This window comes from Lucilia cuprina, chromosome 5 (genome assembly GCF_022045245.1).
Source record: "Lucilia cuprina isolate Lc7/37 chromosome 5, ASM2204524v1, whole genome shotgun sequence".
Classification (NCBI taxonomy): Eukaryota; Metazoa; Arthropoda; class Insecta; order Diptera; family Calliphoridae; genus Lucilia; species Lucilia cuprina.
Window position 1 is genome coordinate 65,332,532 of NC_060953.1, and position 72,089 is coordinate 65,404,620.

Sequence of the window (72,089 nt, forward strand, 5' to 3'; positions counted from 1 at the left end):
CTTTCTACGACTTTGGGTTTTAACTACAGTCACTATATGGATCTCGAAGGAACCTCAACCCGTAGTACCAGATAATGTAAATCTCTGGTTCGACCGCATATCAAAACATTCCAAGGAATGTCCGAGGACAGAAGTAACAAGCAACTGGCCACCCGTAGTCCCATATAATGCGGTTCTCTGGTTCAAATCATTCCGAGGAATGTCCGAGGTCAAAAGTGACATCAGCAGTTTATAGTCTCTGCAGACTAGAGGTACTGATAAAACCTTTTTTCCGAGGGACTGCAATAACACCAAGATGGGGTCTTTCATCAAGGTAATATGACCCCGCGGGATTCTTCAGTGATTGTAAGAACTTTTGATCCAAACGAGATTAGAAAACAATTTTATATCTTTATTTTTTATCCTTTGATTGTATTACTCAGGCCTTTTTGTTAGAAAAAAGTTAAGTTTTTCGAAATGATAATCTATTATGCGGATTTTTCAGTAATTTCAGATCATTACGGAATAGTATATTTTTTTCGAATCGACAGTTACTGAATGTTCATTAAAGTTTACTGAGAATACTAAAGCAGTTCGAAATGTTTTGAGGTTCGGTGTCCTTCGTTAGCACCGGAAATTACATTTTCAGTCTTAGATTAAGATCAAACGATTCTCTTAGGAATCATTTTGTCAACGATCGGAGCTCTTCGGCATTGGGTCATGAATTTGCTTGGTATTTTCATATCTTAGTTATTGATACAATTCATTACTTCACTGATAGGGAATAGATGCAGAAGTATTATTATCATTCAACTCTCTACTCTCTCTCTCAACTCTCAGATCTCATGATCGGGTTTTCTGGAAGAAGCCGCCTCTATAAAATGTAGTTTCTCAAGCCGTAAAGATTTTTAGGTAATTTTAATCGGTTGTTCGAAGTTTTTGGCTTATTATGTTTATGATTTCAATAAGATCTTGCGGATCTTTTCTTTTGGAATTAACTGCAAGAGATCGTTAATTTCACATGCAGTTCTGAATGTTTAAAGTTTCTTGATCTTAAAGATCTAGAATACATGTGGGAATATTATATTTGAAAAATTCAAGATCAGTTTCTTTGAAATCGGTAGAAACATTTTGAGAAAATGGCATAAACGTGCTCAAAAGTCATTGAAATTCTTTGCTTTATTTTAGCTAAAACGACAACACTGGCTACATTTCCCATTGAGTAGTTTTATTATCTACAAAAAAAAATCTACTATTTACAAATGTTTGTTTTTCATACCAAAACCTGAAATTTTCCTACCAAATGCAAATTGTTAAATGTACATACTTATGTGTTGATTTTTTCCGCTACAATATGGAGTTTATTTGTTTGTGGATTTTTACCTTCACTGTTTTTGGCAAACCGCAAAGAAAACCAATCGAATGAAAAAAGGAAACAAAATACAAAGACAAAAAGAAAAATACAATTTCATTATTGAATTACGGACTGATAAAAAAAATTTATTTGAATTGAATTTCGATACCGCTACAGATACAGAAGCACAAAAGATGAAACAGTCTTTTGTTTTAGTTTTTTGTGGTTCAGCGTTTCAGTCGTTTAATAACATTTTACTTGGCCAGACCTAAAAAAAAATAGTATAACCTACCAACTACACTTTAATCGCTATAAGTGCAATTGCAAAAATAAATGAAAAATATTACAAAAAAAAAAAACAGTTTATAGACGTAAATAATATTATATGGAATCATAATAGATACATCTTACAAGTGAATGAATGAATGAATGCAAGAAGAATACTTTTAAATGTTTGTAAACATTTGTTCAAAAATTTAAAATAAATATTATCATTTCATTTTCAATTCTGTGTATAATGAAATTAATAAACAAATTATTAAGTGGAATTATATGATGTGAGTATTAGCTGTTTGAGAGTCTATACAATTTGAATGAAGTGTTTGAAATGAAAACTTACATCTATCGGAATTTATGATATTTGCTGCTGGCAGAGTTTGAAATATAAATTAAGTAGTTTAATTTACTTGTAATAATTTTTAATAATAATTCAACATATGGATTGAATTTTGAGTCAACTACTAAATATTATTAAGGAAATATACTATTTCAAACAGAAACTAACCTGGAAGGTTAAGTTAGTTAGTAATATTTGAAATTAAAACAAGTAAGAGTGTTACATTCGGCTATGCCGAATCTTTTATACCCACCATCAAATCACTGATATATAAATGAACTTTGATATTTTGAATATTTTATTATTATATACCGATATTAATGAGAACATCAAAGTAACATTTGACAGAGGTCCATTAGTGGGGGTTTTACTATTGACAGTGCTATTTTTTATAGGGATTAGGGGTATTTATACATACATATATGGACCAATTCTCATAAAAGTCTGTAGGAAGATTTTAGTTCCTTATTTGTTTAAAATTTCATTGATCTACTTGTATTTTGAAGCCATTAAGGAGCATTAATGTCATAAAATATGGTAGAGATTTTAAATCAAAATTGTTTTATGTCGAGTTGCATTGCGGTATTCGTATTTTCGCGTCATTTTCTGAGGCGGAATTTATATGGGGTGGTGTTTTTATGGACTGATACTCATAAAAATTGATAGAGAGATTTCGGTTGCTATAGAAGAGATAGAGATATTAGCTTACACGAAACTAGTTTATGCCGAATTTCATAAATCTACTAGTATTTTTAAGCCAATACTGAGTTTTAAAGTCATTTTCTGAAGGGGCCTTATATGGGGGTAGGGTCAATTATATACCGATCCACATAAAACTTGGTGGAAAGGTTTTGGTTCCTAAGATACATACTTATGTAAATTTCTTCGCTATATTCGTATTTTTACGCCCATAACGTTAAAGTCGTTTTCTGAAGGGGGTCTTATATGGGGGAAGGGTCAATTATGGACCGATCCACATAAAATTTGGTAAATTTTGACTTGTATAAATCTTACTTCTGTGCAATTTCATTGTTATAATCCTATTTTTAAGCCAGTAATGAGCATTAAAGAAAGTTTATGGGAAGACTTTTTATTGGGGGGTAGGGTCAACTATTGACTGATCTACATAAAATTTGGTAGAGAGATATTGCCTAGTATAAAACATTTCTGGGAAATTTGGTAAAGAGATTTTTGCTAATATAAAACTTACTTCTGTTAAATTTCACCGCTATAGTCGTATTTTTAAGCCAGTAATGAGCGTAAAAGTATTTTTATGGATGGACTTTATATGATGGGTAAGGTCAATTATGGACCGATCCACATAAGATTTCATAAAGATTTTTTGGCTGGTAAGACACATATATCAAATTTCATCGCTATATTCGTTTGTTTAAGCCAGTAATTAGCGTTAAAGTAATTTTCTGAAAGGGACGTTATATGGGGGGTACGTTCAATTATGGACCGATATACATAAAATTTAGTAGAGAGATATTGACTTGCATGAAACTTATGTGTGTCGAATTTCATAGCTATATTCCCATTTTTAAACCAGTAATAAGCGTTAATGTCATTTTCTAAAGGGGTCCTTATATGGGGGGTAGGGCCAATTATAATCCTATGTCCGCCATAAAGCAGAATTAATTTGCAGACATCAAAAAACTGATCTATGCGAAATTTTGTGGTATTTGCTTCATAAACAACAAATTTGTGAATATTTGAAGCTATTTATACAATAATCCGGGGGGTACATTTGTATGGGGGCTATGTGAAATCGTTGACCGATTTTGCCGATTTTCAATACCAAACATTTCTGATCAATAAAATATATTTTGGGAAAATTTCATCTCACTATCTCTTATTTTGTGGACGCTATCGTGCCAACAACAGACAGACGGACTGACGGACAGACAAACGGACATGGCTAAATCGTTTTAGAATCTTACGAGGTCCCAGAATATATATATACTTTATGGGATCTTAGAGCAATATTTCGATGTGTTAAACACGGAATGACAAAATCAATATACCCCCCATTTTTTTTGATGGTGGGTATAAAAACATTAAAAATTAAGATGAGTTAAGAACTAAAAAAGCTAATTTTATCAATATTCTAATTATATTTTATTGTATATACGCTATAGATACGACTGTGAAAGATATGTCAGTAACTGATGGGCATTGAACCCACAACCCCTAGATTGAATTTTAAAACTCTTTACCTACACCCACCTTAAAGTATACGAATCGGCTCAGCAGCTTTGGCCCATTAAATTGAAAATAGTTCAAATCGTTCCATTATTTCGCTTACAGCCCACACAACTATGCCTCCTGAATAAAACTTTTAAATATTCTGGAATTAAGTCAAAAATCTATTCAGAAATTGATTCTGAGTCGATTGGTATAAGGTGAGATCAATTCTGGGTTTTACAAATATCAGCACGCATATTACCTTCACACTTGAGTGGCGTTATTTATGAACCGATTTTGCTGAATTTAATAGCAGAATACTGATTTAACTAAACTGGGCATAGCTTAATCTAATTTATTATCGAAAAGAATCTAGAACGCTTTTCAAATGCGACAAATTTGAAAATGATAAAAATTATCTGTTGTTGAAAAAAAAATCCCAAAAAATTTAAAATTTATAAACCAATTTTTTTCGAATAGAAATTTGAATAAAAATCATTGATAAAATAACTGGTTCTAGATGCGTTTTATAGAAGGAGTGTTGACACCGTTCCAAATTTGACAATTTCGAATAATTCTGCCAAAGCAGAACCAGTACTGGCTACAGTCATGCGTTCTGGAACTAGTTATATAATTAATAAAATTTTTCCTGACTTTTTTGGAATATTTGTGTTTGAGAAATAAAGAAAATCGGATTTAGTTCCTAATATCTCAGCAAAAAAAAACTTCCAAAGAAGCAAAAAGAAGCAGAATTAACTCCATGGAAGTACTTAAAAGACCTTAAGAAGTGATGACATAGATTTGTCATAGAAGTGAAGTTTTTTTATTTAATTCCAAATCCACTACATCTAAAGTCATTCTCAATAAGTAATTTATAAGCTATTGGGAAGTGACTGTCAGCCAACCAGCTAAATAGACGGACGGACATGTTTTAATCGAAAGAGATTCTAAGTCGATCGGTATACATTATGGTGGATGTAGGACTAATATTTTTTTGCGTTTCAAACATCCTCACTAAAGTGCAATAGTATATATAAATAATACATCTAATACATCTGTATGTCACAGTTGCATTTCGTAAGAAATATTAATACATGAATTGATCCCTGTTTTCGTTGAACCAAATAGGGGTCTGGTTTTAAAATTATACCATTATTTAACCGAACTTAGCTACAACAAGCTTCATATTAAAGTTATTTAGAATAAAAGAACCTGAAAATCGAAACATTTAAAAAATTTATATTATTAAATTTTTAAAATTTATATTTGAACAATACTATATAAAAATCTGAAAAGGTGTGTGACACACATCTGCGATAAAGGTAAAATAAATTGTTTTCCTAAAATGTTAATATACTTATTTAGAAATTCCTAAAATTTTATATTTTATAGTTTTTTTTTTTAAACTGATTACATAAGAAAGTCTTTCTAACCCAGCAAACATTTTCTAACAAATTAATAGCTTATTCAATAGAGGAAGTATCATTATATTGATCTTCCGACGGAAGGGACTCTTTCATAAGCAAGCGTTCGCTGTAAGGCGAGGTGTAAGAGACTACTAAAAGATACCCAGAATCCTTTTAAAAGACATCAAGAAGCACTAAGCGAGTACGACAGAAATTCCTGCAATGAAATTTTTTTATTAATAGTAAATAGTCTCTCCTAACAATCGTCTAAATGTAAATAAAAATTTTTTTCGTAATATCGTAAAATGTGCATTTTTTTCAAAAACATTATTCAGAAGTGTATTTAACCGGAAGATTTAAATAACATTGCAATGTATTTTGGTTTTATAAAATCTGTACTGACATCTGACTATTATCATACTGATGTGGCCTCTACAAAAATCGTTGATATTTTTTTCTCTTTGAAATGTTTGAATGGAAGTACATGTCTGTGTGTAATAAAAGGTTTAAAAATGTAAACTTTTCCTTTCATTCCATAAACATGTTTTTCTGTTGAGTATATTAAATACTTCGCAATTTTCACCCAGACTGAGAAAAACAAAGTCATTGATTTGTTCTAGTCATAACATTAATACCACTACCAAGAGATTGTTAGTAAATGTTGTGAACCACGTACGAAGAACATTTAAACACATGAATATTAATAACTTTTGTCAAAATAATGAAAAAAAAACTTCATATGGAAATTAGGATGGCGCTAAAAATTAAAACTTAAGAACTTTATTTAACAAATATATTTTGTTCAAATAATTCACACTCAATAGCTACTGAGTTCCATTTATCCAAGAAAAAAGTAATGAAGTAATAACTGTTTGATATTGATGCTTGAGTATTGAATATACACTAGTTTCGCTAAGAAATAATTCTCATTTAGTTAATACTATTGAAAATATAATAAGAAGTATACGTGGTAACCTCATAAATTTAATAGTATTAGTGTATTTGTGCGGTTGATATATGTTGTGTTTATAAAATGACACAATATTGTTGTAATAACAAATTAAAAACCACCCCTTGGGTGGGGTAAATATCGATTTTATTATTAAAATTTAATTAAAATATTTACATAAAAACAAAAACAAACACATAGTCACACAATAATAGGTTATGATAACAAAAGTTTTATTAAAATATAGAGATAATGTGTGATTGTCACTGTTGCCAATTTGACGTTTTTCCCGTTAAATATAACGTTTTTAAAATGAGGGATAGTCTTGTCTATAGTCTAGCTTATAGTCAAGTCTATAGTCCAGTCTATAGTCTAGTCTATAGTCTAGTCTATAGTCTAGTCTATAGTCTAGTCTATAGTCTAGTCTATAGTCTAGTCTATAGTCTAGTCTATAGTCTAGTCTATAGTCTAGTCTATAGTCAAGTCTATAGTCTAGTCTATAGTCAAGTCTATAGTCTAGTCTATAGTCTAGTCTATAGTCTGGTCTATAGTCTAATCTATAGTCTAGTCTATAGTCTAGACTATAGTATAGTCTATAGTCTAGTCTATAGTCTAGTCCATAGTCTAGTCTAGTCTATAGTCTAGTCTATAGTCTAGTCTATAGTCTAGTCTATAGTATATATCATAATTTCAAGTTATTGAACAAATTTTATGTTTTTTCACAGAAAGTGGTGAAAATAAAAACTGTCAACACTGATGATTATATTGACATTTGAATAATATTCAAACTAGAAACGTTAGACGTTCTATTATTAGCAAAATACATATTTAATTTAAGTGGCCATTGCACTTGTTGACATTTGATCTAATGCAAACATATAAATAACATAGCCCAACTTAAAACTAAATAAATAGAAGCCTTTTAATCTTTAATCCTAAAGCAAACTAAATTTTAATATTTGTAATGAACATTTAAATTAGTAAAATAATCATGTTATTTAATAATATACAGTACGTTTTTGATCTCTTAATTAAAAAAGTGACAGAAAATCTGTTGTAAAAACCTTGTTTTATGTTAATAAATAGTATTTATACTCTACACCACTTTAGTGGAGAGGGTATATTGGGTTTGTGGTGATGTTTGTAACACATATATACCTATAAAGTATACCACTCGGATCAGAATCATTTTCTGAGTTTATTTAGCTATGTACTTCCGTTGTACATGATCTTCTTTTGTCCCAGGACGAAGCCTATTAAAAATGAACCCCCGAATAGGGCTTGTAAACCTTGTAATCCAACTACAGGTCGCAATTTTGGAGATAATTCACTTAAATTTGGCACATAATCTTCTATGGTACCGTAGACGAATTCTATTTAAAATTGTTAATATCGGTCCATTATTTTACCTAGCCCCCATACAGGGGTTTTAAGTTCATAATTATGTTCAATATACTCAAATTCAACTCAACTGTTTTATTATGAAAACTTAATCACATATTTTTTGTAACAGGTGTAGGGTATTATATGGTCGGCCTCGCCCGACTATAATTTCTTACTTGTTATTTTTTTAATTATGGCCGACATGTTACACATGTAATTCATTATACATAAAATTAAAATTCCCTGTATAATGTGTAAATCTTGTAAAGAAAAACATATAGAATTATTATGTGTTTTTCTATCCTTTTTTTTTTGCTTTAGAAGACAAGTAAGTATTTTGAGCAACAATAAATTATAGACATATTAACAAAAAAAATAACTAAACATTTAAAACACGTATTTTGTGGTTGTTAAAATATTTGTATCTAATGGCAATAAATAGAAACTTGTAAAAAATTCCAAATGAATAATTAGAAAAAATGTGGTTCTAGTGGGTGTATAACTTAAGAATGGGGTATATACAACTTCTAGACTATGTTTTGAATACGGTTTTTATCATTAGTACGTAGTTAGTTTAAAAGAAGATATCTGAAGCATAGTGCTTTCAGTACGATTCGTTACCAGAGTCTTTGGAACTTACATCCTTCGCACTGACAGACTAGAACACTAACTGTAACTACATTACCCGACGTATACTTTGTCTTTACTAAGTTAATGTTTGAACAGGGTAAACCAAAATTTGTTTGATTCAAAATGTCGAAAGCGCCATAAGCATATAAAAAATGCTTTGTTCAGTTCAGAAGTCATGTTTTGGATAAGGAAGACTAAATGAAAAAGACCAAGTACCGCGAGATTACTTCATGTAGACGGTTGTTAAACTCAACAAGAGCTCGTATGTGAGGAACGAGCAAGCAGTCGATTGGCACCAAATATGAGAGGGAACCGAAAAATGTCCAAAATATGGGGTCAAACATAATAGCGTACATTTTGTAAAAATTGTTAAGAATGAAGTGATGGAAAGATTTTCTACATCTGGCTTATATGCAGACCTTGCTTTAACTGACTACGATTTACTTTAATCGATACAGAAAACTATATCTGGAATATTCTTCACTTCAGAACGGGCTATCCGAAACTTGTATCATTTATGGACTAGTCAATAGGTTCGACAAGTAAATGTAATTAGGAATTCTTAAGTTATAAGCAATTGTAACTGGAAACACTTAAATTACAAACAATTGTAATTGAAGTGTTTCAATTATAGACAATTGTAATTGATAAAGTTTGATCCATAGAATAGTCATAGTATTGGCTAGTCCATACTTATACAAGTAAATGTAATGAGAAATTCTTCAATTAAAATTATAAGTAATTGGCAAAACTATAATTTCAATTACATGCAATTGTAAGTTATAAAGTTTTAAATGCACTTCAAACGTAATTGAAAATGTCATCTTAAAACCCAAAGTATTGTGGAATCATATAGCTCCAAAAAAGTTTAATTTCTAAGAATGAACCCAAACACTCGGTTTTTTGTAACAGTTTTTGTTCATTTTTTATATACTTTTTATACACTACACCACTTTAGTGGGGTTTGTGCTGATGTTTGTAACGCACAATAATATTGGTCCTATACCCACCTTAAAGTATAGATATGTCCGTCCATCCGTCCGTCCGTCTGTCCATCCCTCCATGTAAACTTTGTAATCAAACTAAAGGCCGCAATTTTGAAGATAATTGAATGAAATTTGGTACATGATCTTCTATTGTTCCAGGGACGAACCCTGTTGAAAATGGTTAAGATCGGTCCATTATTTCACCTAGCCCCCATACAACTGCACCCACGAACAGGGCTTGTAAACATTGTAATCAAACTACAGGTCGCTATTTTGGAGATAATTCCATTTTCTGGGTCGATTTAGATATGTATGTCCATTCGTCCGTCGGCCTGTCCATCCCTCCATGTAAACCTTGTAATCAAACTAAAGGCCCCAATTTTAAAGATAATTGAATGAAATTTGGCACATGATCTATTATTCCGTAGACGAAGCCTGTCGAAAATGATTAATATCGGTCCATTATTTCACCTAGCCTTTATACAACTGAACCCCGAATAGAGCTTGTAAACCTTGTAATCAAACTACACGTCGCAATTTTGGAGATAATTCAATGAAATTTGAGGCTTTGTTCTATACTAGTTTTATACTAGTTTTGATGACCCCGGTCTTCATTTGACCCTAGCCGCCATCAAAATTTTACTTAAATATCCACAGTTTTATTAAACAGTAAATGACTTTAGTATATCTGAGGCAAGGTATAATTCAACTTAAATGCTTTATTATGAAAACTAAATCACATTTTATTCGTATACAGGTGTAGGGTATTATATGATCGGCCTCGCCCGACTATCACTTCTTACTTGTTATATTTGGAGTCATTCCCAATACGGGATGTGTCATATTTTTTGCATTTAATCCAATAGTTTATGTGTTTAGTGGTAAATTGTGAGTAGGATAAAAATAACATATCAATAGTGAAAAATTGTTACCATCTAACTAATAATTTTTTCCACTTTAAAAATAATAATGATAATGCCAAGAGATTTCGAACAATAATTGTTATTATTATCTTAATTAAGAAAAAATGTTAGTTATATGCAAGCAACTTTTCATCATTCTCATATTGTTGCATAATCATATAAAATCTTAAGGATTTGATATCAACAGGAAATAAGAAAAACTTGTGACTTTTTTGTATTCTTTTTACACAGCTTGACGTTTAAAAATCTCAAAATACAATAGTTTTTGTAATAAAAGTTTGTTTCATAGGGGGGAAATAAGGTACTACCTCAATAATGTTGAAATTACGAATTTAACAATTTGTTGATAACAGAACGACTTTTAACACAACCCAGTTGGTTACAACTTGTCTGTTTCAAACATGTATAAGTACGCTACAGTTATTGAAGAAATATAGTAATGTATGTGATAGAACAGTTAGATATATGTTAACGAATGAATTCATAATCATTGTGGCTGGAAATATTAGAAGTTACCTGTAACAGCAAAAACATTCATTACTTTGTAAGGGATTAAAATGCAAACATTTGCTAACACAATAGCAATTTAAGTCATTATTTTACATACATAAATGCTTACAAGTAATCTTTGTGAATCGGATGAACAAATATATATCATCAACAGTTTCACAAGCAAAAGGACTAATGAATTAGAAAATATGTATATGTATGAATAAGACCTCATTAGATTACTTCTATGTAATCAAAACGATGTGGAATAGTCATTGCTGATCATATGTACATGTCTATGTATGTAAGTAACTGTAATATGTTTTTTATTCACAAAGAAAATGAACCTTAAACCCCTTGGCACTCCTAAACATTTTCACACATATATTTCAAAAAAATATTCTAATTAAAGAACGTTATTTAAGTTTCATAGCCTTAAATCCTATTTCATAAAAATGTCATAGTTGTTTCATAAGTATGATGAAACCTATTGGGAAGAATTATTGCAATAACTGTTGCTGTTTTTGTTTGAAGGTTTTACGTTGCCACAAGCATGTAAATATGAGTGAACAACATGTTCTCTGCAATTGTGATTGTGGGAGGTTGCACGTACAAAAATTGACAAATGGAAAATCAGTTGCCGGTATAACAGCACGCGTTCAAGACTTATTTGGAAAATGAAACGGAATAGAGACACATGTAAAAAATAAACAAAAAAAATGTATTTATTTATAAAAATTAAATTAATTTTAATGAAATTGAAATACATAAAAAAATGTATGCCTGCATTAACGTACGTAAAATATAATAAAAAATTCCAAGAAATTAAAAAAAAAAAAAATAAGTGTTTGCTGTTTAACTTTAAAAATAAAGTTATTTTTTGTCTTATTTTAATATAAAAAAATATTTATGTAGTTAAAAATTTATAAATATATTATCGTTTGATGAATATTGAAATATAAATCATTTTTTTAAATATCTATAAATAAAAAGCCCTTAGTGATATTTCAATCATTTTAAGTATGAAAATAACATGTGTGTTTAATTTTATTAAATAAACACAAACAAAGAAATATTTTAATATTTAATTGAAAAGTACTATGCAGAGCCTATAATAAAATATGGATTTTATTGTAATTTTTGAAATAAAATTTATAATCGAATAATGTATAAACAATCCCTTTACATTTCATTAAAAAACATCTCAATTTCGACCAAGAATTTAATGTGGAAAAAATAACATTTCAAAAATAAATTAAATTACAATTTTGTAAAAAAATTTAAATAAATTTAAATTTTTTTAATTTTTAAAATAAAATTTAAATTTAAATACCTCTTTAGCACTACTACACAGAGGGAAAAATAAATATACACGTCTGGTACCAAATTGATACCAAAGTGTTAATACATAGTATTGTCGTACATATGTGTATATGTACTTTAAAAAAGGAATATCATTGAAAAGTTATAAACACTTTGGTGTTAAATTGGTAACAGGCGTCTTCATTTATTTTTTTTTCTACGTGTACGATTTACACTGAAATACCGATACCGAAATAAACTATGGAAAAGATTTCATAGACTAATTTATACACCAGACTTATACAGACTAGACTATAGACCAAAGAATAAATTATAGAATATGGACTTGAGCAGAATATAGACCATTCTATAGACTAGACTATAGATTAGATGATAGACTAAAATATATACTAAAGTATATAAATTATAAACTATCCTATATACTAGGCTTTAGAAAAGACTGTATACTATTGACTAGATGATAGACTAAATAATATAAGAACATTATCGACTAGAATATATACGATGCTTTAAACTGTACTATAGACTAACTGATCCAATCCCACACCTTGACGTTTTATTTACATACTGTTTGCATCTATATTGTGGGACATTTAAGTGAAATTTTAATGGGGGCCTTTCATATGGGGCTAGGGTCATATGAGGACCTATTATTGTAGAACTCGTGAGGGTCATTAAGTCTAGTATATAACTTGATTTTGTAGCTTTTTGTCAAGATATGAGTATATTAAACATAATTATGAACTTAAAAGCCCTATTCGGCGGGTTCAGTTGTATGGGGGCTAAGTGAAATATTGGACCGATGTAAAGCATTTTCAACAGGCTTCGTCTACGGTACCATAAAACATCATGTGCCAAATTCCATGAAATTATCTCCAAAATTGCGACCTGTAGTTTGATTACAATGCTTACAAGCCCTATTCGGGGGTTCAGTTGTATGGGGGCTAGGTGAAATAATGGACCGATCTTAACCAATAGGCTTCGTCCGTGCCAAATTTGATTTAATTATCTTCAAAATTGCGACTAAATCGACTCAGAAAATGTAGGGTATAAACATATACATACATATATATGTTGCTGTGTACATTAGGGTGATAACCAAAATTAGGCCCTATCAAGTTAAAATTTGTTTTAGAGTACACTTCAAGGTAAGTGATATATTTTTTTGACATACTTTTTTATACTTCATGTCAAAAATTGTATAAAAGTTATAACCTTAATGTACATGTTATGTATTCGACTATATTCCCAGCAGATCAGAGGGATAACTTCTCAGATGATTAGTTATCTTAGCTTAAACTAGGAGGAAGTCAATTGTCACTCCAAAGATGGCAATGAACATATTCCTATAGGATGCGATGTGGTACTAAAGTTAAATTGCTTTGAAGAAAGTACCTATGGCAGTTTTGAGTATAATTTTATATTCCCAAACAAAAACACATACGTTTTATATGTTTTATTTAACCTTTAAACCAAATTTTGAAATGAGCTAAAAAATTGCTTGCGGCAGATCAGGTTAAGTTAAAATGTTTAAGGACACTATTTGCTTTTTCTCTTGATGTTCTTTTTTAAAAAATTTTGTAAAATAAATATGGATTATATTTACATATAAGTATAAAAATAAAATTATATAAGCATTTAAATTTTTGGTTTTGACTATATTAAAATTAAGTACACACACGCCTAATTTTTAAACATGTCAAGATTATAGAAACAATCTGTCTATTAGGTTGGCTACGATTGTGTGAAACTAAAGAATTATAGCTGAACTAAAGAATTATAAAGAATGCCAGCATCGATTCATAATTGACCCTATTACCAAATATGGGCCTTTTTAAATAATAACATTATAATTTATTTTTATGAAAGTTACAGATTGAATATCAACATACTCTTAAGCCTTTTGTTGACATTTGAAACATTCTATCCCCTGTTGACAAAACAATTTGAATAATTTTACTTTTTAGAAGCCCTACTAATGTCAATATGCTGTGAAAGGTTAAAATACCTTCCTATTGATACAACTTATAGGGCATTACATTCGCTTTTACTTTCATTTACTTATTCATGTTATAATTGTAAATACACAAATTCATGTGTAATGGTTCGTAATGTGTTTATTTAGCACCGACATCCCTATAAATTCCTTTTTTTCACCTTGGCTGAATTCTTAACAAAAAACAAACAAATAAGTGTTAACATTTGTTTCTCGGAAGACATACATATGCACATTCACACGAAAGAAATCAATTGAATAATTTATTAATGGAGTAAAAGAAAAAAACGTTAGTGTCGCTCCTAAAAAAAGTTTTAATTATTCAAACTTTCGATTTTATAAAACTTCTTAGAAAAACTTTATTTCTTACGACTTCTTTGAATTGTTGAAACACTGGCTTACTGGCTACAGTGAGATTTTCCTATTAACTATTCGAAATTCGGCTTTTGGACATGACAGACACCGGCAAGCAAGCTTAGCTACTTGAGCAACATCTGTTCAAAACGTCCTCGTTGTGAGAAGCTTGTGAAGCATCCATTTCATGATACAGACAGTTCTCATAACAGATATACTGGTGTTAAACTAGGGCAGTTTATACCAGAACTATAGTATCCGACACATTCATGGAGAAAAACAGTACGACATATTCATTTGGTTGATTTAGTAGGGTAAGCTCTGATTCATTATGTACTTATAATGTTTTCAATAACCCCATAGTATCTCCTCTGAAGGGTCTCTGGTGTCTTCAAAATATCTTTTACATTGTCAAACTTTTCTAAAATATTGATACATAAGTTTTTTACAATCATTCTTTTCCTTATGTAATCTGGTCAGTTCGCGAATCAAATGACTCTCTCAGATTAAAGTCTCTTCAGACAGTTCACAATTAAACTATTTGTACAGAAGTATAGAATTCGGCTTGCTCTTGTTTTCCCGGTATAGTTTCCCTCAAATTGTATCCTAAATATTCATATTAAAATTAAAGTAAGTTAAAATTTCAGGATTCTAGCTTTATATACTTTGCATTTAAGTGAGTTATTGAGTTTCCTTTTTAATTCTTAATATTAGGATTAGGAATTTGTTATATTTCCTAAGATATACGAAACTTTGTATATACATCTTATGAGAGATATCTCGTCTACTTTTATTATTCTACCCATTATTTCTTAAAGCAACTCGAAAAGTATCAAAACTGATACTCCATTGTCAAAATGGAGCATAGTTGTCAGTGCAAGAACGCATTGTTGTCATTCCGATTATACTTCTTAACATTTCGACAATGCATCGTTGTTATTTCGACAACAAATCGTTATCATTTCGACAACACAACATACTGTGTGAGAGCACAGTGTTGCCTCTTCGATTGATTTGACGACAACGTGAATTATTTATATTTTTGTTGTTGATTTGACAACTATCCGTACATATTTTGACAACGAATTTTATTGAAAAATTATAAACATTTGAATCTTAGTATAGTATGATATAGCTGTAAGTTTTCACCTATTTTTATCCTAAAAGTGAAATCAAAAAATTGTTAACTAAAATCGAAAAATTTCAAGTACTGATCTAATGTTTTGACAGTCGCCTGAATCCTTAATAAATAAAAAATTATGCGTATAAAGTGTAAAAATAAAAGAAATCTTCAAATGTCAAAACATTGTATTTAACTTGCTAACTAATGTAAAAAAAAACAATAAAAATATTAATTTTATTCTCTTGTTTTTTTTTGTGTTATTTTCAGTCACCTGTAAAATGTCGTTCAGCTAGGTGTTTAAGTAATTCCAGTATTAAAAGAAAAGGGAGAAAGTGTTAAATAAACCCTAAGAACTGGCACATGTATGCAATATTTGGGGAGAAAAACAACGACAACAACAGTAACAAAATAACAACATTTTTAAAACATTGTATTTAAAAAAACAACAGCAGACAAACATAAAAAGGATTTAACCCTTTAAAAATAAACACTATTTAATTATATGTCTTTAAAAGGATATTTGATACAATAAGATAAATCTACAAAGGCGCTACCATCTCATCTCCACCACAAAGTCTCTAAAAAATATATACAGTAATGGATGAGTTTCCCGTTGTAAGAATATCACCTGATGAAATACTGGAGGAAGAAGAGTTTGGTAAGGACAACAAATTTATATGTTTTATAATTTTATTAATAAAAAAACAAAATATCAAACAATGAGTATCCACCTAGTCTGCTAGACTGTTGTAATATTTTGAAAAGGTTTCATTTTATAACAATTACTTTTATCTTTTTTGTTGAACATGAAAAATTGCATTCCTTATTTTTTCGTTCGTTAAGTACAATATAAAAATATCTTAACTTTTATACAAATGTATTTGTACTTCAATGAAAACTTATGGTTGTATGCTTCAAAACAATACTGTTTGAACCTTATAAAATGCTACTTATTTAATTTCATTAAGGTAAACCAATTTGGTTACTTTTCAGCACTTGTTGTAGAATTTTGGTTGATATATGTACATAAAATATACACAAATATTTGCTGTTTATACTTCGAAAAAAATTTTATTAATACTTTTGTATGGCAAATTCTTTTTTTTCATTAGACGACTTTGTGAAAGAATAATATTCCAAAAATTGAACTTTGGATAAAAACAAACTTCAATTTACAGGGTTTGATAGGGAATGTTTTGTATGGTGGGTCAATCTTTTGTTCATACATAAAGAAATTGGAATCTTTGTGACAACCAAATTTATTGCTTATCGAACTTTGTCAGTTACATAGATTTTGTATATTTGACAGTGGAACAATTGAATTATAAATATTTAATAAATAATTTTCTAGTATTTCAGTTTGAATCAATTACTTATTGACAGGAATTTGTGTATCATATACACTACAGTGTCCCGAGGAACAGCATTTCATTAATAAATAAATTTCAATTGATGCATATCCAGCAAAAACGTGGTAATATGTATTACTTAATAATTCAATGACTACTGCTTATCATATACATTAATGACTTACAAAAAACATATTACGTAAGTACTTACTTTTTGACCTTTGTTTTGAAGTTTGTTTCTAACACAAATGGTTAATTGGTGAAGTTAATAAATACAGAAACTTGCTTAACACATGAACGTAAATGACGTCTATACAAGTCGAGCATGAGCGCTAGCAGATCTTCGTCATATAGTTTTATTTTTTCAAAGATTGATTTCATTATAAATCGGAGTAAAATAATGTTTTTAAAATCCTTTAACGTTATTTTAACTATAAAGTAATATATTTTCATTATATCAATAACATTTGTGATTAAAATTTATATTTGAATAGTACTCCACGATTTTAATGAAGTACTCGAATTTCTCAGAAATTATATCGACGTAGTAAGTACTTTAATAACTCCCTATTTATAAGCGAGCGTGATAAGTACTTACCTCTAATGTAATACCCGTGTTATAATAATGACTTAAAAGGCTATTATGTAAGTACATTTTAGCAGTTAAATTCCTTAATTTTCAATGTAAGCTTTTGCTGGGTATTAATGAATTGAATACCAGAAAAAATATATATTTTGTACGCCCTGTACCTTCATTAAAATGGTATACATACGCATGTCATTTCATTTATAATACAAGTTTCCGACCCTATAAATTATACATACTATCCCGTATAGCAGTGGTGCTCAAACACATACTACCATAGACTACCATAGTTTTATTTGTGTTGCATATATCAAAGTCTATATATAAAGAAATGTCAACTGTTCTCTCATGTTCTCCTACATTAATTCGGCTTTCTCAAAATTTTATTGTTGTATTTCTTCGACAAGTGCTGATCAGCAACTGATTTGATTTTGTTTTTCAAGTTGAAAGCAAACCAAAGAATTAAACCTATAGTTTATGTGTATCAACTTAGCGTCAGCAGAATTTTCATACCCTATCACGCGTGCTATGAAATGGCAACATTGAGCACCTCTGCCAAATAGATAGCGGAGTGATTATGCTGTGTCCGTCTGTCTGTCCATTTACATGACTTCAAATATTTTCGGGCCCATATGTATCTTTAAAAATTCTATCAGTCATGCAGTTTCCCATTTAAAATAAGCAAAAACTGTTAAAAAATATGTGAAAAAACTAGGAGTTATGGACAAAGATCCGAGACATTTCATAAAAAATTTACGGGACACCCAAATGAAATAGATCCATCCGGAAACAATAGCAAAAATGCCTATGCGCTATTAGTAAGATACCTGAATGTAGTTAATGTCTTGAGGTTTAGTTCGGGGATGTCTCTGTCATATGGATTGTAAAGCCTGAATAGTATAGACAGTAAACAATATGTTTATCGAAGGAAACTCCCGAATTGATACTGTATCAGTTTTTGTGTGTATAATGTATAACATATTCTTCTATTTTTGCTATTCGAAGAGATAAATGATTCTAGGACCAAAGAGCGCATTGTAATAAAGAATAACGTCGATTCAAATTATCATAATGAATCAAGGCTAACAGGTGAAAAAGCTCAGTGTAAGCTAAGATCATTTTTTATTCATATTCACTAAAAAGCAAGAAATTGTGACATGATGAAAACAATTCCATAAAGTTTAACTTTGACTTTGTTTGACAAATTTTTGCACCTGTCATTAGAAAACATATCATCGTGTAAGATATGGTTTAATTTACGTAAAAGTTCTATGGAAGTTTAAGTCTTTTATTATTTGTATTCTCAGAAAATGGGAATTTAGGGAAAAGCTTTCTGAAAACCTTTACATAGATTTTGGCAATATTGTGGTTCAACATTTATAAATGTAAAAAAACTAAAAAGCTTTCGGAAAGCTTTATACCACCTTTTCGTTGAGCTACGAATCTAATATAAATAACAATTTAACTAAGAAAAAAATTATTTGACTAAAAAAGAAATAAATTTAAATGGACTATATTGGATATTATCTCTATAAATATTGAAGTGTCCAAGCTCACTGTGCTAGCTATTCCATAAAATTATAATAAAAATACATACATATGTTTGTATGTTTATCAGCACGACTATGTATTTGGAAAATAGGGAATACATCTTTTAAGCATATTTTGGCATGCTAAAAAACCACAAAACAATAAACTATAAATAGCATTATGAGCTTTAGCAGCTGATGTTTTGGGTTGTTAAGAGATTATTTTTTTTCTGAATTGTACTATTTTGTAACCAGACTGGTAGTAAATCCCCTTTTTGTTTTGTAACAATTTAATGCAACTTGAATTATGAGTAATGATATAAAAACGAAATATTTAAACACCTTTAGCAGTTAGTTAGGTTGCCTATCTTACATAAATAGTTAGTATGATGAAAGCTAAAACAAAGCTAATTGGTTAAATGGGTGCTATCAATTGTCATAAATAAGTGTAAATAGTAGACTACTTAGTTTACAAAATAGTCTACGCTTTATGATTAATTTACAATTGATGATTATAATATGTTGGAATACCAGCATTATGTCGTTAATTGAAAGAGGTCCTAATTTATAACTATTGATTTATATCTCAAGCTTGCCGTTTTTATTAAACTTTTCATTTTGTATTAAACTACTAATCATAGAGAGAGAGAGAGAGAGAGAGAGAGAGAGAGAAAAATACATATATATAGCACTGTTCTTGCATTTAAGAACATACAATGAAAATTTTACATTCTAAATATTTACGCAAAAAAACTCACATAGTACGAAATTGTGTCGTAATATAAACGAAATTGTATGAAATGTTTTTAGATAGTTAGTTGAAAGGAAAATGTACATACATATATACATCAAATCCGAAGAAATGCACCTAGGCCTTTTCGGGCATGTTGTGAGCTCCTTAACCAGTACCACAGGTGGGAATTGAACCCACCACCTCCGGTCTACCAGACTAGAACACTAACCTACCGGAGGCTTTATAACTTAGTATAAAGCAACATAATTTTAGATATATTAGAAGATTTTTCTAAAATACTTTGATTAAGTAATATTTCGTAAAATCCATGAATTTTTCATAAATATTACGAAATGTTTTTTTTTCGTGTACATCAATCTTTAATTTCCCTTTGAAAGGTCATTTTAATCATTCAATTCTTAATCTTTATAAATTGCTTATGGCTTGTTTTTCAATTGCTATGTATTATGTCTGTATTACAATTGTAATACTGAATTGTTTGATGATACTTATTGGTTTACACTTGAATTTAGACTAACATTTACGAATTCCTATCCTCTTTAAAATTTGATTAATGTTTACTTTTAGCAAACATTTCGGACAAACAAATGTATTTCATACAATTTTCTTCTAATTTATCCTCAATATTTTCATATTTATGTGTCTGACATAAAACTCAGAATGTACAAAATAACAACATACTAAAAACCACAAAACGTTTACTTAAAATAAGAAAATTAAAAACGTTTTCCTTCAATACTAAAATTGAAATTTAAAAATTCTTTTGAAGTTGATATTCAACAAATCCACAAGTCGGATGAGTACCATTGAAAAGATTGTTTGAACTTTAAGTTTAAATAAAAACATAATTTTAAATAACCGACTTCAGTTGCATATTTAAGAGGCCAATCAAAATATTGCTAATATTTTAAATATTATTTTCTTTAAATAAAATACAATATACATTATTTGTAATTTTAGAAAGTCTACTTAAAAATTGTATACAATAGCTACAAGTAGCAGTAGATTGTAATCTATTTGCAGCAACAAACTTTGTGACATTTTTATTACTGTTGGTTGTAAACAAAATCTGCTTACTGTACATGTTATTTTGGGTGTGAAAATTTACTTTTCTTTTTAGAAAATGGCTCTGTTTTTTTTATAAATTTTCTAATAAACATTTATGTAAGAAAAACCGTGACACCATCATCGTGGTTTATGGTTGGAATGTGTTTAAATATCATTGTTGTAAATATTTAAAATGTGTGTCCTTAAGTTCTGTTGGGGAAATTTTATTAATTTTCGTTACCCTCTGTAAATGTAGTTGGTTTTATTTCATGATTTAATGTTCAACAGTTTTTTAGTGAGGGCTTTTCACTCACGTATATTAGAGTGTCTTGAGGAACTGCTTTTTTAGAAAATCATGTAAGAATACCCTCAAACGATGAAACGTCAAGACTATATACCGGGTCTATGGTCTATAGTAAAAACTATAGATGAGTCTATTGTAAAGACTATGGATTGGTCTATAGTCAAGACTTTAGATTGATCTAACATTATAGTCAATACTATTACTATCTTGGTTTATAGTCAATACAATAGATTGGTATAGTCAATACTATAGATTGGTCTATAGTTAATACTATAGATTGGTCTATAGTCAGGACTATAGTCAAGACTATAGGTTGGATTATAGTCAAGACTATAGGCTGGACTATAATCAAGACTATAGGCTCGACTATAGTCAAGACTATAGGCTGGACTATACTCAAGACTATAGGCTCGACTATAGTCAAGACTATAGGCTGGACTATACTCAAGACTATAGACTGGACTATACTCAAGACTATAGACTGGACTATAGTCAAGACTATAGGCTGGACTATAGTCAAGACTATAGACTGGACTATAGACTGGACTATAGACTGGACTATAGACTGGACTATAGTCAAGACTATAGGCTGGACTATAGTCAAGACTATAGCCTGGACTATAGCCAAGACTATAGCCTGGAATATAGTCAAGACTATAGCCTGGACTATCGTCAAGCCTATAGCCTGGACTATAGTCAAGACTATAGGCTGGACTATAGTCAAGACTATAGGCTGGATTATAGTCAAGACTATAGACTGTTCTATAGTCAAGACTATAGACTGTTCTATAGTCAAGACTATAGACTGTTCTATAGTCAAGACTATAGACTGTTCTATAGCCAAGACTATAAACTGTTCTATAGTCAAGACTATAGTCTGTTCTATAGTCAAGACTATAGACTGTTCTATAGTCAAGACTATAGACTGTTCTATAGTCAAGACTATAGACTGTTCTATAGTCAAGACTATAGACTGTTCTATAGTCAAGACTATAGACTGTTCTATAGTCAAGACTATAGACTGTTCTATAGTCAAGACTATAGACTGTTCTATAGTCAAGACTATAGACTGTTCTATAGTCAAGACTATAGACTGTTCTATAGTCAAGACTATAGACTGTTCTATAGTCTTGACTATAGACTGTTCTATAGTCAAGACTATAGACTGTTCTATAGTCAAGACTATAGACTGTTCTATAGTCAAGACTATAGACTGTTCTATAGTCAAGACTATAGCCTGTTCTATAGTCAAGACTATAGACTGTTCTATAGTCAAGACTATAGACTGTTCTATAGTAAGTCAGACTATAGACTGTTCTATAGTCAAGACTATAGACTGTTCTATAGTCAAGACTATAGACTGTTCTATAGTCAAGACTATAGACTGTTCTATAGTCAAGACTATAGACTGTTCTATAGTCAAGACTATAGACTGTTCTATAGTCAAGACTATAGACTGTTCTATAGTCAAGACTATAGACTGTTCTATAGTCAAGACTATAGACTGTTCTATAGTCAAGACTATAGACTGTTCTATAGTCAAGACTATAGACTGTTCGATAGTCAAGACTATAGACTGTTCTATAGTCAAGACTATAGACTGTTCTATAGTCAAGACTATAGACTGTTCTATAGTCAAGACTATAGACTGTTCTATAGTCAAGACTATAGACTGTTCTATAATCAAGACTATAGACTGTTCTATAGTCAAGACTATAGACTGTTCTATAGTCATTGGATTTTGGCAAGTCTTTAGGCTGGACTACAGTCAAGACTATAGACTGCACTGTAGACAAGACTATAAATTGGTCTATGGTATTGACTCGTTTATAGTAAAGACTATAGGCTACACTATAGTTCAAACTATAAGCTAGTCTTTTATAGACACTATTGGTTAGCCTATAGTTTATAATACAGAGACATCTATTTTCTATTCATCGTCTGCAACAAATCTAAAATATTTCTATATAAACATTTTATATTTTTCTTATATTCTTTCAGAACGTCTTTACTCTGCCCCTGTAGAAATTATAGTACTACTATCAATATTCTATGGCAGCATAAGTATACTGGCAATAATAGGCAACACCTTGGTCATATGGGTGGTGGCAACAACGCGACAAATGCGTACCGTAACCAATATGTATATAGCAAATTTGGCATTTGCAGATGTAATTATTGGTTTATTTTGTATACCATTTCAGGTGAGTAAAATTACTAGCATTAAATAACAATTTAAACTTGATTTAGTCTGGTCGTTTGTTAGCAAATTTACACCCATAAATATTTTACAAATGAAATGAACAATATTTTTTTAAAATAATAATAATAATAAAAACAACAAGTATAAGACAGGCAGACAGACAGACAGATGATGCAACAAACAAAAACATATATTTCTTTTAATATTGAGCAGCAACTCAATGTCTGCCAGTCATATTCATGCTAAAAAATTTTGGTCATAAAACAAGGAAAATTATTTTTTTTTTTATAAAAAATAATAAAAAATATAACATAAATAATGAGATGGATGTTTACATTTGTATATGAGTGTACACGATTTTTTAATTTAAATGTAAATAATTTATTTTGTTCAGGGTGTTGAGGCAACATTTGTTAGTTGCTTCATATGTATTTTAGCAATTGGTTTTGGACTTAGACAATATTTTTTTCCAAATCTTAAGATACATATTTATTTACCCCTCATGCAAAACATTTCATTTTAAGACATTAACAAAATTCATATAAATAAATATTAATTTATTTATGTTTCTACACTTTGAGCACTTTCAAATTTTGTGTGCTTGTTGGCTTTTATGTTTTGTTTTGTTGCGTATTTTTTTTACATATTTTTAATAAAATTTTTTTAGTCGTAGATTAAGACACATGCCAACACATTCTTTTCTTTATTTTATTACTGCTGCTGTTATTAAGGAATTTTCAAAAATAACCCCTGCAAAATTTAAAAACACATGTCAAAGTGTATCTTCGCATATTTTTGCCCCTCCATTTGCGAAATGAATCAGAATGAATTATTCTTCTTCTTTTAGTTGTGTTTTTGTTAAAGAAAAAAATGAAACCAACAAAGAACGACTTTTTTACAATTGCCGAAGAAAACTTAGAAAATTGTTTGGAAGAAAATGTGTCAACAATTTAAAAGAATAATGAGCATTGCAATTAATTAGAAATTCAACACCAGCTGGAGGGACTTATTTTTATCTGTATATGTATATATGTGTGTAGAATGTGTATTTTACAAATTCTACAGATAAACATGTATCTGTGGTATAAAATAAATAATTATGTGTTAATATGTGACCCAAAGAAACTTTATGCTAAATATTGTAATATAAAAGGTTCGTTTAAAATAATATTCTTAATAAACTTTAACATCTAATGATCATTAAAATATCCTTCGAGGTTAAATTTATCAGATTTATTACTGAATGTCAATATCTAATTGTTTTGAGGGACAAACACTAGATAATTTTAGAGTATAGACTGGAGTATAGTTAAGACTTTAGACTTCTCTAAACTCAAGACTATAGACTAGTAATGCTAAAGATTGGTCTAAAGACAAGACTATAGACAGGTTTAAAGTAAAGGCTATAGTCTAAACTATAGAGTAGTCTAAAGCCAAGATCATAGACAATATTTTTTCCAATTATTATAGAATTTCTTATATCATAAAGCAAAAATATTGCGGGTCTTTCATTTCTAAATAGATCTGTTGTAATAAATACACACATATGTATGTATATTTTGTGAATCAAAATACTTTACTATGAAAATGAGTTTATTCCTTTATTTCTTTATTTCTATTTTTTTTTTCATTTTCAGTTTCAAGCTGCCTTATTACAGCGTTGGAATCTGCCTTGGTTTATGTGTGGTTTTTGTCCCTTTGTACAGGCATTAAGTGTTAATGTATCTGTATTTACCCTAACGGCAATTGCGGTAGATCGTCATCGTGCCATTATAAATCCCTTAAGGTATGAAATATTTACTCACAATAAAATCTTTTTTGGTAATTAAAAGTTTTTTTTTAACTCAATTTGGTTATATAAATAATTAATTTGGCAAAATGGTTAACTACACTTTTAAGATATGTTTTTGTTTCATAAAATTTGTTATTCCAAAACTATAGCTACATTCCTTTCAAAGTGAAATGCAGTTTTTTGTGTATTTTTTAACAAAAAGTGTCTCCTTCAATTAGTTTACCAATAGAAAATGAGTTTTTTTAATGAGACTTTTTCATAAGAAAAAGTGACTCCTTCAATTTTTAATGATAATTACCTAAGAAAATTTGTCTCATTTAATGAGACTTTTTCTTAAGTAAGAGTGCCTTCGTCGATGAAATATTTTCTTTAGAAAAAGTTAAACATTTGTTTTTAAATGGGGTTTCATTTTATGAGATGTTTTGAATAGAAAAGGGTGTCTCTTTTTATTAGTCTTTCCTACAGAAAAGTGTATTTTTGGATGACAGAAAATGTATCTCTTTAAATGAGGCATTTTCTATAGAAAAATGTTCTCTTTTAATGAGATATTTTCTATAAAAATAGTGTCTTTTTTGGATGAACCTTTTTTATAGCAAAATTCCATGGACATTGTTCATAATAAAACTATTTCTTTTTATAAATATTTTTCTATAGAAAAATTAGTTTTTAAGAACAAACCTTTTCTACAGAAAGACTATATTTGCAAGATGAGACTTTTCTATATAAAATTTTTATTTTAGAAGAGATCTTATTCCGTAGAAAATAAATCTCTTGGCGTGAAGCTTTATCTTTGGTAATGATTTTCTCTGTAGTAAATAAGACTTTTTTTAATGAGAAACGTCTCTTTGGATGGGACGTTTCTCATAGAAAAAGTGTCTCTTTGGAAGAGACGTGTATCCTCGTCATACGGGAAATAGTATTTTTGTGAAAAAGTGTTTCAAGGAATCACCCTGAAAGATATTGAAAAACGTCTTGTTTTGTTTTTTGTGAGAAGGGATGGTCTTTGAGAGTTAGTATTTCTATAGAAAAAGCGCCTTAATGGCAAAAATTATTTCTATAGAAAACGTGTCATCCCAGGAGATAGTATTTCTATAACAATAAATTATATTTATATAAATTTTAAAGATAAAGTGCCAAAATAGCATTTCAATACAAAAGTATCTCGTTGTGATATTTTTTTTTTATTTAAAAATTGTCTACTCAGCTAGAATCTATCTATAGAATTTGTGTTTTCCTGTGCAGGAGATTTTTTATATAAAACTTTTTCTGCAGAAGAAGTGCTTCCTTGCTTAAGGCTTCATGTAAAGAAAAACTCTCTCCCACTCATTTCACAACTTTCCTTCCTTTTTCTATTTTATATGTATTAAACGAAATTATTTTAATAATTTTAAGTTTAGTAATGCTTTTCTCTTGACTGCTTCTTTAATGGCTAATTTTGTAAAATTAATTTAAATGTCAATTTTATGGAATATAATAAAATTATCATTTCTATTTGTAGAGCTCGTCCCACAAAATTTGTTTCGAAATTTATTATCGGTTGTATTTGGTTGATTGCATTCACCTTTGCCATACCCTGTGCAATAGCGTTTCGTGTGGAAGAAGTTCATGAACGTATAAAAGGTATAAATAGTAAATTTTTATTTTTTGTTTTCAACTAAATAAATAGCGAAAACTTTAAAAAACAGTTAAACAAAAAAAATTATAATTGTAAACAGAGAATTTGACATAATCTTCTTACTGAGTCCAATATAATTTACATATTTCATTTGCAATTTTACAGAAAACGGAATCGTCTCCAATGTGACAAGACCATTTTGTACGAATGTTAATTTGTCTGAGTATCAACTACAGTCATATCGTTATACTTTGGTATTTGCACAATATTTGGTACCATTTTGCGTCATCAGTTTTGTCTATATACAAATGACGATTAGATTATGGGGCACCCGTGCTCCCGGTAATGCACAAGACTCACGAGACATTACACTACTAAAGAATAAGAAAAAGGTAAGGAAGGATGAATGGATGGATGGATGTACTTTCGCAAACATAAATTCAATTTAATGAAAGTCTCTGTACGTGTTGGTGATAAAGTCGATGTTATTTTTTTATTATTATCCTTTGACTTATTTTAATAATGTTTTGTTTTTTTTGTTTTGTGTGTCTTGTTTTCTTTTTAGGTTATAAAAATGTTGATTATTGTTGTTGTGGTGTTTGGTCTCTGCTGGCTGCCTTTACAATTGTACAACATTTTATATGTAACAATACCGGAAATAAACGAATATCATTTCATAAGTATTATCTGGTTTTGCTGCGATTGGTTGGCCATGAGCAATAGTTGTTATAACCCTTTCATCTATGGTATTTATAATGTAAGTAATGAATTTGTAAAATATTTTTGCACAAAACTCTATTATGGGCTTATTAATCCAACCACAAATATAACAAAGAATTTTGTCATTGAAAAACTTTGTTAAAAATGGTATGAGTAAAAATATCAATTTTCTTTTTAATAACAAATGTCTCCAAAAGTTTCGTTTTAATTATACCCACTATCGTAGGGAGGTTATTATGAGTTTGTGCTGAAGTTTGTAATACCCAAAAATGTTGGTCCTAGACCTTCTTTAACGTACACCAATCGGCTCAGAATCTGTTTTGATTAAGTTATGTCCGTCCGTCTGTCTGTATGTCAGTCCGTCCGTCTCTGTGTTCATGTAAATTTTGTACGCAAGCTACATGTCGCAATTTTAAAGATAATTTTATAAAATTTTCAATTTAATCACTTGTGTAGAGTATCAGATGGTCGACCATGCCCGACTATACATTCTTACTTGTTTAAATTTATATTCCACATAATTTAAGTTAAAACATTAGGGGCTAAAAGAAATTTTTAATTATAATAAGGAGACAGAGAACAATTTTATGTTTCCGGACAGAATTAAAATTCATCATTAGTACAAATACATATACATTTATGTAAGAGTATTTTTTTTAATTTTTAAAGTCAACATACTAATACTTAGATATTTTATGTCTTTGAGCTAATAACATCCTTGTTAAGAAATAAAAGGATAATTTTCCTTTAGAATTTTTTCTCAAAAAGACACTTCTGCTTACAGAAAAGCTCAATCGGTTTTTTTGGTGCAGAAACTTTTTCTAGACAAATTAGATTTCTATATAAAAATACTCTTCCAAGAGAAACTTCTCTAGAGTCACATATTTTATAGTTTCCCAAGAATGTAATATTCAAAAGAAAATCTCTCTTTCAAGAGCACGATTCTTCTAAAGAAAGCCTTTAACAAGTTTCTCTTAATGAAACACTTTTCCTCCAAAAAAAAATCTCTAGCAAATTTTCATATTTTCATCCAAGAAGCCAATTTTTAATACAAAAAATTACATGAACACATTTTATATATAAAACGTCTTTTCCAAGCCTTTTCTTTAAAAACATACTCTCTCAAAGAGGCAGTTTTTCTAAAGAAAAAAATCTCTCCCAGAGACACATATTTTCTATAGAAAAACTCTCTCCTAAGAATATACTTCCTAAGAGCTTTTTAATAGAAAAAACTCTAACCTAATCGGCCAGTTTTTTTTATAGAAAGAAAATATCTCCCAAAGACTCACACTTTCTATAGAAAAACTCACTTTCAAGTAGAAACTTTATCTTAATAAAAACGCTCCTCCACGAAGATTTTCTAAAGAAAAAACTGTCTTCCAAAAACACATATTTTTATAGAAAACCTCTCTCTTAAGGATATACTTCCGAGGAGCTTTTTTTATAGAAAAAACTATGTCGCAAAAAGTAAATTTTTCTATGAAAACATTTTTCTCCAAAGAATCCACAACTTCTACCGAAATACTCTCTCTCCACATTTAGTCTTTTTTACTTTATTATAGAAAAACACACCTATCCCAATTGGCCATTTTTTATAGAAAAAAATCTCTCCCAAAGACTTACACTTTCTAAAGAAAAAACCTCTCCCCAGTAGAAAAATTTTCTCTATAAAAAGATAAGAAGATTTTTTAAAAAATACTTGCTCCTAAAGAAAAAACTTTTTCTTAAGAAGCCACTTGTTCTACAGAAAAACTCTCTCTATTTTGTAATAGAAAATTGTCGCCCAACCTTTCATACATATATTTAAAATCTACGTTTTCTTAATATAATTCTTATTTCTCTTTAATTCCAGGAGAAATTTAAACGTGAATTTAACAAACGTTTTGCCGTTTGCTTCTGTCGATTTCAAACCAGCATTGATGCTAACGAACGTACTCTCTCCATGCACACGAGAGCTAGTTCACTACGATCAACCTATGGACAAACGCAAATGCGTTTGAGAGGCAATACATTTAACGGCAGTACTCATAGTCATCATCGTGCTTCTCTAAAGGCTGCAGCGGCAAATAAGCATGAAAGTCTTAATTCTAATCATATGGATGGAACAACAATTCTTCTCAATAACTATGGAAATTCAAATAATAATCACGAGAACTCAAACAACCACAAAATGTCATGGCAAAGAAATAATTTTAAACCTTTACATCCTGAACTAATCGAATACGATGGTGATGAAGATCAAAGTTTAATAGAAGAGAAAATTCAGCTACCAGTCATTACAAATTCTAATGTAGAGTTCAGAACTGAGCAACCAATAAAAGATACAGTTTTCGGTGGTCGTGAGCTAACGGCAAATGATAGAACGATAAATTAAAATAGAATGAAAATTAGCAGAGTTTATTTTTAATGCGTGAGATCATGCCATGTCAATGTTAAAGATTCTCCGCCTCCTTAAAGCTGTGATGTTAGAAAATCAAACTGTACAAATACAACAGAATTTAAATTTTTTGCCATTTTTTTAAAGTCTAATCAATATTTGATGATCTGCCATTAAAACAACCATCCTTCAACAACATTATTATATTAAAAATACTCTCGGTTTCTGAACACAAATGACCTACATAACTAGTTCTAAAAATGTTTTTTTTAAGATTTAAGAAATAGTATTGGCTGATGAATTTTCTAAAACATTTTTTAAAAATTGAATTGAATGTTTGAATTCATACACCGAAAAAAGTAAAGAGTTAGTATTGTGCAATAAAAATATCAAGTACAGTTAAATTGTTGATTTAATTATTTCATAAATTAGTTTAAGTGTCAGTTTGAAATGTATTTAGACCCAATGATCAGTATTAATATTAAATAAAAATAAATCTATTTAGTATTTATTAAATATAAGATATTTTTTTAAGTGTTTTCTTTTTTAATGTATTAATTTGAACATTAAACAGATGTAAATATGTATGTATAATGTAATTTTGTTGTAATGTATTTAAAGTGTAGATAAAGTTTTGTTTTAAGAATCTCTAAATAAAAAATATTTATAAATTTTACTATTGTAGTTGTTTTTTAATTACACGTAAAATTTTAATTTTTTCAGATTAAGGTGGCTAATAAGAAATTATAGACAATCTTATGCCTTTCATATAAAAATCGATTTTTCACGGAAAATCAAGGTGATCACAGATTAAGCTCCGTTTGTCGATTGGGTGGCTATTTAAGAAGCTTAATCTGTGATCACTTCGATTTTCCATGAAAAACCCATTTTTGTATGAAAAACCTAAAATCGGCTGTAACTTCTTAAATAGCCACCAAATCGACAAACGGAGCTTAATCTGTGATCACTTCCATTTTCCATGAAAACCCTAAAATCGGCTGTAACTTCTTAAATAGCCACCAAATCGACAAACGGAGCTTAATCTGTTATCACTTCGATTTCCAATGAAAAATCTAAATCGGCTGTAACTTCTTAAATAGCCACTCAATCGACAAACGGAGCTTAATCTGCTATCACTTCGATTTTCCATGAAAAAATCGATTTTTCATGAAAAATCGAAGTGATAACAGATTAAGCTCCGTTTGTCGATTTGGGGGCTATTTAAGAAGTTACAGCCGATTTTAGGTTTTTCATACAAAAATCGATTTTTCATGGAAAATCGAAGTAATCACAGATTAAGCTCCGTTTGTCGATTGGGTGGCTATTTAAGAAGTTACAGCCGATTTTAAAATTTTCTTATAAAAATCGATTTTTCATCGAAAATTGAAGTGATCACAGATTAAGCTCCGTTTGTCGATTGAGTGGCTATTTAAGAAGTTTCAGCCGATTTTAGGTTTTTAAGCTCCGTTTGTCGATTGGGTGGCTATTTAAAAAGTTACAGCCGATTTCAGGTTTTTCATACAAAAATTGATTTTTTATGGAAAATCGACAAACGGAGCTTAATCTGTGATCACTTCGATTTTCCATGAAAAATCGATTTTTATATGAAAAACGTAAAATCGGCTGTAACTTCTTAAATGCCATCAAATCGACAAACGGAGCTTAATCTGTGATCACTTCGATTTTCCATGAAAAACCGATTTTGATATGAAAAACCTAAAATCGGCTGTAATTTCTTAAACAGCCACCCAATCGATTGGGTGGCTATTTAAGAAGTTACAGCCGATTTTAGGTTTTTCATACAAAAATCGGGTTTTCATAGAAAATCGAAGTGATCACCGTTTGTCGATTGGGTTACTATTTAAGAAGTTACAGACAATTTTCGGTTTTTCATACAAAAATCGATTTTTCATGGAAAATCGAAGTGATAACATATTAAGCTCCGTTTGTCGATTCGGTGGCTTATTAAGAAGTTACAGCCGATTTTAGGTTTTTCATACAAAAATCGGTTTTTCATGGAAAATCAAGGTGATTTAAGAAGTTGCAGCCGATTTTAGGTTTTTCATACAAAAATCGATTTTTCATGGAAAATCGAAGTGATCACAGATTAAGCTCCGTTTGTCGATTGAGTGGCTATATAAGAAGTTAAGCCGATTTTAGCTTTTTCATACAAAATCGGCTTTTCATGGAAAATCGAAGTGATCACAGATTAAGCTCCGTTTGTCGATTGAGTGGCTATTTAAGAAGTTACAGCCGATTTTAGGTTTTTCATGCAAAAATCGATTTTTCATGGAAAATCAAGGTGATCACAGATTAAGATAGGTTTGTCGATTTGGTGGCTATTTAAGAAGTTGCAGCCGAATTTTAAGTTTTTTATATAAAAATCGATTTTTCATGGAAAATCGAAGTGATCACAGATTAAGCTCCGTTTGTCGATTGGGTGGCTATTTAAGAAGTTACAGCCGATTTTAGGTTTTTCATACAAAAATCGGTTTTTCATGGAAAATCTAAGTGATCACAGATTAAGCTCCGTTTGTCGATTGAGTGGCTATTTAAGAAGTTACCGCCGATTTTTGGTTTTTCATACAAAAATCGGGTTTTCATAGAAAATCGAAGTGATCACCGTTTGTCGATTGGGTGACTATTTAAGAAGTTACAGACAATTTTCGATTTTTCATGGAAAATCGAAGTGATAACATATTAAGCTCCGTTTGTCGATTCGGTGGCTATTTAAGAAGTTGCAGCCGATTTTAGGTTTTTCATATAAAAATCGATTTTTTTATCGAAAATCAAGGTGGTCACAGATTAAGCTTCGTTTGTCGATTGGGTGGCTATTTAAGAAGTTACAGCCGATTTTAGGTCTTTCATACAAAATCGGCTTTTCATGGAAAATCGAAGTGATCACAGATTAAGCTCCGTTTGTCGATTGAGTGGCTATTTAAGAAGTTACAGCCGATTTTAGGTTTTTCATGCAAAAATCGATTTTTCATGGAAAATCAAGGTGATCACAGATTAAGCTCCGTTTGTCGATTTGGTGGCTATTTAAGAAGTTGCAGCCGATTTTAAGTTTTTCTTATAAAAAACGATTTTTCATGGAAAATCGAGGTGATCACAGATTAAGCTCTATTTGTCGATTGGGTGCCTATTTAAGAAGTTACAGCCGATTTTAGGTTTTTCTTATAAAAATCGATTTTTCATGGAAAATCGAAGTGATCACAGATTAAGCTCCGTTTGTCGATTGAGTGGCTATTTAAGAAGTTACAGCCGATTTTAAGTTTTTCATATAAAAATCGATTTTTCATGGAAAATCGAAGTGATCACAGATTAAGCTCCGTTTGTCGATTAAGTGGCTATTTAAGAAGTTACAGCCGATTTTATGTTTTTCATATAAAAATAGAAAATCAAGGTGATCACAGATTAAGCTCCGTTTGTCCATTGGGTGGCTATTTAAGAAGTTACAGCCGATTTTAGGTTTTTCATATAAAAATCGATGTTTTATCTAAAATCAAGGTGATCACAGATTAAGCTCCGTTTGTCGATTGGATGGCTATTTAAGAAATTACAGCCGATTTTAGGTTTTTCATATAAAACTCGATTTTTCATGAAAAATCGAAGTGATCACAGATTAAGCTCCGTTTGTCGATTGGGTGGCTATTTAATAAGTTAAAACCGATTTTAAGTTTTTCATATAAAACTCGATTTTTCATGGAAAATCGAAGTGATCACAGATTAAGCTCCGTTTGTCGATTGGGTGGCTATTTAAGAAGTTACAGCCGATTTTAGGTTTTTCATGCAAAAATCTATTTTTCATGGAAAATCAAGGTGATCACAGATTAAGCTCCGTTTGTCGATTTGGTGGCTATTTAAGAAGTTACAGCCGATTTTAAGATTAAGTTTTTCATATAAAAATCTATTTTTCATGGAAAATCAAGGTGATCACAGATTAAGCTCCGTTTGTCGATTGAGTGGCTATTTAAGAAGTTACAGCCGATTTTAGGTTTTTCATGCAAAAATCTATTTTTCATGGAAAATCAAGGTGATCACAGATTAAGCTCCGTTTGTCGATTTGGTGGCTATTTAAGAAGTTACAGCCGATTTTAAGTTTTTCATATAAAAATCGATTTTTCATGGAAAATCGAAGTGATCACAGATTAAGCTCCGTTTGTCGATTGGGTGGCTATTTAAGAAGTTACAACCGATTTTAGGTTTTTCATACAAAAATAGGTTTTTCATGGAAAATCTAAGTGATCACAGATTAAGCTCCGTTTGTCGATTGGGTGGCTATTTAAGAAGTTAAAACCGATTTAAAGTTTTTCATATAAAAATCGATTTTTCATGGAAAATCGAAGTGATCACAGATTAAGCTCTATTTGTCGATTGGGTGGCTATTTAAGAAGTTGCAGCCGATTTTAGGTTTTTCTTATAAAAATCGATTTTTCATGGAAAATCGAAGTGATCACAGATTAAGCTCCGTTTGTCGATTGAGTGGATATTTAAGAAGTTACAGCCGATTTTAAGTTTTTCATATAAAAATCGATTTTTCATGGAAAATCGAAGTGATCACAGATTAAGCTCCGATTGTGGATTGAGTGGCTATTTAAGAAGTTACAGCCGATTTTATGTTTTTCATATAAAAATCGATTTTTTATCGAAAATTAAGGTGATCACAGATTAAGCTCCGTTTGTCCATTGGGTGGCTATTTAAGAAGTTACAGCCGATTTTAGGTTTTTCATATAAAAATCGATGTTTTATCTAAAATCAAGGTGATCACAGATTAAGCTCCGTTTGTCGATTGGATGGCTATTTAAGAAGTTACAGCCGATTTTCATGCAAAAATCGATTTTTCATGGAAAATCAAGGTGATCACAGATTAAGCTCCGTTTGTCGATTTGGTGGCTATTTAAGAAATTACAGCCGATTTTAGGTTTTTCATATAAAAATCGGTTTTTCATGGAAAATCGAAGTGATCACAGATTAAGCTCCGTTTGTCGATTTGGTGGCATTTAAGAAGTTACAGGCGATTTTAAGTTTTTCATATAAAAATCGATTTTTCATGGAAAATCGTAGTGATCATGGAAAATCGAAGTGATCACAGATTTAGCTCCTTTTGTCTTTTGAGTGGCTATTTAAGAAGTTACAGCCGATTTTAGGTTTTTCATACAAAAATAGATTTTTCATGGAAAATCAAGGTTATCACAGATTAAGCTCCGTTTGTCGATTGGGTGGCTATTTAAGAAGTTACAGCCGATTTTAGGTTTTTCAAATAAAAATCGATTTTTCATGGAAAATCGAAGTGAAAATCGAAAAGATCACAGATTAAGCTCCTTTTATCGATTTGGTGGCTGTTTAAGAAGTTACAGCTGATTTTAGGTTTTTTCTAGAAATCGATTTTTTATGGAAAATCAAGGTGATCACAGATTGAGCTCCGTTTGTCGATTGATTTTTTATGGAAGTTTAAGCCGATTTTAGGTTTTTCATATAAAAACACTGTACGTAAAATTTCAACTTTCAAAATGACACAGAAAAACGCCGAAACATGTGAACTTAATTTTCTAGATTCCACAAAATTAAGTTTAGGTGTCTTCTACTACTAACGGATACTACTGAACTTTTTAGTTAAACTCTTTTTTAAAAAAAAAGACTAAATTTTGGAATATAAAATATTTTTAACTTTTTAACAAATTTAAAAAATTTTTTAAGTAAAATTAACTTTCCTTCCACAATGTTTTGAAAGCGCCATCTATTGGTAACATATACACTATTAACATTTTAAGCTTTTACATTGTTGAAAAGCTGTGCAGCTTTTAGCTAAGACATTAACCGGATGCAGTAAACTTTTAAGTCACAAAATTTAAAAAAGCTTTACCCATTAAAGCTATTTTTTACAAAATACATTGTGTTGCCAGTTGTTTTTAATGAAATTGTGATTTTAAAAATAATAGTGGTATTTACAATAAATATAATTAAAAAAAAAATAATAATATTTTCAATTATAGAAAAAATTTATATTCTTTTAAAAACATTCGTTTTTTAAAAAGATTCGTCAAAGGAGAATACAGATTTCTTAAGGCAGGTTTCCTCATACACCGTAATCGGTACCGAAAACGAAGTTTCATACATTTGCAGCAAAGAAAGCACAGTTTTACGTTTATCACTATAGTGGGGAGGATATAATGATTTTGTGCTAATGTTTTTAACACCCAAAAATATTGAAAGTACTCCCACCATAAAGTAAACAAATCGGCTGTGAATCGCCTTCCGAGTCGATTTAGCTATGTCCGCAATTCAAGTAATTTGACACATTCTATTCTTCTAATGACGAACGCTATTGAAAATGGTTAAAATTGGGCTATTATTTCGCCTAATCTCAATACTAATTTAGTAAGTAGTTAGTTAGTTAGTTAGTTAGTTAGTAAGTTAGTTACTAAGTTAGTTAGTTAGTTAGTTAGTTAGTTAGTTAGTTAGTTAGTTAGACAGATAGATAGATAGATAGATAGATAGATAGATAGATAGATAGATAGATAGATAGATAGATAGATAGGTAGGTAGATAGTTAGTTAGTTAGTTAGTTAGTTAGTTAGTTAGTTAGTTAGTTAGTTAGTTAGCTAGTTAGTTAGTTAGTTAGTTAGTTAGTTAGTTAGTTAGTTAGTTAGTTAGTTAGTTAGTTAGTTAGTTAGTTAGTTAGTTAGTTAGTTAGTTAGTTAGTCAGTTAGTTAGTTAGTTAGTTTATGAGTGCATCAGGCGAATTAGGTGGGAATTAAGTACACGGCTTCCGGTCTATTAGAATCGAACTGTAAGCACTAACCTTCCCTTGAACACCATATTTTCTTAGGCCTGATTTCGCCTATTTGACATTTGTTAACATTAAAAATAAATTATTTTTGGTTTTAAATTTAAAAAAATACTTTATTAATTACATCATTATAATCAAACACATGTACACTTTATATTTGCTTCGTCATAACCTATACTTAAGGGCAAATTCACTTATATATGTGCATGTAAGACAGTCATGGGTATTTTGTTTGATTCCTATGTACATGTGTACAGTCAAATAAATATGTTTTACACGCAATAAACAATAATACATATAAAGTATATTATTTCATGTCAAACTTATTGCTTCTTCATAGCTCAATAGAACTTCGTGTCTATCTACAACAGAATATTGTGGTAATAAGATTTGTTGCCCATTACCGATAACAATTACATGGTAACCACCTTCTTTACCCACTCACGCAGGAGCCCAATATAATTGATTCAAAATTTAAAAAAAAGATTTAAATTATGTCAATAGAACATTTTGTGGCCAAAAGGAATGTATTAAATTGGTATACACAGGATGTAGGAATTAAAAAAAACTGTAAGTTTGTATGAATGTAATACGCATAAATACCCACATGTTGTAATATACATACAAATACATATTTAAAAACAATACAAATGAACAACTAAATAACAGCAAGTGTTCGTTCGTGTTTTTTGTAAACCCACAAACAAATATTTTCACATGCACTTGTGTATGTATAAGGATTGCGGCATGAACGAACGTCTTGCAACACGTCACTCCTTCATCTATCCATCCCATTCATATATTGAATTGTGGGAATTACTTGCAAGAAATCTAACTGTTATTTATTGATTAATTTATTGGTCGAATGATTGATTGTTTAGTTAATACGCTGTTGGTAAGGCGTAAGTGTGTCATTGTGTAAAAAGACATATGTTTCGATTTTCATGGCTAATCGAAAAAATATAACAAAATATTAATAAAACTACACATTTTTTTGTAGTTTTTGTTCATTTATTCAGAAAAGTTTCTACGGTGCGGTTTAGTTTTAAAAAGCGTTTTACTTAAAATTAAAAACAGTACTATTAAAATGGATAATTTAAATTTAAATAATGGTAAATTTAAAACATAAACCTCCCGCAGCATCTTTTAGTAATAAGCCAATTTATATTTTACACATGAATATTTAGCTGACGAGCAGCTCACCAACGATAAATTGCAACACAAATCATTCTCTGCAACGTCAACGACCAGCTCATTGTCACCATCCATACCACATACATTCTCTATGACCAACTTAAACGAATATGAAATTTGTGAAGGTACAACAACAACAAACGATACTACTATGTGTAACCAAGATGGCCAACAAAATGTCATTGGAGGTACAGATGATGTCATCAGCAGGAATACTTACACTCATACTAATAGCAATGGCCAGACTGTTGATGGTAATGCCATCAAACATTCTAGCAACAAAAACTACATCAATATCAATAACAGCAGCAGCGACAACATCAGTGACAGTAAAACTCCCATCAAGGACTTTTACAAAGATGCCACCATCCTGATCACAGGTGGTACGGGTTTTGTGGGAAAAGTATTAATACAAAAATTATTGCGTGCCTTTGAAGTGCGTAAAATTTACATGTTAATACGTTGCAAAGACAACATGACTGTCGAGCAACGTTTGGAGCAGTACTTCAATGAATCGGTAAGTACAATCAATAACAGTTTGATGAACACACACACAAACCATCAGTTGTATATTGCATTTAAATTGCAAAACACCCACTTGCATTTGGGTGGTTGGCCGTAAGTTTATGGTTGTGTCGATGGAAAAGTTTGTAAATATTTATTCACAACGACATACATAAATACTTGATAGTAAATAAATAGTTTTTTGTAAGTAAAATAGTATTAAATGCTTTTTGTTTTCTTTTTCATAGATATTTGATACGTTACGTGCTGAAAATAGTAATTTGTTTGATAAAGTGCATCCAATACGTGCCAATTTTAGTGCATTTGATCTAGATATAGCTGCTAAAGATCGAGAGCTATTGTGTAATGAAGTAACGGTAAGTAGTTGTTTGAAATTTTCTGAACACTTAAATGACTTATTATTGTGATGTAATTATAAACATATGAGTAAAGTTTGAAAGATCTGAGAATTGTATAGAGTTTCTTAAATGTGCTTATTTATGTATTTCATTTGTGAAATGCGCTCAATTATCATCTTAATCTTGATGATCAAAATATTTCCGCTTTGGAAGATAGTAGTTGAAGATAGTCGGTCAAGATCTAGACCAATTCATTTAATCTAGTTAATTTGATTTACATAAAGAGTTTTCATTATTTCATTTGAATCTGTATGTAATTAAGTATTCTTTTAATAGATTTGATATGGAAATTTCTATCAATATTGAAGATTTCAAATACATCAAAGGTATACAATGAATTCATCAATCAGTCGTCTTATTGACTCTGATTCATCTTTATCGTGTGAGTAATATTGTTACTCATAAATTGAACAGTGCTCAAGGTGGTTACCCTAAGGATAAACCTATTGAAATTGTAATATCAGGTGTAAATTGTATAAAGCAGGTTGTATAACATAAGAAGTAATCTTGTTGTTAAATATAGATTGAGGTGATATGGAATTCGTTGCTTGAGCTTGGAGTCCAAGTCTTAATGGTGAAGTGTATGGCCCGCATGCTTATCATTAGACGCAGAGAAAAAACAACGTTTCATATGGTCGCTACTACTATACGATGTTTACTGTAACAATATTTTACTGTTATCTATGATAGAAGTTTAAGGTTTTGCGGTCAATATAATAAGATGTGGAGAAGCTGCCTCGCTTGAAAAGCCATACGTCTGGTTGAAGGCTGGTTCACAGAGGCTTTTTATCATTAGTGTACAAAACCCTTTCTAACCCTAGATTTTCTAAAATTATCTAGTTAAAACTTATCCACCACAATAGATCTGTTGTCCTCAACATCGTTGCACATCAAGCATTGCTGGACTTAAAGATTGTGATCTGTTTGAATTGTGTTGGATGATAACTAAAACGAAAAGACGAGACTTGTCTTCAAGTGTCGATATTATCAATGGCACTACTTTCCAATATCAATATATATGGGCTTATCATGGCTTTAATAGTTTGAATATTGAATTGCTTTACGTGAACTCCGGTTCTGTTGGCTTTATTTCCCCTACAGGGTGAGCTTTTGTCATGACTCACCATCGCCCCATTGTGTATCTAACACGCATGTACAAGCACTTTGCTCAAGTAATCGATCTATCTAGTCTCTTACAAATGCTACCCTATTTCTTTACTTCCAAGATGGAAAAACATCACTTCTGTTTACAACCACTACTCTGTTGAGTCGGCAACAGCACCTAGAGACGTATTCTGTATCCGTATCATATACACTTAAGAAACAACTCATTTCAAGCACTTAGTCCCATAGTCACTCTTTTGTAGGGTATCTGTTGTCTCGGCTATAGCACTGAACATATCCAGAATTGTAGATTTCAAAGTGCATTAATCCTTCAACCGACTTTCACTTCCTGCGAATTTGGCTTTAAACCACAGCCCCTATGTGAATTACGAAGCATCTTCAACCGACAAAGTCCTGTGGGCAACGGACCAACCGTAGTATCAGATTATGTGGTTCTTTGGTTCGACCCAATATCAAATCATTACAATAAAAAGAAATAGATACATATGATCATCATTTCCAGTTTATATTGCTGGTAGACTATTGTAAGACTTTTCCCCGGCATTGCAAACACACCAATATGGTTCAACCCAATGTCAAATCATAGCAAGGAAAGGCCCCAGAAACATTAAGTCATCACCAGTTTATAGTGCCGGCAGACTAGAGGTATTAGTAGTCTTTTTCCATTAATTGTAATAACATCAAGATGGGTAATAGGCCTTTATGTGGTTTCAAGAGTTCAAGCAAAAGTTGCTGCATATATTGGAAGATCATGTATTATTAATGTTAAATTCTAAAGCTTTGAAATTTGTTTCAAAATCAATATAACATTTGGGCATCGATCTCTTCTGTTTACGTATGTGATTATATCTTACACCACTATAGTGGGGAGGGTATTATGCGTTTGTGTTGATGAGCGTAACACTCAAAAATATTGGTCCTACACCCATCAATCGGCTCAGAATCACTTTCTCATTCGATTTAGCTATGTCCGTCTGTCCGTCCGCCTGTAGGTGTGTCTATTTAAACCTTGTACGCACCTTATAATGTCAACAAAAATTGGCAATGCTTAGTTTTCATTTGACCCTGCCCCCCATTCAAACTCCCCTTCAGAAATTGAAGGGGAGCCCTCATTTTTTTATAAAATAATCTATATTTTTAAAATACTGACTGGTGTAGGTTATCATATGGTCGGCAATGTCAGACTATACACTGATACTTATTTAATGTTTGTAAAACTACATCATTGGGATCTCAACCATTCTCTCCAATACGGAACATGTAAACTGCTTTTGCTTTTGTGTGTATGTGTGTGTTTATATTCGTTTTGTTTTAAATAATAATTTTAAATTTAATAACTTTCTAATTACAGAGTAAATATTTATTCTAAAAATGTTAACTATTTCTTATTTAAAATCAAACAATCTAAAGTTAATTCTCCAGATTTGTCACCCTTTAAGATTCTCTTAAACGCACAATAAAAGACATGTTCTGTTGCATGTAAATACATGTAAATAAATGTTTATATCTCTATGTATGTGTATTGGATATAAACTATTGCAAATAAACTTGTAAATTTGTTTAAGTAAATATTTGTAAAAAAGCTATGCGAGTAAATAAAAGAGTATATAAGTCTATGTATTTGTTTGACTGCAGACTATAGTTCATCAATGAGTTAATTGAATGGTTGTTGCAAACAATTTTTTCACAGTTTTTATTTGCATGTTTTGTAATTTGTTTTTTTTTTGATTATTTATTTTACAGATTGTTTTCAATGTTGTTGCCTCAGTGAAATTTAATGAAAAAATTGGTGATGCTATCGACATCAATGTTTTGGGTACAAAGAAAATATTGGATTTAGCCATGGAAATGAAAAATTTAAAGGTAAGCTAAAGTTGCAGAAAATAAAAAAACGATAGTTTAAATAATTGTTTAAAAAATTTAATATTTTATTTACAGTCATTTGTGCATATTTCTACATTGTATTGCAATTGTAATTTGAAAAAGATACAAGAGAAAGTTTATGAAAATGAGATAGGTTATGAGAAGATCATGCAGATTTTCCGCATATTTGATGATGAAACTTTGGAAAAATTTAGACCCTGTTTGATTGGTGAAATGCCAAATACCTATACCATGACTAAGAAATGTGCTGAGAATTTAGTTAACCACCGGGCCTTCTATTTACCAGCTGGCATATTTAGACCCCCTATAGGTAAGTTACTTTTTGAACTATTTACTATGTACTTTTGTTTGTCTTGAGCTTTAGTGTTTGTTATCTAAAAAAAATATCATTATTTTACTTGTTTAGTGGAGCATGAGTTAAGCAGACAACACCCTTGGGTCCATATATACAAAAAAAAGTAGAAATTGTAGAATAAAGTTAGTAAAAAATAACGTTGCAAGTCATTATGAACAGTCAGTTAATGGTTTTAGTTTGTTAAAAGTGTAGCAAAGAATCTAAATGATAAAAAATTACTATTTTGCACATTTTTTTTTACTTTTGTTAAATTTCTGTTTCTGTTTGTTAGTCTTTTTTTTGTGCAACATGAACATTAGTGAGTAAAATAATGTCCCAGTGGTTGAGTATACGATTCTTTGTGTCCATTGTAAATTCAATTATTAGGTTACTATATGAACTCAGAAAGTAGTTTTGTTAATTTCCTTATAAAGTTTGAAGAAACAGCTATCTACGGCTTTTTGGATAATTTTTTCCAGGACCAATAGGTCAAAAGGACCAAAATATCCATCTTTGAATCTTTCTAACTCCAGTAGTTCTTGACTCATTGTGACTGGCCTACTATACAAGAGTTCTTTTAAGTTGGATCTCTTGACACTCAATTGCCTTTTAATAAATTCTCATAGTGGAGAGATTACAGTTATCTAACTTCTTTTCCGATTCATTTCTTTTTAGCCCCCTAATAAACACCGAATTCGAATGTAAAATTTTTAGCAAATGTCTTTATGTTTAAAATTCAAATAATAGTAAAAACAACTATTCTTGTGTGTGTTTTTTTTTTTGTTTGTTTTCTGGTTCTGAGAATCAGAGCAAAAGATGTAAATAGATAAACCAAACAAAAGTTTGTCATTCAGATGCAATAGTACAAAAAAATAAAATAGATACAAACAAATAACTAACAAACTAAATACTTACACCAACATCAACACACTCATACACATGCACCACATGTTAACATATAAAGAATCCTTTAGGACTGTTCAAACTTACTTAAACTATGGGTATTTGGGGGTAAAACAAAACAAAAGACATTGTTAAGAATTGTTACAATTTAAGAGCAGAATAAGGAGTCAATAATTGTACTTTAATTAAAGTTAAATATTATTTATTTATGTATTCAAAGTTCAGTGAAGTCTGAACTTTGAATACAACAAAATAACTTGCTCCAAATTTGATCAAGATTCTCATCATGTTTATTTCTGTTTAATCTCTTTTTCGAGCAGCCGCTTGTACGACGGCTATAAGAAATAGTGGACCTACACTAACAAAATTTTATACACTTCGTCCGAAGGACATAGCAAATAATTTGTATCTTCAAAATAGAACAGCAAAAAAAAAAAAAAAATCAGAAAAAGAATACGTGCTAAGTCCTAAAAAAATTGTCATAAATATTCAACAGTACTATTTTTTATTGTTTTACTACCGATATTAAAAAAGGAGAAATTTGTGAAAAAACTGCGTTCACAGATTTTAAAAATATGATGTCTGGTACTTTTCCAAACTTTGTACTTTTAAGGGTTGAAAATGTGTAACAAAGGTGATTTTGGTACTTTTTTTAATCCTTTTTAACTTTTAACTAATAAACATAACAAAAGTTTTTTTTTCTTTTTAATTCAGTCCTTTTTTGTAAAAAAGGAAAAAACTGTATATTTGATACTTTTTTTAGTACATTAAGACAATCAAAAAAGGGGAGCACATTGAGCCAACTTTAAAAAAAATTTGAAAAATAGTTTATTGACAAACACACTATACCTATAGGATTTGGGTTCAAAATCGGGTAAATTGTTTGGTACTTTTTGCAAGACTATAAGAGGGAAATGTTTGGTACTTTTTGCTCATCAAATAGTACTTTTTATAATTTTTTTAATATTGAACTTAGCAATATAAAATCAACAAGAGGTGATTCGTAGCTACTTTTTCGTTCTTCAAATGGTACTTTTTGTATGTTCTCTAATATGAAGACAAAACACAAAATTGAATCTAGAAACATACATTTTAACATACAGATTCCTTTTTTTTTACTTTCTTCAATGTTACACTTTTCCTAAACAATAATTAATTTTCATTATCACAGTTATGTCTACTTACAAGGATCCCATACCCGGTTGGACGGATAATTTATATGGTCCTTCGGGTCTTTGTACATGGTCGGCACGTGGTCTAGTACGTTGTATTTATGGCAATTCAAAGTGTAAGGCGAATATGGTGCCCGCCGATTATTGTGTTAATGCCATGATATCCAGTGCATGGGATGTGGCCAGAAGGTTAGTAAAACTGCAATTATAAAATAAAAATAATTTATGTTAATAATGTTTTTTTTCTGATTTTTTTAGATATAAAGCTGCTGCTCAAGAATCTAAAATAAGACATGAAATTCCGGTTTATAATTATATATTCGATAAAAATAATTTAACCTGGGGCCAGTATATGCAATTGTCACGCAAAGGATTTCATGAGCCTTTCGATAAGGCGTTGTGGTGAGTATAATTTAAATTTTAAATATTTTCTTTTTAATGACAGAATCTGTGCAACACAAACGTCATTCAAATAATATTTTGAAAAAAAAACAGAAAGCATGAAAAAATCTAAAAAAAAACTATACATGGACACACAGACGGACGGACATCGTTAAGTCTATTCAGAATGTGATTCTGACTCGATCGGTATACTTTAAGGTAGCTATAGAACTAATATTTAAATGCGTTACAAACCTCTGCACAAACGCATAATACCCTTCCGACTATAATGGTGTAATGCTTTTCTATATTAGGCGAATACTTATTATTTGGAACTTCAATAAATCATTAACACGTATACGTACAGGTGTCGTTCATAATAGCAATGCATAATTACATGAAGTTTTTTTTTTTGATCTTATATGTTTAAAAATTGCATACAGTGAAATAGAAAGGGATAGTGTATGAATTCAAAATCTTAATCAAAGTTCTAAGTCTAACTTTTTTATTTTAATATTAGGTTCATTTTACTAACCAGAATTTTTAAAATAAATCATTTTAACAGAATACTAAAAAAAATATTTTATTGCTAACTTCAAAGTGCATAAAGTTATATAGTCTGTCAATATTTAAGAGCTACAAATACAAAAAAATATATATTATAAAAATAAAAATATTAAACCACTACTTATTCCCAACAAGTCAATAATAGTGAGTGTAATGTAAATTTATGTTCTTTACTTATAGATACATTTATGTAAAATTTATACAAACTACAAATATAACTATTCATATAGATAAATATATATGTAGTATGTACATTTACTTACATTGAATGTATGTAGTTACAAGTAAATGTAAAAAAATATTACTATTGTTCTGTAGTACATCCTATGTATGTATATACGTACGTACTATTAACACCATTACCCACTCTACAATCATTTTAAAGTCACTGCTTTTCGCAGTTTTATCCATTCAATTCTTGTTGCAAATAACCACTCATACATAGAGTTTGAAATTGTTCATATGCAACTAAATAAAAATAAATAAAACACCTCGCTAGTCTTCCCCTTTTAAGAGGGTTTTTTTTTGTAATTTTTCTATGGTGGTTTTTTAACGACTTGTGCTCGAATGAATTTGACATATTTTATGGATTTAATACAAAAACAAACAATAAAAATGTACACAGGAACTACAAAAAAATATATGTGAGTGCATAAAGACTACATATACATTTACAAGTACATGTAAAGATAGATAAATATTTTATATATACATATATAAGAATATGTATGTATGCATGTGTATTGACAGATTTACATATTCTTGTAAAAACTATCAAAATAACATTTGTTATGTAAACCAACTAAGTATAGTGCAGAAACCAAGATCAGTTTTAAAGTACTCTAAACAAAGGTAAAGTCATTGTAGTTCTAAATCAGTAACTTTAAAATCGTATTCGTAATTGCTAGATTAATTTAATATTACATTGGTCAAAATGAAGGGAATCTTGTGCGTTTGTAATACGGTTTGAAGGACCATAAACAGTTTTTAAGAAATTGTTATTTGTGCCTTCCAAAAGTCTAGGAGAACTAAATCTATGTTTATTTAATTACATTATAGTGTTAGAATACTTTTTCTTGCATAGCACGAAGGACCATAACATATAGTTCGAAGAACCATAAACAGTCTTTAACATTTCGTTAAGAAATTTATATTTTTATTAAAAGTTTAGAAGATCTTGATCTATATTTATTTTAATATATTATAATGTTAGCATACTTTTTCTTACATATCTTGACAGACCATAAAATATGACATACTTTGATATTTTGGTTTCAAAAAGTCTAAAAGATCTAGATCTATATTTGTTTTTCTTACATAGCTCGAAGGACCATTAAATATGACAAATATTAGTTTGCACATTGCAATTCTCTAAGTTTTAAACGGTGCTAAAAAATCAGAAGAAAATTTATAAAAAACTTATGTCTTGCTTAGATCGAGGTCTATTTTTTTAAGATCTTTTCATTGATTTTCAGTGATTTCTAAATGTATTTATTGTTAAATAACAAAGTTATCAAAAGCAAATGTTACAAAACGAACGGTTAATCTATATTTAGAATCAACAACCAGATTGGATTCTATGAAAAGAACACAATAATAAAAAAACTAACAAAACTATAATAACAATTTTTTACATGAAAAAATATACACATTAGACGGGTTCAACTTTTATTAAAAAACTAATCTGAAACAAGCGTGTTTTATACACATACATTAGGGTGTTCCAATGGAAAATTTTTCAAGAAATACCGCTCAAACAAAGCATATTATACGTTAAAAATAAAAAGCAAAGTTTGTTTTTGAAAAGGTCTCATGTCGGTTGCCAAATGGTTTGGGGCATAAATGATACAAATTCTTATAAAAGGCAGTCTTCCAAAAGTCACCCATTAGTGGATATATATGTCAAAGTTTTTCATGTTCGTTATGGCAATGAAACATGGCTTTTACAATGATTTAACTTTTAAATGAAGGCTTGTAAAAGAAGTTTACTAAATAACATAACTGTACTTGTTATACACATATTTTCAATCAAACATTACCATTACCTCCCTAATATCTAAATTTATGCATAAATGTTACGGACACACACACACATACACAATACCCATAACTAACTCAAAACACTTGGCAAACTATTTCATCCAATAACTTTATCTGCAGTATAATTTAAAACCGATACAGCAATATATTGATACCAACCATATGATGATAGTGGAAGTGGTGCTGAATATGGATAAAAACGTATAAAACGTATTACATAACACAGCAGTTCTGAAAGAAATCTATGTATGCCTTTTAGAAAGTATTATTTCTCAAATTATAAACTTAATTGGCCGAATTGACTGAAATGTTTCTAATGCAGAGTGACATTTAGAAGCAAAAGTTTAGATACCATTTTAGAAATCTTAGGGCAACCAACCGGAAATCTATTTTAAATAAAGTGTTTTTAATTTTCTAAAACAGTTTTTTAATGCAACAGTAGTAGTCTGTGCAAATATTATTTGGTACCGATACTTCGAATTGTAGGGTATATTCCTTTTTATACATAAGTAGAAATTTGCGTATGCAAAATAAAAAGTGTATGCAACACACGGATACAAACACACTCATCGATGTCATGCTATGCTTTTGCCAACATATTACACAAACAAAAAATCCCCGAGAATGACACATACAAACAAACATAAGCTGAAATGAAGTTTGAAAGGCTCAAGTCGACTGTTGGATACTTTTAGAGCGTTGACAGCAGAATGTTTAAGCTTCAAGGTGATTCCATTCAATAGCTTTTGAATTGCTTTAGGGGCTATACCCAGTGTGCTTTGCCTAAAAAGAATATAAATAAAAAAGTTACTTTACTATTTTGATTTTTAGCATTAATAGTTTTCCAGATATATGATTTTCTGTAATTACTTCTTATAAATAATGCTATGCCAACGATTGGCAGTTCATCAAATTTACTACATATACAATTTTTTATATATTTACTATATAAGTAAGACGATAGTTTATTTTATTGAAAGTTCTTTATGTAAAATTTCACAATTCTCTAATAGTTTCCCAGATATACATATGCATTTTTGTATATAATTCACATGAGCGGATTAAAGTCCCTCTAATGAAAATCGGTCCACTTTTTCCAAAATATCCGTCAATTTTTCCCCAAATGAAGATGTTAATGTTTTTGTGCAAAATCTTAAGAAAATTGAAGTATTACAAATGGGATGTGCCATGCCCTTTATTGTCCGCCTATTTATTATCAAAATATTTGTATGATTAACAAAATGATTTGTGCAAAACTTGAGAATTTTAGCTGTAAAAGTGTCTCACATATACGAACTTTTGCATTTTATTCATATGGGAGGTCCAAAGTCCTGTTAAGGAAAGACCGCCTATTTTCCTAATTTTTCCCCAAATCCATATGGCAAGAGTCACTGCGCCTATAGCTAGATCTTCAAGTACTCACATGGTTACGATAAAATTTGATGACTCTAACTGTTATATCTTCTCAAACATAATGATTTAATATGTTTTTATATAGGAGGTGCCACGCCCACTATAGCAAATTTGCCCATTTTGACTTTAAATGTTTATATGGATGTCAGAATTGCCCATATATAATTTTAAAACTCTAACTGATATTTAATACTTTTTTGTATGTGGGCGTGGCAAGAAATTTTATTGCAGCCTTTTAGTCGCCTATAAACCAACATATAATCTTGGCTATATTCTAAAAAGTTTAGTGTTAGTGTTATGTTTGAAAAATTAATGCCAGTTAAGTGATAAAAACCTGTCACCATATATAAGAAAAAACATTTGGAAATATTATCTTTAGGGAAAAGAATTGAAATTAGCATTGTCAGGAAAGTAAGATTCAATCACTATTAACTATTATTGAACATAAAAATTTTCAAACTTTACACATAAAAGACACAAACACAACAATGAATTAATATGAACCAAAAATTTTCGATTAAATTATTTAAATCCCCACGATGATAAACACAAAAACAAACAAGCAAACGACTGACGAACGGACGGACGGACGGACAGATACACAGATAGATAGACCAACAAACATTAACGTTTGAGCGAACAAAATGTCATTGTAAAAACTTTACAATATACATACATACAAACCTACTACATGCATAGGTATATGTATTAAGTATGTGCGTGTATATATATGTGTCCTATCCTACTTCTGTTTTTTTTAATGCTCTTTTCTGTTTTCTGGTTTTTGGATCAGGTGCTTTTCGTACATAATAATACCATGGAAGCCATTACATTATACCGCCTCCATCTTTCTACATCATATACCGGCTTATGTACTAGATTTAATTGCCATGGCTACCGGACAGAAATGCATGTAAGTATGTCAATTATTTATTTTTTCTTTTTCATAAAACTTGTTTGGCAGGATTCTCTCAGTAGCTTTGTATCTAGCGAATGTATTTGTTCGTATTCAATTGAATTTGAATAATGCAAAATGCTATTGAATATACACACAGACACATAACTACATGCATGCATATTCATGCAAAGATATTTAAAGTTGATTTTGATGTTATTGTCCCATTCATTATTATCTTCTCTTCTCTTTCTTTTTTTTTGTAGTTATATTAAAGCTTATTCAAAGATTACCAAAATCATTTACATGATGTCCTGGTTTGGTCTCAAAGAATGGATGTTTTCCAATCAAAATATCGCTGAATTGGATGCATTGATGACGGACGAAGAAAAGAAAGTTTTACAATTCAATACCAATACGATTAATTGGCATGAATATTTTCGTTCCTATTTAAGTGGTATACGAAAGTATTTCTTTAAGGATACGGAAAATGATTTAAGCAAAAGAAAAACTTTTTATCGTAGGTATGTATTGTTGCGTTTGAACTACTTATATGTTTTAACAACAAAAGCTTTTATAGAAACAAATAATATAAGTCCAAACCGGATATTAATTGCATACTTATTATGAGATATAAAACAAAAATATATTTAATTTCTTTAGCTTAAGTAGTTTTTAATTACATTTTTTCGGTTGGGTTTCTTAGGCAGGGTCACTTGCAACTGTGACACAGTGCTACAGTTATGAACTTGCACAATAATCAAAAACTGTAAAAACCAAATATTTTCTTCTATTTTTTTCATACACTTACTGAGAAAGTGTTAAAGGACAGACGATTTTCATTTTCTTAGTTGACAAAATTTGTTAACCAGTGCATTTATTTATGTTACTGCAATTTTCTTACATTTTCTATAACTTGTTGTTCATTGTCTTTTATTTCAACCTATTTTTTTCTAGATGGCTTTTCATACACAACCTGTTAAAGACTTCATTTGGTGTTACACTCATTATGTGCCTTCTAAGGATTTATTACAAACTTTTCAAAATCATACCAAAAATTACACTCTAAGATAACTTGCAGTAAACGATGCAGTGAATGTTGTTACATACGAACTCCTAACAATAATTAAGCGAACCCTGATACCTACATACCTTTGTACAACTAGTAATTACGTGGCCTGGTCAACAAAACCATAAATAAAACTTAAGAAGGTGGCAGCACAGCAAGCAGCAGAATACATACTTAAACTATTTTCATTTCCAGGATTTTGATTTGTAATTGTAGAAAAAAAGGAAACAAAATAGAAAATATTAATGTGTTTTTAATCTTTTCAAAGTTTTATTTTATTGTATTCTAGAGAAAAATACTAAGTATATACTGCAGCACAAATATGTGTTTTACTTATTAACTTATTTCTCTTCTATGTATTGTTATAATTAATGAACTTGTATCAAAATATTTATTTATTTATTTATTTATTTACTAAACTATATATATTCTCATTTATTACAGAAAATAAAATAAAACCAAATACTTTAAGACGAAAATGTTATTTATGATGGGACTTAATATAATTTATATTAAGCAGAAAATAAATTAATATAATTACGTATTTTTTGAAATCTTACTTTAAATATATATATAAATAATTTATAAATTCATTTATACAAATGTATAACAATTTAAGATAAACTTTTTCAAAAAATTTAAGTCTTTGAAATATTTTATATATTTCAGTGTGTAAGAATACTATTATTTCTTTGTTAAAAAATAATGTAAAAATTATTTAATATTTTCCTGTGGCTCTGCAAAAGAAATGAAAATATAGGTTATGTGATATACTTATTTGCCTCCAGTAGAAGTTGAGAAATATACATGTATAGAAATAATTATTTTTATTTATAAGAAAATATATAGGGGAGTTTTTAACTTTATAACTAAAGTAAAAACAAGTGGTATAGTATCTCAGAAAAAAAAACTCTAAAACGTAATGAGTTAAAATGCTAATAACATCTCTTTTCACTACTATGCTAATGAAGAGCATTTTAAATCATTATTTTCACACGGCGATGTCATTAGAGGCAAGTACTTCAACGCTCGCTTACAAGTAGGGAGTTAAAGAAGTATATTTTGAGAATACGAACCAGGGACTTCGGTTTGTTAGTTAAATATTCTACTCACTGCACCACTGCATAGCTATTTTATTGAGCGTCAAATAATGGTTTTCAGATACAAATGATTTTCAGATACAACCATAAATATTTTCAACTTTAGAGGCCCGCCCACCCTAAAGTAGGCGTGGCCGACAAAAAATTTTTACGTCATTTCACTCACAAATAAACTCTCTATTGGTGGTGAAATTTTCGACGTGATTTGAAAAATTTCACTAAAACCTACTTAAGCCAGAACTTCTATATCAAATAAATAGAAAGTCATTACTCGAATACTTCAAAGTAATAAAGACGGTAAGTAGTAGTCGTTGAAAAGTAAGTGGTTATGCTAGTACAACCAATTACTGAGTTTTTTGCTGGGATAGTGGCGAACGAACTTCGCGAATTATACACAAAAAACGGTTCTGATCAACAGAATGACTAACTCACTATGTAACTACCATACTAACTAACTAACTAACTAACTAACTAACTAACTAACTAACTAACTAACTAACTAACTAGCTAACTAACTAACTAACTAACTAACTAACTAACTAACTAACTAACTAACTAACTAACTAACTAACTAACTAACTAACTAACCAACTAACTAATTAACTAACTAACTAACTCACTAACTCTAACTAACTAATTCCTTAACCTCTTTAAGCCGGCGCAACCACACTACTGAGATGGCTGTGTTGTTTTGGCAACAGCACTTAGAGACATATTTGGTAGTCCGAAGTACCCAACAATGAACAACAAAGGAAACTAGGTAATTAGGTATAGGATATACCAGTCCTTAAACCAACACTCTCTCCCCGCGATTTTGGGTATTAAACCACAGCCACTACGTGGATCCCGAAGGAATCTCAACAAACTTACCAGCCACGACATAGACCTGCTGGAAACTGGCCACCCGTAGTGCCAGATTATATGGTGCTCTGGTTAGACCTCATGCTAAATCATTCCGAGGCGAAGCCAAGGATACACTTGACATCACCAATTCATAGTGCCGGCAGACTAGTGGTATTGGTAGCACCTCTTTACCCCGGTATTGCAATACAGTTCTTCATGGAAACATGCCCCGGGGGAGTCACATGGACAGTTGGTGGCTAGTGAAAACCCTAAATGATTAGTTAAATGGATAGTTCTGTACTGTCAGACAAAACTGCTGATCTCCTTATTATTTGCACCACTTATATTCGACCAAAAATTGGAATGCAACTCTCAGGTATTGGTCGATTAATTAAGGATTTAGTGCATGGATTAAATGAGAACATATAAAAGTAGACTTTTTGATAGTTTTTCGTTCTTTCTCGAACTTTATGATTATTCTACAATTTTGAAATATAATGTTTAATTTATATATTTTGGTACTTTAACGTTTTTCAAAAGGTACTTCCTGAATTTTCTCAATTATTTTATATATTTTCTTCAATATTTTATAAAACTCTTAATTAGACAAGTAGAAAGAATGAATTGGAATTTGTAAAAGAAGAATTATTTGTATTTTTCAACATTAAAATGGTATTTTTATTTTGATTTTCCAGACTATATAAGGGATTGTGATGAAATAAAAAAAAAACAACTTTCTGGTACTTTATAAATATTTTTATGTTTAATTATATGTTGTTAAGTAAATTGACCTATCAGTAACTTTTTTGATTTTTATCAGATTATTTTTACACGAATTAAGCTATAAATATATAAAAATGATTAAACTAATAGATTACATTTTCATAAAAATATATATTAAATTTATATATTTTCTTCTTATCTTAATGATAAATTCACTGTTTTCATACAACATTCGCAAAAAACTGTCTATAAACAAGTTGACTCTTTTAAATTGTATGGGAACACAAAAAATTATTTTTTTTTTTAAATAGACTTAACATTAAAAACTCTACTTTAAAACTACAAGCAAACATTGACAGTGAATTGATGCACTTAGACGACAAACGCGAGTACTTAATTTTTCTTATTCGTACTAAATAACCCGATTATCACCACACGCACACTTTTGAATACATGTTCTCATGAACAACTTGTACACACAGTTACTATATTCGTATATAAGCCAGTTTTATCATTTAACGTGTGAAATGTTTTTGTTTAAACGTGTTTCTGCTTTTTTTTTGTTGTTGTTGTTGGTTGGCTTGTTTGCAACGGAGCGTATGTGTATAAATTTCATATAAAAACGTGTACTCATCCTCGATTTACTGTTTGAATATTACTGATGCTCGATGTTGATGTTACCGATTCAGATGCTTTTCTACTTCCTTGCCTGGTTATTATGTTCTCGTGACGTATTAAGAGGTGTGTACATACGTATGGGTACACGGAGATGATAATATTCAAAGCACAAAAGACTGCCTGCCATTATCGAGAAGTGTGAATACAAATATACCTCAGGGAATGTTGACAGTTACTTTAACGACAACGACTTTCAATGTGATTCACATTAAAGACAATGAGTGCAAAAAACGTAGGAAACTCATAGAATACATATTTGTATTTTGGATGCAAAGTTGAAGCGGTTTAAAATTGAAATATTTTGCAAAAAAATTTTAACAAAAAAAGTAGAAATTTTGAAGGACATGGCATTTTCTATATATAAATTTAAGCCTTATAAAACTTTAAGTAAACTGGAAAAATATGAGTCAAACCTTTTTTCACGAAAATTATTTTTACTTTTCTCTGAGATACATATACATACATACATAAAAGATTTTATTTAAAAATTTTGGAATTTAATATTTACGAATAAGTAAATGAATATAAAATATAATAAATTAATATAAAATATAATAAATTAAATAATGATATATTGTGTTCTAATGTCAGACGAAAACCATTTATGCGTCATTTAAAAGGAGTATAAAACAAAATTTAGAAGTTGTATATAAGATCCCATATATTTATGTATCTTCTGCATATATTAGACAAGCACTGAAAAAAAGAACCGTGAATAATTTTAGGTAAATTGTAAAAATTGTGAATTTTTTGAGGCACTTTGTTTCACCATTGTGAGCCACCCAAAATACTTGTTGTGAGAGGACAGTTACAAAATACATATTTAGAGGTTATATCCTGCAGTTTACAAACCCAGGGGACATGTTTTTATGGTCATATATATCCCATCATGGTGTATTGCAATCTCGTGTTAAAGATATGCTACCAGTACGTCTAGTCTGCTGGTCACTATAAACAATTGATTATCAAAGATATCCTTCACCTTTATCAGTTTTTAAAAGATGATAAAAAAAGGAATTAATAAAATTAAGTTGATAATAGAAGGATTGGCTATGCGTTGGTGTGCGATGTACTATCGGATACTTGTACAGATAGAGCTATTCTTAGTTGAATTCAGGTATTGCCAGATAGAGTGACGGTGAAGTTTTTCTTTATAGTTGAGTGTGTTGGAGTTTAGTCTTAGATTAATTCAACTTATAACAGAAGGTCCTTACGATTACTGAAATAAGTCTTGTCAATTAAAAATAGATCCTTAGTTGAGACTACCAATTGTTGTCCCCTAGATGATAATGCGGAAAAAGCAGTAGTGTGGCTGGCCCACATTAAGATGTTAAGCAATTTACTGGAGTGTATCTTACGTTGATGAGAATGCCTGTAGGGACAGACAGGACATTCCTCATAGCATCAATAGGGCGTTTTCACCTTATGTTTTAATCGCTACTTCTGTCGGCTCTAAGCAGCGATAGCCTTTTTTCGGGGATTGATTGAGCTTGTTATTACTTACTTAGGTTGGCTACAATGGCAAGAGATTAAATAGCTCGAGTACTTGAGCAAAGTGCAGGTCAACAAACGGATGGTGGAGACTCGTCAAAGAAGACCACCAAGTGTCTACTCATGTAATGAATGTAAATGGGAATATCAATGGAAACCTGTTTGCAAGCGAAATTATTTAGAGCTGGAACGGACGATTTACTTTATTGTACGCGTAAACTAATTTATGAAATTTAACGGAATTGAACTACAACTCTTTTCTATCGCTTACAAGAAGGCAAAAGTCTATGAAATACAGATCAAATTTTCACATTTCGGAACTTTCTATCGATGGACAAATCTTACGTTCTATAAAAACGATAATACTTCCTGACCAAATGTATTGTGCTGAATCATGAGTATTTACACAAGCAGATGAAACTGTTTTTGAGAGAAAAATCCTCCGAAGGATCGAATAAGCAATGAACTGTATGAACTAAATGACGTCGCGCACATAGTCAAAGGCATATGGCTCGGTCATATTGTGCCAATATTCAGCAAAAAAATCTTTCGAAAACGCTAAAGTGGGCGTCGCCGATAGAAAGATCAATTAGAGAAACATCTTGTGCGAAATTTAGGAAGTTCTATTTTGCATATGACTTAAGATGACTTTGCCAATAGAGAATAATTTGTTATTGAGACCTTAATTTAACGTTAGTTTTAGTTGTTGAGTTAGTTAATTAGTTGCTTTTTTTAGTCCAAGCCTACTATAAATACATATGCATGTACAGAAAATAATAAATGTATGTAGCAGCGTGTATTTATGTTGAAAATGTATACTCCCAACGTGTCTTCAGTAACATTTATAACAGATAAAATATTTGGATCTATGTTCAACTGTTTTCTTTTTTTTCTGTCAGGTAGGTGGTTATTATAAAATAAAATAAAAAAAAAAACAAAATACGAATGAAATAAAATATGTACTTTAATTTGTGCCTCAAAGAAGTAAATGTACCGGATTATTGTGTAAATGCTTTAGAAGATGTTACTGTTTGTACAAATGTATATTTAGAATGTGTATGTATATATTTTTTTTAAATGATGTCGAGTTTTGTAGTGTGTGTGTGTGTGGTTATAAATTATCAAAACACATCACGTGCAACATAATTTTCCATGTGAGTTGTGCAGAATTCGCATTTCTATATAAAACACAATCACAAAATGTTCATGTATTTTATACATACAACCATACATCTATTACATTATGTACAAATAAAATTTTAAACAAGAAGCGTAAAAAAAACTTATCAAAAAAAAGTAAATAAAAAATTTTTGAAAAAACTCAAGTTTAGGTATTTTGTAAGTAGGACTCTATAGGTTTAGGTTTACCTCAAAACTTTTTACATTTTAATAATGTTTAGATTATATATTTTTAAATAGAACATAACATAAAAGTGGTGGTGGTTGATGGATACAACAAAAACAGAATTATTATAAAAACTCTAGATTTATTATAGAGAAAAAATTCTTTAGCAATATTTACATGTTATTTTCCTCTCACAACATATCCATTAGTTCTGGTTTGAAAATTAGCAAATATAAATATATGAATTAAAAGTGATTAAAAATTAAAAAAGTATTTAAAAAATTATATTTTCAATTAATGAAATGAGATACAGGTGGTATGAGTGATTTTTTCTCTATTCATAGTAAGTATACGATCTGATGTGCAATGGTTTTATAATTAAATGTAAGAAATTAATAAATAAAAATTATGTATAATGTGGATTTTCTTTTATAAAAATATGCAAAAATATAAAAAATATTTTGATCTCCTCCATTTTGTTGGCTGCAGAATTTTATTTTTTTTTAAGTTTTTCAATAGTTATCAATATTTATTGTACAGAAAAAAATACATAAAGTCAAACAATATTTTAGAATTTTTGACACATGCTGCATGAAAATATCCTTAAAATAAGACACGTAACTTGAACTCTTCTGTCATATAAAGAAATACATACTACGTTTGGAATTAAGTAGAGCTTTTATGCAACTAAAAAGACACTAAGGAATATTTAAATAAGAACAAAGGACTAATAAATTTTTTGATTTAATCAAGCTACTATTTTGAAGTATTTTATACAAAAACCTTTACAAGCCATAGGGGGTGTTGTATATTAGGCCTTTAGAATGTATCTTTAATTATATCCTTTGGTGTAGTTTGGTTACACTGATGTCCTTTATGCGGATGTTACGTTAAAAGTCATGTGTATGTATGCAAATATGCATGTGTTTGTCAGTTTATTTGTTGGAATATATAAATATTTTTCAACTTTGATCGCACTTGCTTGTATGTGTGTGACTTTAGATTATATATATGAGCATTTCCCAAAATTTTTGCATTTCTTTTGAAAAAATTTTTTTGTGAAAAAATTCTAACTTTATTTCAAATCCTGGAAATGACTAGAGAAAAACATATTGAGACATATTGACATATATGTCTGGGAGATACCTGTATGGCGATAAAACAATTATGTTAATTTAGCTACAGAAACTTCTATCGACAGATAAATCGAATGCTAAAGAACTTAAACAGGATAAAGCTTTAGTTAGAATGTAGAAGATATAAATTCTCCGAAGGGTATATGGCCCTGTGTGCGTACAACGAATGAAACATGAATTAAAAATCTTTCGAAAACTCTAAAAAGAGCGTGGAAATATCTGATAAAAAGATGAATTATACGAGCATCTATTCAAACTTGGTTTGTGAAATTGGAAAAGAAGTGCCGATAATCGAAGCGCATATAAACATATTTTACGTATGGCTTCAGATCCAAATGGATGGTAATATAAATATTGATTTTTAATTTAAGTTTATATCCCAGCAAAAACATTGCAACGACTTAGAATTACCGAATAACATATCGTATATATTACTTAAGAGGAGTTTAGTAATGACTTGCAAATAATGTTATATGTAAGTACTTACTTTTAAGTCATGAGATATTGTTTTGTATTTGTATTGTATTTTGTATTTTTAACACACAAATATAAAAAACTATATTTTTTTGGTGAAAACTAATACTAGACGTAGTGGTCAAAGTTATATTAAAATCATAACCTCACTTTTGTAACAAGAATTAAGAGAACTCAGTTCAGTTTACAGAAAATCAAGTCCAAACTGCTGTCATGGTAAACAACGCAGTCATGATAATTTACATGAATTATAATGAAATTATTAAAGATTTAAATTTAATACAAATATTTTACAATAAATTGTTATTCTAAATATTTTAGTAAAAACCCATATACTCACAAGTATTTGTACACGGTGCATATGTATACAAATCTTTTTTATTATTCATATTAAAAAAAAGCTTTAACAAAAATGAAAAAAAAACACACACCACACACACATACTAATCACAATAAAATATAAATACATATGTACGAAAAATCTCTGCATTATAAGAAATCTATGGGATTTTTATGTGACCATTTACGTGCTTCTTTCTGCTGTACCATCAAAGACGAAGAATCTGCAGAAGAAATTTTCATTGTTTCGTTAAACAATAAAAGAAAGTTGTAGCAATTTTTGACACTTTTGTGAAAATAACAAGAATATTTTTATTGTAGCATGCGTTTTACCTTTTTAAAATTCAAATCTTTTCTACATTCTTTTACATTTACATACATGACATTTTTTACTCAAACAAACTTATTTGTATGTAAAAATGTAAAGAAAAAAACGAATTTTTAAGAATGTTTTATACAGATTATACACTGCATACATTATAGAGTTAGTTCTTCCTAGTACATATATACATATGTGTGTGTGTGTGTAAAAGCTGTCAAATGATTTATCTAGTGATTGTGGTTTTTATGTTTTTACATTGTTTTGTTGTATTTCTCTTCTAGTTTTGTTAAAAAATATATATACATATATTTGTATTTTATTTTAGAATTGCCTTTATGTATGCTTGGATGTGTGTGTTGGGTCATTTGTGGCATCTGGTTTCATTGTGTCGCATAATACAAGAATAAGTTGAATACGAAAGAAAATTGCTGAGGTCGTTTATGATCAAAACTTGATTGTAAAGGTGCACCACACGATTGCTTCTATAATGTGGTACAAAGTATTTTCTTTTTTATTTAACATACTTATACTTAAATCTGTATGTAGATTTAACTGGCAAGCAGTTGACATGATTTTCGTGTATTGAAGTGTTGTCTATGTGTATATGTTTATACCCTACACAATTACAATGGTGTATTGTATATATGATAACTAGTGTACTAACAAACTGTCTAACTAAAACACCAACCAACTAATAACTTAATAAATAACTAAATAACTAAACTAAATAACTAAATAACTAAATAACTAAATAACTAAATAACTAAATAACTAAATAACCAAATAACTTAATAACTAAATAACTAAATAACTAAATAACTAAATAACTAAATAACTAAATAACTAAATAACTAAATAACTAAATAACTAAATAACTAAATAACTAAATAACTAAATAACTAAATAACTAAATAACTAAATAACTAAATAACTAAATAACTAAATAACTAAATAACTAAATAACTAAATAACTAAATAACTAAATAAAAACTAAATAACTAAATAACTAAATAACTAAATAACTAAATAACTAAATAACTAAATAACTAAATAACTAAATAACTAAATAACTAAATAACTAAATAACTAAATAACTAAATAACTAAATAACTAAATAACTAAATAACTAAATAACTAAATAACTAAATAACTAAATAACTAAATAACTAAATAACTAAATAACTAAATAACTAAATAACTAAATAACTAAATAACTAAATAACTAAATAACTAAATAACTAAATAACTAAATAACTAAATAACTAAATAACTAAATAACTAAATAAAACTAAATAACTAAATAACTAAATAACTAAATAACTAAATAACTAAATAACTAAATAACTAAATAACTAAATAACTAAATAACTAAATAACTAAATAACTAAATAACTAAATAACTAAATAACTAAATAACTAAATAACTAAATAACTAAATAACTAAATAACTAAATAACTAAATAACTAAATAACTAAATAACTAAATAACTAAATATTAAATACTAAATAACTAAATAACTAAATAACTAAATAACTAAATAACTAAATAACTAAATAACTAAATAACTAAATAACTAAATAACTAAATAACTAAATAACTAAATAACTAAATAACTAAATAACTAAATAACTAAATAACTAAATAACTAAATAACTAAATAACTAAATAACTAAATAACTAAATAACTAAATAACTAAATAACTAAATAACTAAATAACTAAATAACTAAATAACTAAATAACTAAATAACTAAATAACTAAATAACTAAATAACTAAATAACTAAATAACTAAATAACTAAATAACTAAATAACTAAATAAATAAATAACTAAATAACTAACATACTGACTTACTAAGTTACTAACTTACTAACTTACTAACTTACTAACTTACTAACTTACTAACTTACTAACTTACTAACTTACTAACTTACTAACTTACTAACTTACTAACTTACTAACTTACTAACTTACTAACTTACTAACTTACTAACTTACTAACTTACTAACTTACTAACTTACTAACTTACTAACTTACTAACTTACTAACTTACTAACTTACTAACTTACTAACTTACTAACTTACTAACTTACTAACTTACTAACTTACTAACTTACTAACTTACTAACTTACTAACTTACTAACTTACTAACTTACTAACTTACTAACTTACTAACTTACTAACTTACTAACTTACTAACTTACTAACTTACTAACTTACTAACTTACTAACTTACTAACTTACTAACTTACTAACTTACTAACTTACTAACTTACTAACTTACTAACTTACTAACTTACTAACTTACTAACTTACTAACTTACTAACTTACTAACTTACTAACTTACTAACTTACTAACTTACTAACTTACTAACTTACTAACTTACTAACTTACTAACTTACTAACTTACTAACTTACTAACTTACTAACTTACTAACTTACTAATTTACTAACTTAGTAACTAAATTACTAACTTTCTGACTTACAACTTATTAACTTGTTCACTTACTAACTAATTCACTAGCTTACTTAAGAATTAAATAATTTAGTAACATAAGGGTAGCATGCTTTGGCTTCTAATCTTTTATTTACATTAAACACAAATTTGTTTTCCTAAACAAAGAATCAACTTGTAGGGTCTTTAACCCATTTATTAGAGAGGGATTTTGTTATTGTAACACACCTTTGAAAGACTGATAAATCTGTTATTATTTTGTGATGATGCAGCATTAAACAACATGTTATACCTTAGAATATTTCCAATACACACAACAATTTACCTAGTTTATTATTATTATTTATTTTTGAGAGCAAATATTTATGCTGTTGTTTTACACACAAACTAAATCATTCAATTCAAAAACTTATTATACAAATGCTGCCAAAAGAGCATGCCTCATAGATATAAAATAAGAATTCCTCGGTATATACATACTAATGTAAGTATACAAGATACATATCATATTTTCATTTGTATTTGTATATCTATTCATCTTCAATATGTTTCACATTAAGTTTTTCTATTTATATCCTGTAGTTTTTATTATGCCAGAAGTGTAGTGTGTTCTATAATTTGATTGAACATGTGTTGCTAACGATTTATGCTAAACACTTTTATTGGCATTAAATTAACTTGGGAGTAAAATAGAGCATATTGCTACTTACCAAAAAAAAAAACAAAATTTTTTTTTTTTTGAAAAAAATTAGTTTATTGTAGCAGAATCAATAAAAATAGACATAAATTTGGAAGTTTCATTACGTAGTGATTTGTTGGGTTTTGTAGTTATAAAGTTAAAAGTAAATCTGAAACAAAAGTTTTTATAATCGAAAAACATTTTCAGGCCTTATTTTAGAATTCCATATTGAATTTCGAAGAATGTTTAATTATAAGATGTTATATCAAGAATTAATTTTCTGAGTGAGGTGGAGTGATTTTATAGATTCTTTTAAATATATTTGCTTCATAATTAGTAAATGTAATGCACATTAAGTCTATTAATTATGTCTGGAAATTCAATTATCTTTAAAAGCAATATTTTTATTTACAATTGCATTTTCGTTTTTCTCTTTACATTCACCTGAATGTCAAATGTCCAGCAGCAAGCAGTTCAAAGATTGCACAAGGTTGATGAAAGTTAATAGACCAAAAGCCTTGGCCAATTATAATGAAAGACATTAGCACGAAGGTCAAGTGAATTAGAGTCGAACAAGTAGCTGCATAAATAGTTAATGGCAAAATGTTAATGTAAGTGAAAAAAAAAATATATTTTAATAAAAAAATATATTTATAGAATTATTAGGAAATGACTTTACAAAGGACAAACATTTATGTTTTTTAAATATAAAACAAACTATATTCTATTTTAGCATGTCTGATGGAATTATTAAAGGTTTAAATTTTTAATATATCTGGAAACTAAAGTAAATTGATAACAGCAAACATATGAGCCCACGGTCCTAGATAAATGGACTTATCTAAAATGGTTGAGAATATTCTATAAATTTCATAGAGTCGCAAAATAAAAAGGTATAGAAATAATATTACTATCAAATACTGATTTTTAGTTTTTTTTTAGAAATTAAAATCTTAACTAAAAATTTGATTTATAGCTTTTGAATTGTTATTTAGAATCAGAATTTATTAGAAATTATTCTTTACAAAAAAGGTGAATCAGAATATTCTCTAAAATCCTATTTTTTAAAATTTAATAAAAATCCGACATTAAACTAAATAGAAAAATTTTTAGAGCTTAATTTCATAGAAATTACGATGGATTTTCACAAAATCCATCACTTTTAACTAAAAAACCAATTTTTCATTAAAATTTTTTTTCAACAAAAAACTATAAATTTTACTTTTTACTAAAAATACTAATTTTTTAACGGATTTCCACAAAACAAAACTAACTTTTCTTTAATTTTTTTAAGTGATTTTTTGCTAATAATCTGAATTTTTCATAAAAAAAAACTTTTTACTAAAATTCCGATTTTTTACTAAAAATTTGTTTTATTTTACAGTTTTTACTGAAAGTCCGATTTCACGGAAAATCCAATTTTTTACTTAAAATTTTACTTTCCTCTGAAAGTCTGATTTTTCACTAAATATACAATATTTTACTAAAAAAATTGATTTTCACGAAAATTCGTCTTTTTCACAAAAAAATTCGACTTTCACAAAAATTTGACTTTTCATTAGTAAGTTAATTATGTAAATCATCAATTAAATTAGACTTCATTCAAAAGTTCGACTGAAAATCTGACTTTTTTAAAGAAAATACATGACTATATCATGATCCAATGTGATCAAAATTTCTTTAAGAAATATGTATCGAAATCAAATTTATTTACTGATAACTGAATCAGTAAAATTACAGTTTCTAAAAAAAGCAAAAAGTAAAAACTTACAATAAATGACACGATTCACAAATTTCAGTTTGATACACAAAAACATAACTACACAAGTATGAATGTATAGTCGGGCGTAGCCGACCATATGATACCCTACACCTGCCAGTATGTATGTTAAAAATGGGGATTATTTAAAAAAATAAAACATTTGGTTTGTTTTTTAACTTTATTTCGGAGTATTTTTACTTTTATTTTGGCAAAAAAAAAATATTTTTTTTTACAAGAGGGCTCAAAGGGGAGTAGGGCAAAATATGACCTTAAAAATGTTGGTAGGGGGAATTAAGTCTTCTTCAATATTATTTATGTAGAATTTAAAAGTGTTATTAGTGTTTGTGAAGTGAATTTTGACCTTTAAGTCATTTTGAGTTTGTATGGGGGATAGGGTCAAATGAAGCCCGATCATTACAAAAATCGGTAGTGTCATTTAAAGTTCTATAAAACTAAGTTTTGTCGACTTTTGTTAACATAATAGATCATTTAAATTAATTATAAGCCAAAAGGTCCTATTTGGAGGGTACGGTTGTATGAGGGCTAGTCGAAATAATGGACCGATTTTAACCATTTTCAATAGGCTTCGTCCTTGGGCCAAAAAAGCGTGTGTGGAAAATTTTATATAATTATCTTCAAAATTGCGAATTGGACAGCCAGCCGGCCAGACGGACGGACAGACATAGCTTAATCAACTCAGAAAATGATTCTAAGCCGATTGGTATACTTTAAGGTGGGTATAGGACGAATATTTTTCTATGTTACAAACATCAGCACAAACCCAATATACCCTCCCCACTAAAGTGGTGTAGGGTATAATTATCCTATGCAAAGTGAAACACTTATACATATAATGTTATAAACCAAATGAGAATTATTTCAACTAATTTTATTGTCGCGTAAATCAACACACACACTCAAAATAATATGTGTAAAATTGTTTTGTTATTGTAGTAACAGACATAGAACAACATAACATATAATAGTTATTTGTAAGTTTAAATGGTTGTAAGTAACATAACACGTTTTTATTGTTTACCATTATTAAGTTATTGAAAAAATAATTACTTTTTAAGTGAATCACACTCAAACATATAATTGCCTTAAACATGAAAATGGTTACAGTAAGAACAATATTGTTTAAATAGAATTAAAATAACAATTATATGTTTTTGATAACAATATATTGTTACAGTGAACATAGTTTAGTTACTGTAACCATCCCACATTATGTTTTTTCACTTTTTATTAAAAACATGATTTTACATTACTTAGCCCCGTTAACTCCACCTCTTGTTATCGTTTAACCGAAAGTTATTTTGTAGATTAAAATATTTTTTTGTATGAAAACTGTCAATTTAACCTTAAGATAAAGAATAAATATTCATTGTGTTATTGGGGGTTAGGAATTTAAAATTTTGTTTATTAAAAAATACTAATATTTCAAAAACTTAAACATTACTTTTTTTAAAAAAAAAAAAATCAATGTTTGAATTAAAATGAAAGTACCTTTAACTAAACAATTTCCTTTATCCTTTAAGATTCATTTATAATCAAAACTTTTACTATATAGTTCATACATTTATTATTAGATTATCAAGTATATTCATATTAAGACATCTTCAATTTCATGATTTATTAGTAACTGAGCTCAAGCTGTTAATAAAATTATCCTTAACAAACAACAAACAATTGTATACATCAAATGGAAACTATAAAATAATGTTTTTAATATCCTTGAGGTAGGTCACTTCACTTCATCTGTGTTATGTTTGTATTCTCACTCACTCATTCGCACATACATATAGTAAATTGTTCAATATTAACGGCATTTTAACTGTTAACCTTATCCGAATAAAATGTTATCCTTTTCAAATGTAAAACACACTGCTACCTCTCCTCTCTTCGGCCTAAATTTAATCTAACTGTTACTGAGAGTTCATTTAACAGCATGCGCTTTTGTTAGTTGAAAGGAACAGAAAAAAACTTAACGAAACTCTCTATGAAAACGATTAGAGTTAACAGCAAAAACGACAGAATACGAAGCAGGAATAATACAATGTAATGTGTAGTAGTCCTAGAAAAATAATTCATGTAAGGAGTGTTTTTGTATTTCAGTACATTATAAGCTTGCGCCGGTAATAGACGCAGTCACTGTTGCCCATCAATTATGATGATTTCTTGTGTGTTTCTGGTGAAAGTGTTTAATTAAAGAAACCAAATAAAAATTTTATTAAATGTTAAAAAAATAAAAATAAAAAAAAATATCTCATGATTTACTAAAAATAAAATTAATAAATATTAATTTAGCGAAGTTTTAAAGAAGAATCTAAAAATAAAAAGGAGTAAAAGTGTTAAAAAGTAAAAAAAATATAATAATATAACTCGGAAGCGTTACTTGTTTTTAATAAATTTAATAAAACTCGTCTTACTGTTCAAACACCCCTTCCCACCAAACAAAAACGTGTTTGTTTTTTTAATAAAGGCGCGCGCGTAACTTTTATATTTGCCACCATTTATTGCAACTGCAATAACGTTTACTTTGAACTGTGGACAGTAACAGGAAACGGGTCACGTTTTATGTCATCATTCTTGTTGTTGGCTACTGGCCCTTACTACCAACTATAATCGCATTTAAACATTTATAGCCCACAACAGTAAATATAAGGCAAAGAAATAGATACATACATACACACAAACACACACAAATTCATACACATTGACACATTGAGAGAGTGTTAAAGATAATAAAAGGTATATTTTTTGTTTCTGCCTTTACTTGTTTTAGTTTTTGTCTCAGTGTACTTTAACCTAAAAAAACCCAGTGGTTTTCAAAAGAGATAATAGATCCCTTTTAAGTCGTATTTATCTTGACTATTCGCAGAATTAAACTTAATATTTCTGCCATATTTGAAGTGTTTTTACTCTTTGAAATGTAGATAGGAAGTCTGTCATTATTTATTGGTTATATAGCAAGATGGATGGAGAGAAAAGTATGGTCGATTGCCAATTACATGCCAATGTCCACCAGGGGCATATTACCTAGAAAAAAGATTCTGGGAAAAGAGGTGCTACCAGTATTTGTTGTCTACCGGCATTATAAACTAGTGATGATCAAATGCATCCTCGGCCTTTCCTTGGAATTAAATGACATGGAATCCAACCGGATAACTACATAATTTGCTACCACGGAAACCGTTAGCAGATATTGAAGAGACAAGACACCACATGAATGGTGCATATGGCTTAAACCCGAATACGGTAAAGTCTATAATTCGGGGAAAGTTTGCTGTTATTGCCAAAGACAACATAATGTTTTTGCATCTAGGATGTATCAAAGGGGCAGCAATGGTCAGACTTTTAGATAGCTTGAATACTTAAGCAAAGTACTTTGAGTACATTGCGATGGCGTGTTGTAATGTCAACAGAAGTTATAACACACCATAATGTCAATAGACGTTATAACACATATAGAAGTTATAACAATTCTTAAAACTGTCATAGTATCCACGGACGTTATGCCAAATCTTAAAAGTGTCACATTGTCAAAACGTCCATGAACACTATGACTCAAATAAGTGTGTACTGATGTACATTGTGACACTAAACATAATGACTCAAAAATCAAAGAATGGCGTTTTTAAAACTTCGGGCCACAATGTCTTGAATCTAAGATATGAAGAAGAAATTCTTCAGATTTAGGTTCATCGCAATTCAAAGCCTGATAAAATATACTTTGGGTTCTGGTTAGTTAGTTAGTTAGTTAGTTAGTTAGTTAGTTAGTTAGTTAGTTAGTTAGTTAGTTAGTAAGTAAGTTAGTTAGTTAGTTAGTTAGCTAGTTAGTTAGTGAGTTAGTTGATTATTTGGTTAGTTAGCTAGTTAGTTAGTTACTTAGTTAGTTAGTTAGTTAGTTAGTTAGTTAGTTAGTTAGTTAGTTAGTTAGTCAGTTAGTTAGCCCTCCCGAACTGTTGGTCCCAATATAACTCAGTTTTCATTTTTATTGTTGCTATTAATGTCGTTGCCGTTATCCCCTCTTTTTATTATTGCACATACACATAAATGACATTAAATATTGTTTCGAATTACATGTTTTAAATGCTTTTTAAATGCAAGCCAGTAAAAGAGTAGGATGTTGGAAATGAACACCATACAACAATAAAGGATTTAAACAACAACAACAACAGTGGAAAAAAACTTCGTAAATGCATGAAAATTACGTATGTTTTAACAGGCAATTAAGTGCAACAACAAAAATAGCAACAATGACAACAATAACTAAATGCTAGTAAAAAGGCTTAACAAACTAAATGTCCATGAAAACAATTTACGTGTTTTTCTGGCTGCACGTCGTACGTGTAATAAAATATTTTACTTTTGTGGCCAAACATAAAATAAAGACGAGCTAGCAGCTTTAGCGGTTGTCAATGTTGGATATTGGTTACCTTTGCATTTGGGTGGTACAATGGAATGAAATTATTTGAAACTATTGTGTGATATGTTGGTTTTAGTTTGTTTAATGATTCCATTGCCCTTTATAGTTAGAGGTTTTGTTTTGTGTTTTTATGAATCCTTTTTTTATGTAAGTATTTACTGCAAGCCAACTATATTAAATTTAATAGAAGCCTGGTAAAACTGTTTAGATCAAGTAGAAATTCCTTTTTAGCTTTTATGGTCTAAAAGTCATTTCCCAATGCATTTGTTTTAACAAACCTCAATTTTGTTTAGAATACGTTTAGATCTCAGATTAAACCCGTACGATCGTACAATCATAAGATCACGTATGGTCATATACAATTTTCGATATATATTAAAGAGCTATTTTAATACTTATACGAAAATTTCCATATTCAAACTCAGTTGTTAGCAAGCAGAATTCCCAAAAATCACATTTCTTGGAAAGAAAAGTATTGATGTTTTTATTATTATTATTACATTTTGTTTTCAATAAATATTTATCTTTTCCTTGAATTTATGGTAACAAATACTGTCAAATGCCTATATAAATGCGTATAAAATTTCAATAGAATGACAATAGTGAGTCTCCATCCAATTATTTTCTATAGTTAAGAAACAAAATCCTAATTCTTTGAATTATCTATTGCGTATAAGTGATTTTTAATTATTTCTAATTAATAATGCTCATACGCCTAATTAATGGTACACGAACAATGAAAAATAATATTTTAATTTCATGATTTAATTTGAAATATACATTTGTATCTAGTGGGTGTACATTTGAATGCATTTACATTACGCATGATATGAAACAGCAATGCTTGATGTATTTTTCGCAAAAAAACATACTTACATACATACGAATGTACGTGTAAGTGATTAAATGAAAGAAGAGAAAAGACACTATGAAAAAAACTATGTAGCCTGAAAAATGAATTTGAGTAGCAAAAAAAGGAAAATGTAAAACTGACAGTTGGATTTGGAAAAAAAAACTTAATAGCCAGAGTGTTAAGTTTCTAACAAAAAGTTGCATTAACGTAAATGCATTTGGGGGCATCAACTAGCAACAAACAAATGTTTCGTTCAAATGTTTCGTTCGTAATCTACTTACAACAAAAATAAGGTGTATCTTTCTCGCTTTCAAAGAGTACTATGATTGTACTTCAAGTTTTTAATGCTAAAAGCTGTACATATTGTTCTAGTTAGAATTTTGAAAAAAATACGATATTGAAAATTTATTTGTGGTTTTTTTTTTGTCTTTCAAAGTGTTAAGTTTTAAATTGTTCCTATAATCTGAATAATTTGAACAACATTTCCGATCTTTTTTTTTTTGAAATTTGTATACACGCCATTAAAGCAATGTTAAGAAATCTGTCAGAATTTCTCGAGCAAACATGATTTTGTTAGTATTCTTCAATTTTCTAAATTTGAAAACATTTTCTATGCTTCAGCAAATGGTTTGTTCTATAAATGAGGGGAGCTGTATATAGACATGAGTAAAACACAATATTGTTTTAAAAATGCTGCAAATTCAAAAATTAACATTTCACCACAAAACCCTTAATGAAACCCATTTGAAATAAAATATTTATTCTTGCTCTTAAAAAATAGAATTAAGTAAAATTCTTAGTTTATATAAGTTTTAAAAAAATTACCTTTTTCCAAAAATCTAAACATAACCATAGAACTTTTGTTAGTTAAATATTTTAAAATCTGCGATTTATGTTGATCAAAATTTTTATCAAATATTTTTCTGAATAAAAAATATTCTATTGTCTGTATTTATATTTAAATAAATGAAAAAACCATTGACCTTTAACCTCATAAGAATAATGGATAAATGGCAATTTAAATATAATTTTGCTAAAAATTTCTAAAAAATATTTTTATTGACACAGAATTTGTAAAACATTCTTTATATGGCTTATGATAAGTCGAGTTTATTTATATAATGTTTTTTGACCTTTTCAAATAAAATGGAAAAATTATTGAAGATCTTTAATAGGTTTCAACAAGTAGTATTTGAAAGTTCATAATTTTTATTTAAAAATTACAAAAATTTAAACAGTGACCTTTGACCTCTTACAAGATACATACTTCATTGGTTATCTAAATCTTGAAAATTCGACTAAATATCCATACGTATATGTATACTTGGGCAGCCTTGCATAAATCAAAACTCTTAACTCCAATTTTATTAAATTGAAATGTCTTTTCAATCGTATTCAATCATTGGTACAACTGACACAACATTATGTTGAATTGATATAGGTTTCAGGATATGAGGGCAACCGGGGACATATAGTATTTATATGCAATCAAAGGATCATCCTTAGAGTTAATCCTTGCGCAAAGGGATACTCCCTTGGTGAGACTATCAAAATGAATATATATGGGATTTGAGTGAGACGGAGCTCAGGTGGTCAAACATATCGAAACTGCTCTGACCCAATCTGACGACGGATAAAAGTTGGACTCTCTTGGCTCGTAGTAAGAACTCGATAGACTTCTAACTGGTATAATTAATGGGCACAGTATTATTGAGAATATATCGGGACATGGGTACTGCAAAAGCTGTTTGGACGAAGAAGAAGTGGAATCGGTGCAATACCTTCTATGTGACTGCCAAGCCTTACAAGAGCTGAGACTACTCTATATAAGTAGAGCTCTTTTCATTATCTGAACTGTCTACTTGGACCTCAAGAACCAAGTAGTCAACGAAGTAAGGGAGGGAAGAAAGACTCTCAACATAAGGGAATGGCGAGTGATCTCGCTAACTAGCAATCAATTCACGTAACATAAACCTATCGATTTTCTTCTAAAGTAATCAGTATTCATTATTTTAGAACGTTAAATTCTAAATGATGTAACACGTTAACAAATACAACTTTTACTCCATAATATAGATTACAACACATTTACTAAATTCTCTAAAATGCATAAAAAAACTTTTAAACTGCATCAATTACTAATAGAATGAATGTTTGCACTTTAGTTTGAACAAAAAAAGAAATTATCATTAACTTTTTACCTGAATTCGACTGTTAACTCGAAATGAATTTCAGTTTAAAAAAAATATTTAAAAAACTCGTTCACACGAATACACAAACCAAAATAAAAAGGCTGTTGTAATATGAAATTACATACATATACATGTAGAAACATACATACATATATCTGCTGTCAAGTGGCAAACAAGTGAACAAATTGCAAAATATTGTAAAAGAATGGAAATAATGAAGTCAGCCACCAGAAACAAAAAACAATGAACGTTAAGACAAAAACATAATAAAAAGAAAGATGACTACCGAACAGTTTCTGCTACCATAAGCTCAATCGCAAGAAGGAGTTTTTTAACATTGAGGCTATTTGTAGCATCTTCTTCATCAACAATGGAATGTTTTAAAATTTTAAATTTTCATTTCCTTACACACAATGAAAAAAAAAACAACAACTACATGAACATAAAGCAAAAGAAAAACTTTACGTTGTTGCAATCATCCATCCAACATCAGTTACTTTTCCCACATACATATATATATATACACACGTACTTGAATAACTACACATTTGCATACACATATATTCGCATAGAATTGCATACAAGGTGCAAC

The 72,089-nt window shown here is 29.3% G+C and overlaps 3 protein-coding genes across 6 annotated transcripts in view; all 3 read left to right on the top strand.

Annotated features, from left to right (window-relative positions):
• Positions 1-1,590: 1,590 nt before the first annotated feature.
• Positions 1,591-30,643, top strand: LOC111679317 (RYamide receptor). 2 transcript variants are annotated; one of them, XM_046951861.1, is made up of 8 exons: positions 1,591-1,890; positions 15,966-16,356; positions 23,269-23,471; positions 25,108-25,256; positions 26,761-26,882; positions 27,043-27,269; positions 27,443-27,634; positions 29,450-30,643. In XM_046951861.1, the coding sequence occupies exons 2-8, from the start codon at positions 16,296-16,298 to the stop codon at positions 29,969-29,971; spliced, it is 1,476 nt and encodes a 491-aa protein (XP_046807817.1). In that variant the 5' UTR covers positions 1,591-1,890; positions 15,966-16,295; the 3' UTR covers positions 29,972-30,643. The 2 variants fall into 2 exon arrangements, with proteins under 2 accessions (XP_046807817.1, XP_046807816.1); XM_046951860.1 differs by lacking the exon at positions 1,591-1,890 and adding an exon at positions 11,549-11,695.
• A 7,340-nt stretch (positions 30,644-37,983) lies between these two features.
• LOC111679314 (fatty acyl-CoA reductase wat) lies at positions 37,984-51,087 on the top strand. Its single transcript, XM_023440867.2, has 9 exons — positions 37,984-38,479; positions 38,715-38,843; positions 41,754-41,873; positions 41,949-42,204; positions 44,303-44,492; positions 44,562-44,705; positions 49,498-49,617; positions 49,866-50,123; positions 50,557-51,087. Exons 1-9 carry the CDS (start codon positions 38,054-38,056, stop codon positions 50,666-50,668), a joined length of 1,755 nt encoding a protein of 584 aa, XP_023296635.2. The 5' UTR covers positions 37,984-38,053; the 3' UTR covers positions 50,669-51,087.
• Positions 51,088-66,162: 15,075 nt separating this feature from the next.
• The window catches only part of LOC111679315 (lachesin), a 31,954-nt gene continuing 26,027 nt past the window's right edge, over positions 66,163-72,089 (top strand). For 2 of the 3 annotated variants that reach the window (XM_046952640.1, XM_046952642.1), the window contains exon 1: positions 66,163-66,677. The gene's annotated coding sequence lies outside the window, so the exon portion shown is untranslated. The remainder of the gene's footprint in view (positions 66,678-72,089) is intronic. The other variant, XM_046952641.1, reaches the window with a different exon arrangement.

What these genes read in the sequence shown, in the direction of transcription:
- LOC111679314 (XM_023440867.2), top strand. Translation starts at nt 38,054, where the DNA reads ATGACCAACTTAAACGAATATGAAATTTGTGAAGGTACAACAACAACA. An exon ending in CCTTTCGATAAGGCGTTGTG is followed by an intron (nt 44,706 to 49,497) that starts GTGAGTATAATT and finishes TTTTTGGATCAG; the next exon opens with GTGCTTTTCGTACATAATAA. An exon ending in GCTACCGGACAGAAATGCAT is followed by an intron (nt 49,618 to 49,865) that starts GTAAGTATGTCA and finishes TTTTTTTTGTAG; the next exon opens with TTATATTAAAGCTTATTCAA.
- LOC111679317 (XM_046951861.1), top strand. Translation starts at nt 16,296, where the DNA reads ATGGATGAGTTTCCCGTTGTAAGAATATCACCTGATGAAATACTGGAG. An exon ending in ACTGGAGGAAGAAGAGTTTG is followed by an intron (nt 16,357 to 23,268) that starts GTAAGGACAACA and finishes ATATTCTTTCAG; the next exon opens with AACGTCTTTACTCTGCCCCT. An exon ending in GCCATTATAAATCCCTTAAG is followed by an intron (nt 25,257 to 26,760) that starts GTATGAAATATT and finishes TTCTATTTGTAG; the next exon opens with AGCTCGTCCCACAAAATTTG.